This window comes from Sorex fumeus, unplaced genomic scaffold (assembly GCF_029834395.1).
Source record: "Sorex fumeus unplaced genomic scaffold, SorFum_2.1 ptg000063l, whole genome shotgun sequence".
NCBI classification, from domain to species: Eukaryota; Metazoa; Chordata; class Mammalia; order Eulipotyphla; family Soricidae; genus Sorex; species Sorex fumeus.
In genome coordinates this window covers 20,401,552-20,473,640 of record NW_026606120.1, presented here as the reverse complement: position 1 = coordinate 20,473,640, position 72,089 = coordinate 20,401,552, and the positions used below count along the sequence as shown (strand labels likewise).

The following is a 72,089-nucleotide window of genomic DNA, read 5'->3' as shown; positions in this document are numbered from 1 at the left end:
CTTTCTTTGATCCATCAGCCCCTTGGAGTTTGAGATATAGGTAGGGGCCACTTGACCCTTGATATCCCGTTACTCATCAATTTGGTTGAGTGGGCACCAGTAACGTCTCCATCCGTCCCTGTTGCGTGCTGTTATAGCCCAATGGCATCTGCTCGTTCTAGGAACATGAAGAGCCTCAAACAGATCGTTCAGGGTCTTGACAAAGAAGTCTGACCATCTCATAGGTGGGCGGCCACGCGATCTTTTGAAATCCCGTGGAATCCAGTTGGTAACGGCTCTAGTCCAGCGGTCATCTCCAAATCTCATTACGTACGTGTCCAGCCCATCTGATTTTTGATGTCTTGGGAAACTAGACAGCATTCCTGATTCTTGTTGATGGAGGTGGGAACTCCGGATTCTTTATCTCTTTTGAGTGGAGTGTGATACTCCAAGCATAGCTCTGTTGATTCCTCTTTGGGAGATCCAAAAAGAGTTCTCATCCTGTTTTCCTAGGGCCCAGGTCTCTGAGGCATATGTTAGTGCAGGAAGAACAGTGGAATCAAAGAGATGTGCCTAGAGCCAGAGGTTCTTTGTCCTTTTAGCTATTTCTTCGACGCTATTGAAGGCATTCCAAGCTGCTCTTTTCCTCCTGTGCAACTCAGGTGCCAGGTCATTCGTCATGTTGACTTCTTGATCTAGGTACACATAACAGTTGCATTTGGAAATGTTCATTCCATTGAGAGTGAGTGGAACGTCAGGAACGAGACCTTTTCTCATAAACATTGTCTAGGTGAGATTCAGCTGTAGTCTGACCTTTCCCACTTACAGTCGAAGTCGGCCAGCATTTGTGCTGCTTGGCTAATGTTTGGGGGTATTAGAATGATGTCACCAGCAAAGCGGAGATAGTGTAGTTGCTGACTATCTATATTCACTCCCATTCCTTCCCATTCCAGTTGCCGCCTGATGTTCTCGAGGGTGGCACTGAAGAGTTTTGATGAAATGTTATCACCCTGCCAAACCCCTCTCTTGACATGAATGATCACTTCTTTGTAGAATGGTGAGATCCTGGTGGTGAATCCATAATATAGCTCATGGAGGATCCTGATGTATTGAGTTTGAACGCCCTGTTTGGCTAGGGCTTCAATGACTGCTTCCGTCTCAACAGAATCAAAAGCCTTCTTTAAATCAATGAATGTTAGGCAGAGCGGCATCTTGAACTCCTGAGAAAACTCAGTGAGCTTGGTTATTGTGTGTATATGGTCAATAATGCGGAATCCTTTCCAGAAACTGGCTTGCTCACATGGTTGTCCTTCATCTGGTGTTCTGCCAATCCTATTCAGGATGACGTGAGTGAACAGCTTGTAGATGACCAACAATAGGCAGACTAGGTGATAGTTGCCAATGTCATGGATATCTCCCTTCTTGTACAGTAGTACATTCCTGCTGGTTTTCCTTTGGGATGAAACCTTGTATTCAGACAGGTAGCGTGTGAAGAGCTGAGCCAAAATATTGATGAGTACTGATGGCAGGTTCTTCAGGTGTTCAGGTCTGACCTTGTCTGGGCTGGGTGCTATTTGCTTCTTTACTGACAAAATGGCGTGTTGGATTTCGGAAGGGAGAATGTTGGGAACAACACATCCATGCTGCGGAATTTTATATGTGGGCAGGTGGACGTGGCTATCGAAGAGATCCGAGTAGAAGTCATGGATAATCTTCTCCATTGCCCTTCTGGAAAATGTGATAAATCCATCAGGATGTTGGAGGGCAGTCATCTTGGTTTTGTAGTTGGTGAAGCACAGGCGGGCATTGCAAATGCTTTTTCCAGCTTCTGCTGCATCTGCAAGCACTGCTGCTCTTCTCTCTTTGAGGTCTTCCTTTATCGCTTCTCTGCACTGCTTTGCGAGTTTGGCATTTGCTTGCAGTTGCCTGAGGTTTGCGCCAAGCTACATTATCGAATGAGCTTAAGAGTTTTCGAAGACAGCTGTCTTTTTTGTGACTATCTCTCAGAGTTCTTTGCACAATCATGGAGGTGCTGAACCAGTTGATTGTATTCCTTGTAAATGTTGTCAGTGACGGCATCTTCCCATGTCGCCGCAATAGTTTCAAAGAGCTCCCAGTTGGTGGTCGTTCTGGGAGTTCTCTTCTTAAACTTTGCAGCCCTTTCTCCCTGCTCTGTGAAGTAGAATTTTTGCATGAAGGAGATGGTGGTATGATCCCATTTGGAATTTTGGGACAATAGCAACATCGGTCAGGCAAAAATGTCAATTGAATATGATGTGGTCGATTTTGTTGTGGAACCATCCACCGGGAGACTCCCATGTCCATCATTTAGATTCGGCCTTTTGGAACTGTGGGTTATCATGGATGGTCTTGGTCAACATGATTAACTCAGATAGTCTCTCACCCTGTTTATTCCATTCTAGGCCATGGTCCCAATGTGGAGTTCTTTGGCTGATCTTCTCGGTCCTATCTTGGCATTAAAATCACCGACAATGATCTTGTAGAAGATGTGGTGTTCTTTATAGACTTCTCCAGCTCCATGTAGAACTTCTTAATTTCTTCTTCATCGTAATTGGGTGTTGGTGCATAGACAATGAAGATAGAAACTGCGGGCAGCAAGTCACATCTATTCAAGTGTAGTCATCCGATTCAGGTTGTTAGGCATTTGAATGAATCAATGCTCATGGCCATGTTTGTGTTGACAATCAACGTCTCTTTTGTTGCATGTTCTGAGGAAGAGTTCTTTTCCAGTGTCTAAAATGGCGTGATGTGTTTGATGCCTTCTAATCTTGGTCAGACCAATGATGTGATACTTGATCTTTTGCCCTTTACCATTAGGTTCTCGATGGATGCATCCAATGCCAGCATACATGCATTGAAAGTACAGACAGTCATACTAAAGTACAGAAGACATGTCCTTCTTCATTTTGGCAGCCTAGTTTGGCCCTGAGATTTTATCAGCCTGTCCTTCCTCATCCTTCTTAACTCTGCCAGATTGGTGGCTCTTTCAGGTTCAGGGGAATGAGACCCATTTTAATTACTGGTTTTGTCATATTCAATACAACACGGTTAGCTTGCCAGATTCTGCCGTGCGGGTGGGACACTCTCAGTAGCTTGCCAGGTTCTCCAAGAAGGATAGAGGCTTTTAGGGTGGCCTCTAATCTTCCTTGCAGGTATTCCCATGGTTCAAACCATATTTAAACCCCAACAAAAATGGTGCGGTAATCTTGTATTAAGTGTTTTATGATGTGTTGTGCGGCCACCTTTAGACTGCACAGTCTGGAAAGCATCCTGGAGCGTGGCAGCAGCTGGATAGTTGAGGTAGTGGAGGTAATAGAGGTCTGCCAGGCTGCTGGGAGCAGGCATAGGATCTCTGTTCCCATGTCTATTGAGCCTGGAGTACAAGGTCACAGAGTTCTGCTTCCCTGGTTCTGTGGGGCTTCACTAGAGTCTGGAATGCGTCCTGGAGCATGGTAGCGGCTGGATAGTGAAGAAAAAAAAAACATTGAAAGTCATTGTTCCAAGTTTCTCACTTAGGAAGAGCTAGGAAGCATTTTGAAAATGCCCAGTTAGACTTCTCTAATGGCAGAAGGAAGTGGTAGTGATAGAACTCTTACATCTACTGCCTTGATTTTTGCCACCAAAGCACAGCTGGTAAGGCACTTGCCTGGCATGCAGCCGACTCAGGCGGACACCGGTTTGATTCCTCTTCCCCTCTCAGAGATCCTGGCAAGCTACCGAGAGTATCGCAGCCACACGACAAAGCCTGGCAAGCTAACCTTGACGTGTTCGATATGCAGAAAACAGTAACAACAAGTCTTACAATTTGTTGTATGACGTTACTGGTGCCCACTCTAGAAAATCGAGGAAAAATGGGAAGACAGTGCTATACACCTTCCTACCTCCATATTTCAGATGTTTCCATACCGAACCCCAACCCCTGCGCCAAAGCAGAGCCGAAATAATTTATTTTGTATCGTTTTTTATGAGTAAACCGCTGAAAACACTACAAAAAAGTTTTTTAGAGGAAAGTGTGTAAAGATTGTTGTATTTCACCCAGGGGCCATTAAGCCCTTCTATAAGAGATTATTAACATGTTAAAGGTTGAGTCTTGTGTGCATATATATATATATATGTATATCTGTAAAAATATATTTCCCTTTAAGATTGGTTGCCTTCTACTTTAAAACCCATCAAATGTGGTGCAGTACTCTTGGAATATGAGTGGTATGAGGTATGAGATGTCCAGGAATAGGTTCATTCATGGGTGAGGCTCGGCCTGAGAATGAAGAGAGTGGAAATGAGAATGGCAGCAGTTGAGTTCGGGAGGTTTTGGGATGCCAGGGCTAGGTCCCTTAGGGTGGTGAGGGGCCTCACCTGCCCCTCTCCAGGGTGCCCTGAATGAAACAACCCGGCGCATGGTCTGGCAGCATGGCTATGGCAAGTCATTTTATGCTCTCTTCTGTACAGCCTAAGATATCTTTCGATATTTTAACACTAATAAATGCTTATTGATGAGAGGCAAGGGAGGTAGTATAGAAATTAAGGAGCTGGTGATATCTCTGGCACTACATGTGACACTGAACAACTCATGGGGACCCTAGAAGTCACCAGGCACTACTGGGCATGGTTTCGCAGGTCCTCTGGCACTGCCAGAGCAACTTGGCTGGTTGATGGTGTTGAAGGCCCTGAGCAGTGCCACATACTCAGATTAATACCATTAAATTCTTTGACTGAGTATTGCTGCCCACCCTAGGACTCCACCAAGCCCCACCTAAGGAGCACCCACCCCCAAAAGCAAAATATTATAAAAAGGATTCCAAAAGTTTCTTTTTTACTTATATATTATACATGTCAACAGTTTTCATACTAGAAATTAAAATAAAAACTGAAAAAAATACAAATTTATTTGAACTGACAATGAAAGCATAAGGCTTGGAATGTGCTCATTAGTACAACATTGTGTCACATGTAGTAGCATATGTGAAGTTTGAACTCAATTCCTGACACTGAAATATATGCATACATATATTTATAGAATATAACTTTTATTAAAAATCATGAGAAGAGTTGGTGGCATTTTTAATTTTAAAATCTCACTGTTTGACTCAGTAATAGTTGGATTTCACATGTTATTCTGAATTTAACTTGTTGCAAATGTTTTAATATTCTGAAAAAATGTTCATATAAATGATGTAAAAAGGAGGAAGTAGTTGAAAAGGTGTTCTTTCTGAAAAGTCAACTGCAATGTAGAATCTGAAGCTATGCCAGTCAACTTTACTTCCTCACAATTAAAACTCATTATTAATCTACCTTGTAGGTTGAATGGGTTGTTTGATCATGAATGATATGTAGTGGTATATACTGGTAGTGTGGTATATAATGGTATACATGGCATCGGTGGTGTTGGTGTCCTAATCAACACAAACTTGGCCATGAGCATTGATTCATTCGAATGCATAACAACCTGAATTGAACGATTACACTTGAATAGATCTGGCTCACTGCTGGAAGTTTCTATATTCGTTGTCTATGCACCAACATCAAATTATGATGAAGGAGAAATTGAGAAGTACTACACTGAGCTGGAGAAGTTCTATAAAGTTCTATAAAGAAGATCACACCTTCTACAAGATTGTTGGTGATTTTAATGCCAAGATAGGACCAAGAAGATCAGCTGAAGAACTCCACATTGGGACCCATGGCCTAGAATGGAACAAACAGGGTGAGAGACTTAGTTCATCATGTCGAGCAAGACAGTCCATGGTAAATCACAGTTCCAGAAGGCCAAATCTAAACCTTGGACATGGGAGTCTCCCAGTGGATGTTTCCACAATGAAAATGACCACATCACATTCAATCGATGGTTTTGACTGACCAATGTTGCTTTTATCCTAAAATTCCAAACAGAATTGGGCCACCATCTCCTTCGTGCAAAATTCTACTTCACAGAGTGGGGAGAAAGGGCTGCAAAGTTTAAGAAGAGAACTCCCAGAATGACCACCAAATGGAAGCTCTTTGACACAATTGAGGCAACATGGGAAGATGCCATTGTTGACAACATTGACGAGGAATACAATTGACTGGTTCAGCAACTTCATGATTGTGCAAAGGAGAGATAGCCACAAAAAGATGCCTGTCTTCAAAAATTCTTGAGTTCATTCACCAACGTGGCTTGGCACAAGATTCAGGCAATTGCAAGTGAATGTCTGAGCTTGCAAAGCAGTGCAGAGAAGCGATAAAGGAAGACCTCAAAGAGAGAAGAGCAGTAGTGCTTGCAGATGCGACAGAAGCTGGGAAAAGCATTGGCAATGCCTGCCTGTCCATCGCCAACTACAAAACCAAGATAACTGCCCTCTGATGTCCTAATGGATCTACTACATCTTCCAGAAGTGCAATAGAGAAGATTATCCATGACTTCTACTTGGATCTCTTCGATAGCCACGTCCATCTGCTCACATATAAAAGTCCGCAGGATGGATGTGTTATTCCCAACATTCTCCCTTCCGAAATCCAACACGCCATTTTGTCAGTAAAGAAGCAAACAGGACTCGGTCCAGACAAGATCAGACCTGAACACCTGAAGAACCTTCTGTTAGTACTCATCAATACACTGGCTCAGCAATTCACACACTACCTGTCTGAATGCAAGGCTCCATCCCAATCGAAAACCAGCAGGACTGTACTACTAAATAAGGAGGGAGACATCCACGATATTGGCAACTATGCCCGATCTGCCTGTTGTCTGTCATTTACAAGCTGTTCACTTGAGTTATCCTGAATAGGATTGGCAGAACACTAGATGAAGGACAACCATGTGAGCAAGTAGGGTTCAGAAAAGGATTCAGCACAATCGACCATATACACACAATAACCAAACTCATTGTGTTTTCTCAGGAGTTCAAGATGCCGCTCTGCCTAACATTCATTGATTTAAAGAAGGCTTTTGATTCTGTTGAGACGGAAGCAGTCATTGAAGCCCTAGCCAAACAGGGCGTTCAAACTCAATACATCAGGATCCTCCATGAGCTATATTATGGATTCACCACCAGGATCTCACCATTCTACAAAGAAGTGATCATTCATGTCAAGAGAGGGGTTTGGCAGGGTGATAACATTTCATCAAAACTCTTCAGTGCCACCCTCGAGAACACCATGCGATGACTGGAATGGGAAGGAATGGGAGTGAAGATAGATGGTTGGCAACTACACCACCTCTGCTTCGCTGATGATATCATTCTAATAACACCAAACATCAGCCAAGTGGCACAAATACTGGCCAACTTTGACTTTGAGTGTGAAAAGGTCGGACTACAGCTGAATCTCACGAAGACAACGTTTATGAGAAATGGTCTCGTTTCTGACAATCTATTCGCTTTCAATGAAATGAAAGTCTCTGAATGCAACAGTTATGTATATCTAGGTCGAGAAGTCAACATGATGGATGACCTGGCACCTGAGTTGCACAGGAGGAAGAGAGAGGCTTGAAACGTCTTCAAGACTATTGAAGAAATATCTAAGAGGATGTAAAACCTTCAGCTCTGGGCACATCTCTTCGATTCCACTGTTCTTCTTGCGTTAACGTATACCTCAGAGACCTGGGTCCTACAAAAACAGGATGAAAACGCTTTTGGGGTCTCACAAAGAGAAATCGAAAGAGCTATGCTTGGAGTATCACACTTCACTCAAGTGAGAGAAAGAATCCGGAGTTACGATCTCCGTTGACGATCGAGAATCAGGAACGCTGTCTCATTTGCCAAGATGTCAAAAATCATATGGGCTGGACATGTAATGCGATTTGGAGATGGCCCTTGGACTAGAGCCTTTACCGACTGGATTCCTCCAGACGTCAAAAGATCGTGTGGCCATCCACCTATGAGATGGTTTTGACTTCTTCGTCAAGACCTTGAACGATGGTTTGAGGCTTTTCATGTTCCTAGAACAAGCAGACGATATTGGGCTACACTAGCAAGCGACAGGTATGAATGGAGACATTACTGGCGCCCACTCGAGCAAATTGATGAGTAACGGGATGTCAAGTGATCAAGTCATCAACTGATACTGATTTCTTAAAATATGTACTGATTAATACAGATCTATGAAATGTTGAAATACTTCATTTCATAGTATCACTGTAGCACTGCAACACTGTCTTCCCACTGTTCATTGATTTGCTTGAGCGGACCGGAGTAAAGTCTCCATTGTGAGATTTGTCACTGTTTTTGCCATATCAAATATTTCACGGGTAGCTTGCTAGGCTCTGCAAAAAATTCACCCATTAACATCGTACCCTCCATATAGTCAGAAAAGTCTTTAAGTCTTGGGAATCTGTCAAAATTCCAAATTTCTAATTTCTTTTCTACAGCTCAAATAGTACAGTTGGCAACAAATAATGCTAGATATTTTCCTTGAGTCAATATACTCACTTTGTTCAGTGTTTATAAAATGCCTGCCAAAATCTAATTCTGATAACCACATATTCTCTTTTAGCTGCTCTATCAAGCACAAATGCTACTTCGCAAAGAAATGTGACTGCTGCAACTCACAATTCACATCATTGCACACGAAGTTTTTATGCTTCAGTGAGCAGTGGACATATTTAATGGATGCTTTCAAATTCATCACGCACAATATTCAAGAGACATGTGCCTAAGGGTAAGATACAGTAAATGTAATACTTTGGGGTGGATTTTGCTCTAAGACATTTTTGGGGGGGATGGTGATGGAGGTCTGCCTATATCTGGCTATGCTCAGGGCAAACTCCTGACTCTGACTGTGCTGAGAAATCACTCCTGGAGGTGCTGGTGGGGAGAGTCTATGGTGCTGGAGAACCCTGGTACACTCACTGTACTATATCTCTGGCCCCTTAAAGACATTCTTCAGCAAACCTGGCACTTATTTTTATGTGTATGTACGTAATGATGTTATGTACATAATGATGTAACATAGTGTTGTTACACAGCCGTTGGTGCCATTATTTGAATTGTACTAGGACTCCACTTTGTTATGTATTATCAGATTAAACATTGCATCATATTTCATTAAATATCAGTGCAGTGCATGTGTGTGTGGGAAGCATATAACACTATTACATTATTTTAAAAATCTTGACCCCTACGAGTTTGATGAAAAAGTACCTGGGAACTCTTAGATTTCCTCAGACGTTTTGTTTGTTTGAGGGCCACACCCAATGGTGTTCAGGGATTACTCCTGGCTCTGATCTCAAAGATCACTCCTTGCAGGCTCAGAGGACCATAGGGTGCCAGGGATGTAACCCAGCTCATCATGTGAAATGTAAATGTCCTACCTCTTGTTCCTACCTTCTACCTACTTCTTAATAAAGCTTTAGCTATGTAGCAAAACCAGTCAACACATGATGGTGACACTATAAGATGAAATAGATAGTTTACAGAAAAGATGATTTTTAGAATACTGGGATGCCTATTGAAAAGTAAAATAAAAATTGATTTTTTAATAAATAAAAATGTTATTTCCATTTTTTTATAAAATGAAAATTTTATAAAATTTTTAATGATATTTTATAAAATTTTATAAAATTTTCTATAAAACCAAGCTCCCAGACGAGAACAACACAAAGTCTCCTGCCCCCACGCCTGCCTGTCCTCACTGGGGCCCCTTAGAGGGGGGCAGGTTGGTTTCCCTCTCTGCCCTGAGCAGAGTCCTGGCAGCTGAAGACCTTCAGAACTCAGCCACAGATATGCTGAAACCACTCTCCACATGCTACGATGAGCCTCATGCATGAAGAAACTGGAAGAGGAACCCAGATGTGCGGGATCCAGGGCTGAGATCTCCAAGCCTACTCATATAGGCACTGGGCCTCCTCCATCCAGATCCCCCATATTTGAGTAGCTAGACAGTTACACCCACCAACTGCTGTGTAACCCCATCAATGGCCAAGATCCAGAGACTATAAAATCAAGCTCTCAGACGCAACCTCTTATTGTCTAGTTTTTGCTCTCAGAGAACCCAGCAGGCTACCGAGAGTATCTTGTCCACATATATGCCTCACTGGAAGCACCTGTAAAGGTGATTAGAGGCTGCCCCAAAAGCCTCCATCCCTCTCTGAGAGCCCGGCAAGCTACTGAGAGTATCCCACCCGCATGGCAGAGCCTGGCAAGCTACATGTGGCGTACTTGATATGCCAAAAACAGTAACAATGATGGTCCTCCTTCCTCTGACCCTGAGAGAGTCCCCAATATGCCATCAGCTAAACTAGCATGTGACAGGGACGAATGGAGACGTTACTGGTGTTCGCTCCTGCAAATAGGTGAACAACAGGGTGATAGTGATAGTGATTTCCATTAAGAAAGTAAACAAATTGAGTTAAAAGAAGTTAATAATTTTTTAGACTGAAAAATGAGCATTGATAAAAAACTATAGGGTTTGATTTCATTATAACCTATATATATATATATATATGCATGTATGACAACAATCTTCTACTTAAATTTATCTGTTATTGTACTCTTCAGATATTCTAGGTGTAGCACCGCACTGTAGCACTGTCCTGTTGTTCATCTGTTTGCTCGAGCTGGCACCTGTAATGGCTCACAACAAATTGTGAGACTTGTTGTTACTGTGTTTCACATATCAAATACATCACGGAGAGCTTGCCAGGCTTTGTCGTGTGGGTGAGATACTCTCGGTAGTTTGCTGGGCTTTCCGAGAGGGGCAGAGGAATAAAATCTGGGTCGGCCATGTGTAAGGCAAATGCCCTACCCGCTGTGCTATTTTATTCTAGGTGTAAGTCATGGTTATTCTTTGGTGCTTTATATGTAGAATATGCTATGATGCCCCATTCAGAGAGTTATATTTCAGGTAACATTTGTGTTATTGGTGTTCCAATTATTGCAAATTTTTCTCTAATAGATAAATAAACATACATTCTTCTTATCGCATCTCTAACCTCACAAGAGTCTTTTATTCAGAATCAAAGGAGTCAGACTGATGTTCGCCTAGTTTTATCTAGTTTTTATCTAGTTATGGTTTTATTATTTGTATTGGTGTCCCATAATTAACCCAAAAATCTCACTCTTTTTCTCTTTTATGGAACAACTTGTTCTAAGGGGGTAACCTAAGTTTTTAAAGATTGGCAGGATTCATATGTGACATTCTAGGACTTGGAGTTTGGAAGAACCTCAATAAGATTCAATTTTATTAAAAATTATTTAATTTTATAAATTGAAGGATTTATCCATAAAATGATAGTTTTGTCATTTTTTCAGGTCACATTTAATTTAATATCAAGTGTAGTACAAAAGGCCAAATACAATGAAGGAACACATTCCGCCAGGAACACAAACGACAATGCTCTTTCAACATGTGCCTGTTGAACGGAATGGAGATTAATAAATTCCACTACTGAAAAATAATGCAGTGAGTCCCATCACAGCCAATATCCCTATACAATCTACTTTTGAAATGAATGTTTTTAATGTTTCAAACAGTTAAAACCTGATACCACACCTTCATATTTGTACAGTCCTTGATGATTATCTACAGTTTTCACAACCATTCAAAGAACACACCATTGATTAAAAACCACATTGACTTAACGCACCATCAAGTAAGAGAGCCCCAAAGGAGATGGTTAAATAAATGAACTATTTGTACTGACATCTATTGTTTGATTCTCTCACGACTGTTAAGTTAGTTCTTAGCAAATAAACCTTTAGAGGCAAAATTCACCCCAATTGAGTTTTGACCCAGAAGTCCACCAACAATCATGAAGTCCACAGTCTTATCGGCAAAGCAGATAAGCAGTGTCTCTAAGTCACTATGCTCAACAGTAAGAGAGATGCATTTTCCGTTTTTACATTTTACTGCAATTTTACATGTTCAATTCAGGATTTTAAATCTCTAGGTTTTCATTCCTCCAAACTGTCTGAAGACACAGTGTGCCACAGACTTAAGACTTCTGTTTCTCCCTGTATTTTCTTTAAACAGAAACTGTTCTCTCAAGTGTCTACATGTTCTAGAAGGGGAATTTTCTGAGGAGGCCACTTCTTCAGAATAGTCCGACGCCATCAGGTCTCTGAAGCAAGGGGAGGGGCAAGAGGAAAGAACTGAAACACAAGGTTCATCTGGTAAGTGTAGATTAACCAATACAAGCTGGACAGTAAAGAATGTGGTTTTTTTTTGCTCAAAATTTCTGAGTCTTGCTGTGGAAACGAGTACTTGGCTGTCCCACCACAGCATTCTCGCAGTGAAACTGTCAGGGAAGTCTTGACTGAGGATATGATTAGTTTACCTATCAGGCGTAAACTTCCAAGCACTCAGTTCATTTCGAGCTTGTTCCAGTTTGTCTTTATTCTGTTCCAGTTCACCCTTCATTTTTAGGAAAAACAAGTTGATCGCTGGATCTACCATTGTCGATCTCAGTTGGGCAACACTGGGCTGCTGGACTTGCTTGAGGTACTGGATCTGAGTAGTACAGTCTTGCATCTCTTGGTCCTTGGTTGCTAGTCACATTACAAGGATGTTTTCTCTGCAAGCATACTCTTGCTGTTGTTGCTTTAGTTTTTCTTCAGATTCCCTTAAGCCAGTTACATCATTAGAATTAAGATCTGTGTTCAAATAAGGGGTGTTGGGAGGATTTTCCCAGGATGGGAGAAGCATGCTGAAAGTAGACTATAGACCAAACATGATTGCCACCCATTGCCTCTTTTGCAAACCACAACACCCAATAAGAGAGAGAGAGAGAGAACAAAAGGGAATGCCCTGCCACAGAGGCTGGGTGGGATGGGGGAAATGGGGGGTGGGAGGGATACTGGCATCCGTGGTGGTGGGAAATGGGCACTGGTGGAGGGATGGGTATTTGATCATTGTATAATTGAAACCTAAGCACAAAAATTTGTAAGTCTGCAACTGTACCTCATGATGTCTCCCATCCCTCCACCAATGTACATTTTCCACCACCAATGTCCCCAGTATCCCCTCCCCTCCCCGCATCCCAGTCCTCACCCTGCTTCCTTGGCAGATACTTTCCCCAGTACTCTCTCTCTAATTTTGGGCATTTTGCTTTGCTCAAATTTTCCCACCATCATTCAAGCCTACCTGCCAGGGGCAGATGCTAGATAATTTATTTTCCATTGCTCATTTTGAATATCATGAGAACTTGCGTGGCACCGATTGTAAATGTAAATTTCTAGATTGTAAATGGTTGGGCTTCAGAGGCATCCCTGTATGGCTCTATTTTGGGAATCAATTGGGAGTCTCTGGGCCAGGGCTGTTTGTGCGCTAAGATGGCACCCGGAGGCAACTTGTGGGCATGACAGCCAGTCTTCTGGGCTGGTGGGGATCCAGGGAAGAACAGCCCAGATCCTTTACCACCATGTGACCTGGAGATTTAGTCCTAGAACCCACAAACCAAGGGCCTTGCTTGTGGAAGCTATTGGTCACCGGGATTCCATCTGGAGTACGTGGGGGGACTGCACCTGCTCCATCTGGGGTGCCCTAGTGATATTGGCTTGGTATGAAGTCCAGAGAGATCTCTGACCTTGTGGTGTCTTCTGGAACTTGTCCCTGTGTCTCTGAGCCAGGGATGTTGGTGCGCTAAGATTCATATTTAAAAATTTTCAGCAGATTATATCTTGGAGAGATCCATCCTAGAGACGGTGGAGTCAGGCTGGGAGTACGATGGCGATTTTGGATTGTGGAAAAAAGTGGTTGCTGGGGCCTCTGCTTGGGTGGGCACAGGCCAACCCACCTCCTCCAATTCGATCTGTTCAACCTTGCATGGGTCTGAGCTTAACTGAGGCTTTTGATCTCTTTCAAGATTTATTTAGGGGGTCTTTGAAGCAAGGCCGGAAGTAGAGGTCATAAGGCACTGGAGTTAGTTAGTGGGAGTGACTGCCAGTGCTTCTGTGTGTATTGGGAAGTGGGGAGAGGTAGCCCATCCCAACTCTGAGAAAGCCATGAGCTTGTATAGCTGAGCCAGAGGTGGTTTGTGGGCGTGGCTCCCACATACCTAACTTTTTGTTGTTTAATTTCTTTGTAAATTTGGTTCCAAGTTGTTGGGGTATGGCCAAAGGCACAGCGGCAATTTAGGGGTAACAGAAAGTCTGAAGGCACCATCAGGCTGCTGATGCACTCGCCCTGCAGGTACAGGTTGGTGGCACCAAACCCGCTACAATATATTTTAGAATGTCTATTTGTTGTGTGAATGGATACAACATGGATAATTACTATAACTTTATAAAATAAATTTTAAATATTCATGGTGTTTTTTAAATTAAGCATATCTAGCCTATGTTTGATCATTTGTATTTTTATCTTTGAATTTTATGTTTATCAAACACAAAACTGAAACTTTTTATTGGTAGTAAAACAGGGAATATTGATATATTAAAACATTTAGTATTAATAAAGGTAAAGGTAAAGGCCCTCCCGTTGATCGTCGATTTGCTCAAGCAGGCCCAGTAACGTCTCCATTGCAGACTTTGTTGTTACTGTGTCTGGCATATCGACTACTCTCCAATTATATTAATACTAAAAATAATCAATTAACATGTTTATTTAGTTTTTTTCTATTCTCACTTGCTATTTTTTAAATAATCATTTAGAATTTTCTTTGTAGAGATCTTTTTCATGTTTTCTTAGAAAGTTTCTTGGTAGTTATGAGATATATCTTTCATATGTACCGTTATTTTCAAATAGAAATTTGAATTTTATACTGAGTTTTATAAAATTTGATTTTTATACTTTTGAATACCATAGGTAAGACAAGAAAATGAAAAGACATAAATAGATATAATAGCCATCTAATAAAAATATCATAAGAACTAAAAGTTTTTATTTGGAAATATCAACAACAGAGACAAAGCTCAACAAGACAGATTGATTAAAATGAAAATAGATCCATTTTAATTTTATACTGAGTTTTAACTGATAACTTTGATATACCTTTTTGGGGGTTGGTGGTTCTCAGCGGGTTCACAGGGGGTAACTCCTTGCTCTGTACTCAGAAATTACTCCTGGCAGTGCTTGTGGGACAATATGGGGATTGAACCTGTAATAGCCTTGTGCAAGGTACCCACTGTACTATCACTTTAGCCCCAACTTTAATCTACTTTTAACTTAATTTATTTGGTTAACCTATAGGTTAAATTAATCACATATAAGATTTTTTTAATGTTAAGTATTGTTGGCTTCTTTTATTCTCATATATATATGAATTTTTTTTATGAGAGCCCCTTGTGATTTTCAGACTCTAGGGTCACTTACAGCCATGTAAGGCCCAAAGTGTTGACTAGATAGTTCTGTGTTCAGGTTCAAAAATGAACATTGCTTGGACTGAATATCGCAATGACACCTGGCAGTTCTTGGAGGCTCTGAGGTGCTGTGGATCAAATGCAGGCCTCAGACATGCAAAGAACCCTCTAGAAGCACTAAAACTGTCTCCCCTTCTCCCAGTCTTGTACCTTTTATTTTACTTCTTACCATATGTAGTTAGCAAATATTTCTAATATACTGCAATATTATGATAAAAGTACACTTTTTTTCAATTTCTATATCTCACAGGGAAAGGTGATTGCCCATCTGTTTAGAAATGTTAAATCCACCTTACTTATTGAGAATTTTATATACTTATCTCAAAATATGTTTTGAAAAACCTAATTGGTAATGCCTCTTGGCATATTTTCTGAAATAAAGTGGCTTTAAAAATAAGAAAAGATACAAATGTTAACTTCATAACCTGCCACTACCAGTTTACGGGTGCTCATGTTATTTAAGATCAAATATAGTTGACTAGAAGATGCCTACTCCCAGATAGCATGTGTTCAAATCCCTGATCGACCCAATAATTTCCTATCACATTTATATTTCACAAAGGCACTCATTGAGTCTATCAATCTATTGTCTGTAAGAAAATAAAAAAAGAATTCTCTTGTTTCAAATCTACAAAGCATGCTGCAGGTTTTGAATCACATATAATAATTATACTTCGTAAGCTGAAGTCTTTCTTAATAAAGTTGTAGATCTCTGAGAAAGCCATTGCTCATTGCTTCACTGAAACATCTGTAAACCGGCACTGTTTATAAATTACCAAGAAAAACTGATGATTAGTTTATGACTCACTAAGTTTCACTGCTACCACCTGGAAACTGTGTTCACTGTTTTCAAAAAGGATTGGTAAAATTTCTCGAGATAATGCTCATTCTAAATTATGCTTCCATGTATAGGCTGGTTGAGTGTGTTTATGGCTAGAGGAATATAGTGACTCTGTTGCTCTACAAAGAAAATTCCAGTTCAAGAGAAATTTGGGTACCTAATCTGCTACTTGTGGACAACTAACACGTTGATAACAACTTTCAAACTGTTTTCCAGTCATTTGATCACCTTATAAAGAGCGCTTTTAACTGAAGATAAAATATGTATACTTATTGCTGATTCCTGTTGGATCAGTATATTCCGAAAGAGTTCATTTGAAAGATGGTGAAAATTATAAAACCAAGCTCTCGGTTTAAAATAAAACACAAAGAGTAATAGGTATACAAATCTCCCATTTTAGAATTATTACAAGGAAATAGTTGAAGGCAAATGAGCTGATATATTATCATTTTTGTCAACATGGTTTTACCCAGAATAATGAATTGCCGGGAGAAACATCCTAATTTAATGTCATCTGGCGATAAATTTTCTGGCAACTTTTTCTTAACTATTAAGGAAAGTTTTATTGCTTCCAGCACCAATGCTGATGTGTGCTATCCCTGCTGATCATTACACTTCAAAACGAAACTTGCTCAAGGTCTAAATTTGTTAGATCAGGGGTTGTGCAATGTTTTGTTTGCAAGACTATTTTATGAAGCAAGTCTTAGATTTATGATTTTGTGATTGTGCATAATTTTTGTATCTTTTTATTTTACGATGATAAAGACTGAATACTTTGAAGAAACATTCTTATTCTCTAGAGGGATAGTACTAATGTTATTGCCTCACTGTAATACAAGACATAGGAGTGATTATTTTCATCATAAAGTGCAAAGAAGGAATAGACCTATTGCCTGTGATCATTTGTTTAAGAATAATATCACGGATTAAAAAAACAGGCTTTAAAAACTCATTATTCCTTATTTTAAGAACAAATGCACAGTTTCTTTGAACGCTGTAAGCAAAATAAATATTCTCTTAGTATCTGTATAGACTTTGTATATGACAGATCTATTTGAATAAGTCAGAACCTCAGGTTGGCACTGCATTACTTTCCTCTGGTCAAACCAGACACTTGAACTGTTCTTGAAACCAATAGAAGACTCAAAGATCACACTTCAGAACCAAAATAATTTTTTTCTGGCTGAGCTTACATTTACAGAAGATTTCCCTCACATCTGTAGCAGAAATTGACTTTGCCTAGTGCCAAAACCCAGAGTTAGTGCCTTAGATCTTTTCCTGTTTTCTAGTCAAACTATTCCTACCCTATTTTCACCTGTCTGTAAGTCAGCTGCCATCTGATAAAAAGAAGATAAAATAATAACATGATAATCATAACAAAGACTCATGAAATAATATATGTGATTGAGGTTCAGATAAGCAAATTTATGTGACGGTCTTAAGTATTTAGACTAAAATTATTACTTACTATCTGCCTTATTTATTTATTTATTTGCTTTTTGGGTCACAGCCAGCAATGCACTGGGTTACTTCTGGCTTGTGCAGTCAGGAATTACTCCTGACGGTGCTCGGGGGACCATATGGGATGCTGGGAATCGAACTTGGGTTGGCCGCGTGCAAGGCAAATGCCTTACCTGCTGTGCTATTGCTCTAGCCCCCTGCCTTAATTATTTTTAAAAGCATCTATTAGGGATTGTTTGTTAAATGCCAACCTTTGTAGCTGCAAGAACCTTGATTCTATTCTGTTTCATACACAGAACCATTCTGAAAGTCACTGTCTGAATTATAGTGACTTTTCATGATATCTTTCTACCCATACATGTAGTAAGTAAAAAGTAAAGGCCCTCCCGTTGTTCATTGATTTGCTCGAGCGGGCCCAGTAACGTCTCCATTGGAGATTTTGTTGTTACTGTGTTTGGCATATCGAATACATCACGGGTGGCTTGCCAGGTTCTGCCGTGCAGACGAGATACTCTCGGTAGCTTGCCGGGCTCTCCGAGAGGGGTGGAGGAATCGAACTAGGGTCAGCCATGTTGGCTGCGTGCAAGGCAAGCGCCCTACTGCTGTGCTATCGCTCCAGCCCTGTACATGTAACTATATGTATTTCAGCAACTTTCAAGTAAATTCCTTTAGTTTGGGAGCTCTTGTATTTGTGACATACGCTGGTTTCCAACATTGTTGGTTCAACACAAACTCTCTCCGTCCATTTCTGCTTCCTGAATCACGTTCTCTGAGATTACCTCCTGCTTCTCCCTTTAGCTGCTTGAGTGGAAGGCTATTCCTGTTTGTGTTGATCCATACCCTGGCCTCTGACCCACAGTGCCTGGAACTCTGCTCACGTGCCTATTGTGTGGGATTCAATTGGCCCTATTCAATAAGGGTTGTGCCCTTGAAGAACTTTGGCTATGCTTCTTGCATGCAGTCCAGAGATCCTACAGGAAGAGCTGTAATATCTTATCATTTTTAAAAAAATCATTCATTGAAGGTATTTTCCTTGACTTCTTTTCCAGATCATAATTATGTGCTTGACAACTCTTTTCAAATTTAGTCTTTAAGATGATTATTTCATTTCACAGAAAATTCTTTACTGCAAGAACCTTGGTTCTATTCTCTTTCATACACTAATTGTCATGAAAGTCACTGTCTGAATCACAGTAAGTTACACAATTTATTTTTTAGAATAGAAGGGGACAGAGGGAAAACAGTCATCTGGGTGACCTTAAAGTAATGATGCATGCTCATTCATTTCACTATATACTAAGAACCTTCTGTTGTAACCAAATAAATTCATGGGAAACTGCACTACTGGCTTAATTTCCAATTCCCACAGGAAACTTGTCAGACTTTCCATATTTTAATTATTATCTGCTTCATTAATCAACAGAACAAGCAACAATCACATGCTAGCCATCAAAAGATGTCAACACATGTAGAAAAAACATATTTGTCACTTGATACAGTATGATGACTACACTCACAGTTTCAAGAGCAATTAGAATCTTATTTCTATCTCTTGAAAATTCCAGTTTCTCAGTAAAAACTTAAGGGGACAAGACAACTTCTGAGGTAGGTTCTCATCTCAGATTAAATTTCTGTGAATTCTGGAGCCATTTGAAACTGATAGGCACAGCTGCACTAAAATTATAATCTATAAAATAAGACTTTCAACAGGATAGCCTATGAGGTCCTAGATATATGTCAGGGTTTTTTTTATGATGTTCCATGAAGTTTCATAATTTTTTAAATAGGCACAACAAGAAAATCATGATTTCTAAGATATTTGAGTGAATTCAGCTTATTATTATTTGAAGCAGTAATATATTTTATATTCAAGAAAATATGATAGTGAATATTTATAAAGGCTTCTTTTGGATAGCTTTTAATGTCCAGGACTCAAAGTATGTCTTTTATTTTTCTGATTCATATATATAAGGCTCAAATCTAAAAGCATGCATTGTAGTAAATACAGATCACACTCAACAGTGTTTTAATTAGCTTTTATAAATGGCAATAAAAAACACAAAAAATTGTAAAATTAACATTGCAAATTCAAATTGTCATTAATAAACACTAAGAACAAAGTATCTGCACAAAACCATTCATGTCCTTAATCTAAATTCATGAGCTAATTATGCTTTTCAGGAGCTGGAGGGATCGCAAAAAGGGTAGGACCCTTGCCTTGCACATAACACCAGGATTCAATCCCTGGCACCTCATATGGTATCCCAAGTCTGCTAGGAGTGACCCCTGAGTACAGAGCCAGGGATAAACCCAAAGCGCTTAATGATAACCAAAGCCAGCTTACCTCCCAAACAAACAAAACAAAAAATGAAAATAACAAAAATAACACTTTTGAATCCTCATTAGTATAGGAAAAGTTTTTTTTTTTCAGTCAGGTTAGTACCTTAGCTATAAAACTAAAGTAACTGAATTGCAAACACTTTGCATGTACTTCTACACTACTAGAAAGATTTGGAAGTGAACTAGATGCTCTCCAGCTTCTTTATTCTTCTTTGTGTCTCTCTGTGATCCCCTCAGTGAAAAAGGAGTGGAGAAAAGTAACGATGGGACATTATTTTCTCTATGTGGGGAGCGTAGCTGATTAATTAATATCTTGATTAAAGTGGACGACTAGAGATCTCCGAGGGACTGGAACCCAGATGGGCCGTGTCACTAGGACCCAACTTTCAAGTACTCACTCGATCTCCCCTGTTCCAGGTACAGGCCTTGTAGGGGTGTTTGGAGCCGCAGATGTATCAGTGGACATTATTCTCCCCCTCCATACCCCATAAGAACCATAAATTAGTCTCTTATATGAAACTTTCACTAAGAGCAGCCTCATCACCAAAAACACATTAGGTCAATGATACATTAGCCCCACCTCAATTATTATTATACCAAATACAAAACAGAAACAGTGAGCATGAAAATCTGAACTGCACAGGTCACACAATGGTAAAGCAATGCAGAAGCCCACCAACCTTAGCTAGTGAAGAAACTAGTCTGGAAGACCCAACCAGTAACTGTGTGCTAGACAACCTCTCTGACAAAGAATTTAGAAGGGAGCTTCTGAGGATGCATAGGGAGCTAAAAGAAACAAGGGAACAGACCGCCAATAAAAAACAAGAAGATTTGAGAGCAGAAATGTGGAAAATGCAAACAAAATTACAAAAAGAAATGACAGATCTGAAAATCTAGTGGGTGAATTGAAAAACTCAGTGGAAGACCTTAGCAGCAGAGTAATAGCTGCTGAGGACAGAATTAGTGAGCTCCAAGATGAAGTGCTGAGACTCCCCAGACAACAGCAGAAAATGGAAAAGAAACTCACAATGAATCAACAGATGTCAAGAGAAAATCTGGATGAAGCCAGGAGGAATAACGTAAGAAAAATGGGATTCCCCGAGAGACAGGAAGAAAACCCTGACAAAGAAGAAACTGTCAAAGACATCATTGTCAAGATGTTCTCAGAGCTGAAGAGCACATGTGACCAGATTCAGGAGGCCTGAAGGGTACAACTTGAAGAAATTCAAATAAAAATACTCCAAGACACATCCTGATCAGAATGATGAAAAACTTAGAGAGAGACAAAATTCTGAAAGCAGCAAAATCAAAGAAAGAAATTGCCTATAAAGGAGCATCCTTAAGATTGACAGCTGACTTGTCTGAGGAAATCTTCAGGGACTAAAGACAGTGGTGGGATATATTGAAAAAAAATAACTCAATGAAATAAATGCCTCACCAAAAATACTTTACCCAGTTAGAGTCTCATTTATATCAGAAGGAACAACACACACCTACACAGACAAACAACAATTCAGGAACTTTATAGACTCAAAACCATGGCTACAAGAACAACTAAATGGACTACTTTAAGACAAGATAAGCCCCTCAAGTACACAAAAGTATGGCAGAAATATGGGACAAAACCCCATAACAACAATCTCTCTCAACATCAATGGGCTAAACACACCAATTAAAAGACATAGAGTAGCAGGATGGATCAGAAAACTGAACCCAATATTCTGCTGCCTGCAAGAAACACATCTGACCAGTCAGAGCAAACAGACTCAAAGTCAAAGGCTGGAAAACAATCCTACAGGCAAACAACTCCTATAAAAATGCTGAAGTGGCCATTGTGGTATCAGACCACATTGATTTCAGACTGAAGAAGGTCACAAAAGAAAGTGAAGGTCATTTCTTACTGATCAAGGGATCCATACATCAGAAAGAACTTAAACTCCTAAATGTGTACGCACCTAATGAGGGACCAGAAAAATACTTAAACAATACTCATAGACTTGAAAAAAGACATTGATGGCAACACAATACTATGGGGAGAATTCAACACCACTTTATCACCTCTTCGTAGATCAACCATACTCAAGGTTAGCAAGGACATATTTTATCTCAAGGAAAAAATAGAAGAAAGGGACTTAGTAGGTAGATATATATAGGACACTTCATAACCCAAAAGCTGAATATACATTTTTTTCAAGTGTGCATGGGATAATAGCCATGATAAACCTCATGCTGGGCCACAAAACATACCTCCATAAAAGTAAGAAGATAGATATTGTATCATGGTCTTCTAAGACCATGACATGCTAAAAATAGAAGTGAATCACACACAAAAACAGAAAATCAAATCAACACCTGGAAATTCAGCTCACTACACTACTGAATAACTACTGAATTATAGTGGCTTAGAAAAGAAATCAAAGAGGAAATCAAAAGATTCCTGGAAACAAATGAAAATGAAGACATGAATTGTCAGAGGGACACGGCAAAAATTGTGTTAAGAGGAAAGTTTATAGCTCTACAAGCATTCCTCGGGGAGGAAGAGTGAGCCTACATAAATAACCTAACCTCCCAATTTAAGAGCTTGGAGAATGACCAACAAAAGGAGCCCAACCCCGGCTGGAGAAAGGAAATAATAAAACTTAGAGCAGAAATTAATGACATGGAAGCCCCCAAAATAATCCAAAATATCAATTAAACCAAGAACTGGTTTTTTTGAGAAAATGAACAAGTTTGTTAAACCTCTAGCAAGACTCCGAAAGAAAGGGAGAGAGAATACCTCAATAAACCAAATCAGAAATGAAAAGGGTAACATGCAGAACCTACAGAACCTACAGAAATTCAAAGACTCCTCAGAGATTACTTTGAGAATCTTTATGCCATGAAACAAGAAACTTCGAGGAAATGGATAAATTACTGGATTCCTATAGCCTCCATAGACTGAAACAAGAAGACCTAGAGTACCTGAACAGACCTCTCACCATTGAGGAATTGAAACAGAAGTAAAATGTCTCCCCCAAAACGAAAGTCCTGGCCCAGATGGATTCACTAGTGAATTCTTCCAAATCTTTAAAGAGGATTCTCTCTCAATCCTTTTAAAACTTTTTTATGAAATTAGATTAGAATCACTTTTAAATAATTTCTATGAAGCAAATGTCACCCTGATACCAAAAACACATAGAGATATCACAAAGAAAGAGAATTATGGGCTGATATCCCTAATGAACACAGACACAAAGATCCTCAACAAAATCCTAGCAAACGTTATCTGAGTCATCAAAAAGATTATACACCATGACCAAGTAGGATTCATCCTGGGGTTGCAAGGATGATTTAACATTCTCAAGTCAAATCAACATAGTCCATCATATCAATATAAGAAAAGATAAAAACCATAGCATCATATAAATAGATGTAGAGAAAGCATTTAGCAAGATCTAGCACCCCTTTATGATGAAAAAACTCACCAAAATGGGCATAAGAAAAGCCATCTATCACAAACCCGCAGCAAGCATCATGCTCAATGGGGAGAAACTAAAAGCCTAAGATTGGGGACAATACAAGGTTGCCCACTCTCACCACTTCTGTTCAATATAGTACTGGAAGTTCTGACCATAGCAGTTAGGCACGAAGAAGATATCAAGGACATACAGATAGTAAAGGAAGAGGTCAAGCTATCACTATTTGCGGACAACATGATACTATACTTAGAAAATCCTAATGAGTCTACAAAAAAGCTCCCAGAAACAGTAGGTTTTTATAGTAAAGTGGCAGCCTACAAAATCAACACCCAAAAGACCTTTAACTTTCAAAGCACATACACTAATACTTTGAGTCAGTCCCTCAAAATATATTAAAGAAATGAATGTCACATCTCATTCAGAAGGTACATAAACAGTGTTATTGTGAATGAACCAATTTTGCAGAGAAAATATGAAGGGACTGGAAAGATAAGGTAGGTAAAGTGCTTGCCTTACATGCAGTTGACCAAGGTTTGAATTCCTGGCACCTTGTATGATCCCCTGGACATTGCCTGGAGTGAATCCTGAGTGCAGACCCAGTAGTCCTTGAGCACAGTCAGCTGTGAAACCCCCAACAAACAAATGCTAAAACAAGATAAACCGAATTTAGGTTCTACTCTTCCTTTTTCATTACACCTTAGAGAATCATAGAGATTATAGGTTTCATTTCCAGATGTTAAGAATAATTCAATGTGCTTAATCTTTTGTACTAGTTGTCTTCAGAAGCAAGACAAAACTGGGGCCAGAGCAGTAGTGCTGTAAGTAAGGTGCTTGTCTTGCATGTGGCCAACCCAGGTTCGATCTCTGGCATCCCATCTGTTCCCCCAAGCACCACCAGGAGCAATTCCTGAGTACAGAGTCAGGAATATCCACTAAGCATCCCAGATTTAGCCAAAAACAAACAAAGAAACAAAAATACAACAAAGACAAAGGACAAAATTTTAACTTATAATATTTCAAGTATAATAAAAGCCTGTTTCTCACTCACATACTTTCCATATTAGTTCTCAGTTGGTGGGCCATTCATGGCCCAGGTTTCTTCCATTAAGCCTTTGCCATTTCTCTGCATGGTTTCAAGGTCAGACTCCAGGTTGTCTCCATTTCAACCAACTGGTAGGAAAAAAACAACTTGGAGACTTCTGTCTGACAAGCCCAAATTGTTGGACCTGGAAGAAGCACACACCAATTTTACTCAGAGAATATTTGCTAGAACACAACCACATGGATACATCTGATTGAAAAGGAGGAAGAGAAAACACCATGAGTGCACTCAGTGACAAAACAGACCTGATGAAAAACCAGCCCCCATTACCTTTCTGAGGAGAGTCATGTGACATGGATGAACTGATACTTCCCCCTGCCCTTATTTTTCCTTCTTAGGCCAGGATATATTGAGGAAAATACACAATTTCCCCCCTGTATAAACCAAGATACCAAGTATTAATTTAATTTTGAACACGCTAAAAGCTAAATTGATAGTGATATAAACAAAGCCTGATCTGCACAAAAATGTTCACTGAGAACAAGTATGCACTGGGATGACTCCAAATCTATAATCCAGAGACTTCTGAAGATCCTTGGAGAAATGATAACATGTCTATTAAGTCACATAAGTAAGCATGTGACTTAATAGTGATTATGTAAGTCACATAAGTAAGCATTGTTTGCATTACTTATAGATGACATTTTTCACATACTAACTGCATGTATATTAGAAACAACTTTCTGGTTTGCATCTAATTGAATTCATAGTACATTTGTTTTTATCACCATATTTTTTCTTCTTTCACTTTAGAATGAATTTCTTATACCAAAATGCCTGTGTATTACATTGTTCTAGATGATTACCAGCTGTCATCATTATCAAAGCCAAAACAACAGACTTTTTCAAGACATGAGTTAATTCAGATTTTTAAAATGTTAGTTAAATTAATTTTGGCACTAACAACTTATAAATTATAAAACCCTTAAGATATTTTTCTAAAATGTATTTTATTTTAACAATTAAAAGACATAAACAAATGTTCTGCTGGTCAGCATTCAACTTTCTGAGCAAGACCACTGAATATTTAATATGATCCCACATTTTCCCCAGGGCCTCCTCTTCAGGGAATATCCCTCCCATGTCTGGTGATTCTTTATAGCTTTTATCATGTTTTGAGATGGATAATACTGAGTTGTGCACTCAGCTTCCAAAGATCCTATTAGACCAACCTTCAAACCGTCTTACTACCTTATACCCAGGATACTATTTGCTGTTCAAAAAAACCAACCTCACCCCTTGGCACATCTTTACTAATTATACATATACTTATATATCTAATATTAATCACACCATAAAATTAAATATTATCACATTTACATGTATACTAAAAATAAACATTGCATCTCCAAGGTTGAGTAATGTGAACAACCCAGAATACAGAGAGTTACAGAGCCTTTAAATTTCTATTCAGTATTTTTTTTCCAAAAGGTTTTAAAATTGGAAGCTAGTTATGAAGAGAGTAAGCAGGGAAGATAGTTATCAAAGGTTAGAATTATTAAAAAAATAAATTCCTACCCCAATTGGCCAAAAGGCACACCCCAAGATAAGAAATGGGAGGGTGTTGTACTACTTGACTTGAAACTATATAATTACATTTATCAAAACAGCATGATATTAATAATACACTCTCTTACCAATGGACCAAAATAAAGAACTCAAAGACAAATCCTCAGATATATTGTTATCTAATTTTGAGGGGGGAACCACACCTGACAGTTCAAAGAGTTTTACTCCTGTAACTGTGCTCAGAGATCACTCCTGGTGGAGCTCGGCGAACCACATATTGCAGGGATTGAACCGGATTGGCCACATGCAAGGCAAGTGTTCTTCTATCTGTTGTACTATCACTTCAGTCCAGAGGAGCTAATTTTTGACAAAAGAGCTAGGTACATGAAGTGGAGTAAAGAAAGTCACTCCAAAAAATGGTACTGGAAGTACTGGAGCAGAAGGAGAAGGAGAAGGAGAAGGAGAAGGAGAAGGAGAAGGAGAAGGAGAAGGAGAAGGAGAAAGAGAAGGTGAAGGTGAAGGAGAAGGAGGAGAAAGAGAAGAAGAAGAAGAAGAAGAGGAAGAGGAAGAGGAAGAGGAAGAAGAAGAAGAAGAAGAAGAAGAAGAAGAAGAAGAAGAGGAAGAGGAAGAGGAAGAGGAAGAGGAAGAGGAAGAAGAAGAAGAAGAAGAAGAAGAAGAAGAAGAAGAAGAAGAAGAAGAAGAAGAAGAAGAAGAAGAAGAAGAAGAAGAAGAAGAAGAAGAGGGGCAGGAGGGGGAGGAGGGGGAGGGGAAGGAGGAGGAGAGGGAGGAGGAGGAGAAGGAGGAGGAGAGGGAGGAGGAGGAGAGGGAGGAGGAGGAGAGAGAGGAGGAGGAGAGGGAGGAGGAGAAGGAGGAGGAGGAGAAGGAGGAGGAGAGGGAGGAGGAGGAGAAGGAGGAGAGGGAGGAGGAGGAGAGGGAGGAGGAGGAGAAGGAGGAAGAAGAAGAGGAGAAGGAGGAGGAGGAGAAGAGGAGGAGGAGGAGAAGAGGAGGAGGAGTGAAATATTGCTTTTCTCCTTCCCTCATGCTCTTTGTATAGTTTATTTCAGAGCAATGCCCTTTTTTGTACAGACACAGGAAGACTGTTAATGCTATGTTTTTGCCACTTGGGAATTAATTGACTCCGAATAATATTCACTCCTGGCTATCTGTTTTTTCAACTTAAGCCTCAGTTGCCCTTAGTTCCTAGCACCCCAAAAGCAGGGTCCCTATGAGGGGCTGGATAAGTTGAGAGCTACCCCGGCATTGAAACGGGACAGGCCAAGAGCCATAATACTTAACTATAAATTAAGAGAGCGGTCATGGACAAATTTTGTCATGATCCAAAGAATATCAACTGAATTAGGACCCTGCTTGGGTTAGGAAAGGCTAATCTGGCCTGAGCACTGTAGTCTGGGATCTGTAGCGAGATGTCCCCAGGAAAGCCACCCTACAAACTTAATGTATCTCTTCCTGTGTTCACACAAAATGACTAATATTAAGAAGTAAATTGAAATGAATGTTTAAATGGTTGTTGGATTAAGTAAAGGAGAAACACACTTCTAGAAGGTATTTGGCCCTTGAGTAGATCTTCTGGCTGCAGGAGGTCTTTAAAAGAGCTTCCCCGGAAGGAAGGGCCTTTACATATGTTGATTGTGCTGCCTCACCTGTGTATAATTGCTAACCCCAAGGCTTGGAAGTTGGGCACTAACGAAGTCTTTGAAATGGAGCTTGGAGAGATGAGCATAGGGGACAGGAGGAGAGGGGAGTGAGGGGCAGTGTGAGACTGAAATGGGGCGCTTAGTGAGACTGGAACAGACGTGTGGGGAGAATGGAGTAAATGGCAACTGATCACCAACCAGCCTGGTGGCCCTATTTCCTCTTTCATGCATCTGTTGATGGTGGCTGCAGGCCGAGGTGGGGAAGTGGCACATGGCCACCGAAAGCATGTGGTGACCGAGAGAGACCACGCCATCTTCCGCCTTCACTCATTTATTTTGTGATTACACATAGGACTTCATCAAATAAATATTTATCTGCATGACACAAAAATGTGGTCTAAAAATAAAGGCACACTATTGAAGGTGAGAAAATATTTGCATTCAACACATCAGATAAAGAGCTGATATCCAAGATCAACAATGACAACAAAAATCCAAACACTGTCAAAAAATGGGGAGAGGAAATGAACAAATACTTCATTGAAGAAGAGAGACAGTTATTAAATAGGTATAAGGAAAAGTGTTGATCATCACTTATAAAAACATAAGTTCTGTGGTGACACTCAGTGGTGTACTTGGCTTTGCACTCAGGGATTACTCCTGGAAGGCTCAGGGAGCTATGTGGTGCCATGAATCGAACTTGGTTTGGCCATGTGAAAGGCAAATTCCCTACTCGCTGTACTCACTCCAGCCCCTGACCATCACTTATTATCAGGGTTATCTAAGTGAGATATCATCTCAGATCAGTGAAATTGGCACATATCAAAAAAGACTGGAGATGTCCTGTATTGATAGGGATGTGGTGAAGGAAGAACTCTCATCAACTGCTGGTGGGAATGTTGCATGGTTCAAAACCTATGGAAGATTTCTCAAAAAATTTAAAATAGTGCTTTGCTACAACCCAGCAATTCTATTTCTTATATCTACCTCCAAGAAGGACTGGAGCGATAGCTCAGTGAGTAAGGCATTTGCCTTGCATGCAGCCAACCTGGCCGACCCGAGTTTGATTCTTCTGCCCTTCTCGGAGAGACTGGTAAGCTACCGAGACTATCTTGCCCTCACGGCAAAACCTTGCAAGCAACCTGTGATGTATTCGATATGCCAAACACAGTAACAAGTCTCACAATAGAGATGTTACTGGGCCTGTCCGAGTAAATCTATGAACAATGGGAGGACAGTGCTACAGACAGTGCTACCTCCAAGACAAAAAAAAATCCTTTCATTTGAAAGGACATCTATACATATTTGTATATTGCAGTATTTAGTACAATAGTTAGAATATGGAATCAATTTAGGTTTATTCCATCTGTCCAACAACAGATGAGTGGATGCTGAAGGTGTGATATATGCACAATTGAATACTCTGCAGCCACATAGGATGATAAAAATCATGCAGTTCATCACAACATGGATGGAACTGGAATATATCATGCCAAGTGAAGTAGGTCATAAAAGAAGGTCAAATACTGAATGATCTCATCTGTAGTATATAAAATAATACAACAAGGAAAGGTAAGATACCAAAGTTGGGCAAGTCCTTGGTCTATGATTATAGTAACAAAAAAGGCCAAGGGAGGAGGGAAATGGAGGGGAGAGTAAGAAGAAACAGACAGGAGCAAACAGGGACAAGGGTCAGGGCCTTGGACATATGGGTGGTGGAGAGGGTGGTAGATGTCTATATCTAAACCACAGAGCCATCAACACTGAAGCAGGGGACTCAGATTATAATTCATCTTAAAAAATGTGTCTATCAAAGAGACAGGATGCATGGGGAGGAAGCCTGTAGAATAACACTGTTTTGTCCTTTCTGCATAACCTCAGGTAGTTTGGGTTTATAGGGTTACTCTCATCACAGTGCTCCCATTCCTTTGTATTTATTTGTAACTTCTTTCTTGTGTGCTCTGTTGACTTGTAAATATTGTTTTTCTCTTCTTCCTAAGTCATTTGCATAGTTTATTCAGAGCAATTTCCTTTTTGTATGGACACAAGAAGACAGTATATACTATGCTTTTGTAACATGACTCTCAGTGATATTTTCCTCCTGGGCATCTGTTCTCTCGACCTACACCTCAGCTGCCCTTACTTCCTAGCACCCTCAAAGGCAGGGACCCAACGAAGGACTGGATAGAGCCAGGGCAAGCGGTAAGCTATGTGCTACCCTGGCATCGAGATGGGCCTGACCAAAGTGCCATTATGCTTAACTATAAATTAAGAGCTTGGTCATGTAAATTAAGAGCTTGGTCATGGACAAATGCTGTCATGGTCCAAAAAGTAATAACTATATTTGAACCCTGCTAGGGTTAGGAATGATTAATCGGGCCTGAGCTCTGTAGTCTGAGTCTGTGGTAAGATGTTCCCAGGAGAGCTGCACTACAAGCCTCATTGTATCTCTTACTGTGTCCATACAAAAATAACTAGTATTAAGATGTTGATAGAGTTATTGGATTGAGGAAAGGAGAAAAACAATATTTACAAGCAACAGAGCATAAAGAAAGAAGTTACAAATAAACACAGAGGAATGGGAGCAAAATGATGGGAGCAACCCAATAAACCTAAACTACCTGAGGCTATACAGGAAGGACAAAACAATGTTATCCTACAGAATTCCAGAAACTTTACACTTATAGTGGGGACATATTAATTGTAAATTGTGTAAATCACAGTGTGTAAATAAAAACATTTATTTAAAAATATTTTTGTATTATCCAAGAAAAATATCATATATTAACATGACTATACATATATATATGTGTGTGTGTGTGTGTGTGTGTGTGTGTGTGTGTGTGTGTGTGTGTTAAATAAATCTCTATGTACATATATTTAAAAATTTTTCTTTTAGGGGCTGGAGCAATAACACAGTGGGTAGGGCATTTGCCTTGCATGTGGCCGGCCCGGGTTTGATTCCTAGCTTTCCATATGGTCCCCCAAGCACTTCCAGGAGTGGTTCCTGAGTGCAGAGCCAGGAGTAACCCCTGAGCATTGGCTGGGTGTGACCCAAAAAGCAAAAAAAAAAAGTTTTTTCTTTTAAACTTTTTGGGTGGCCACACTTGGCTCTTCTTAGGCCTGACTTCTGGTTCTGAGTCAGGGATTATTTCTGGCAGGACTCAGGGGACCTCATGAGGTGCCAGGGTTCAAACCCGAGTAGGCTGAATACAAACAATAATGCTACCTACTGTACTGTCTCTCTGGCCCGTGTGTGCGTGCGCGCGTGCGAGCGTGTGTGTGTGTGTGTGTGTGTGTGTGTGTGTGTGTGTGTGTGTCTGGTCAGAGGCATATATTTTGCGTGCACAGAGACCAGAGTTCCATCCCTCATACTGGGTAGCTCCCAGAGACTGCAGGGTATAGTCAGGGTTTAACCTTACAAGTCCTGAGCATCACAGGGTGTGATCCTAGTGTTAACGAAAACATCACCAGGATTATCCTTGTGACCCCTAGTACCATTGGCCAGAGAAGTACCACATCAATTGCCCTAAACATCTGGCCTAGTATTATCAGGAGAAACCTCTTGAGTACTACATGTGAACCACATCCTCCCCACCGCCCTCCCCAAAGTACTTTCAGCATCTTTGTTAATAAGAAAGTCCACTTTGAAGGTTAATTGCAAGCTATTGTGACATAAATAAATGAAACTTAGAGAGACATTCCAAATTGCTTGTTGCCAGTTTTTGATCACTGCTTCTTTTTGTAAGTATAAACTCTCATGACCAATATAAAGTTATCAGAGTGTCTTACAGCTTTGAAAAAATAAAAAGCAATACAAGTATTAAGTAAGCTAACAGATCGCCATCCTGAGTTGGCTCATTATTAAATGCAGTTAGGACCAGTTTCCTTAAAACATAACAGGGATAACAAAACATAATAGATATTATAAAATAAAGCATGCATGAAATTCCAAGTACTTACCATCTAACATTAAGCTAAATTTGCTATTAAAATATTTTAAATGAGGCCAGGGATGTGACTCAATACTAGAGCACTTGCCTTACACGTGTAGGGTCCTGGGATCAATCTCAGGCACTGAAAAGCAACAATGACAACAAGAAGTTGGAAAATGGAATATTCTAAAAATAAAATTATATTCTAAAAATAAAAAAAATGTTTCATGATTATTTGGTATGGAATTTCTTTTCTTCCTGTCTTTAAAAATTTTTTTGTTTTGCTTCGTTTTTTCCCCAGGAAGCAGTGTTCAGGAGGTCTGGAGCATTGCTGCACCAATGATTCTAGGCCCAAGTGGCCAGTCATTTAATGTAAGGGCCTGAGAATGTGATGCTGTTCTGACCTTGTGTGCCTGGGAAACCGTGGCCATCCGGTGTGCTGGTGGTGGGCATGGATTTTCTTTAAAAGGTTTAAGATGTACAAAGTCTTCCAAATCAGATTTCCTCAGCAGGCTTTGCTTATAGGTATCACTGAGTTCTCTGCTTGACTCAGATAAATGATTATTCTAGCTTAACAGATTCTTTTGTTGCCTGAGTGGAAATGAGAAAATGCAAAATCACCAATGACCAATTTTAATAACTGGATGCTAAGATGCAATGTTTTCTAATGGTCTCACTAAATTATCTATCCAAAGCCATTACTAATGTTCTTCTCTTGCAAGGGCTTGTGTGTGTGTGTGTGTGTGTGTGTGTGTGTATGTGTATGTGTATGTGTATGTGTATGTGTGTGTGTGTGTGTGTGTGTGTGTGTGTGTGTATTTCTCCAAATAGATTTTTTGGGGGGAGAAATAAAAAGGCCACTGTCACAGTTGTCACTGTTAATTAGTGTCTCCTGAGTGCCTCTTCCTGTCCAAAGCACACTTCAGGCCTTGCCAGGCATGGTGAGGACTTGCAGAAATACCCTATTTGTGGCTCTCATTGCTTGTATTATTGAAGGCATTCTGAAGATCTCATCAACATCTCTTCATGAAAGAGGAAGTCAATTTTATCTGTGGTGAGAATTGTACTTCAGCTCATCTTGGGGTGATGAATCCTCAAGTGGATAAACATTTTACAATATAGGTAACTCCCAACCCCCACAACAAACCTGTGAAATGAATTATCAAGCAACTTCTGCATCACAAGTACTGCAAACATTTCTATAGTTATTTTATACATCTATTTTTATTCCATGTCATTTCACACATTCTTTCTAATTATTTTGATTCCCCTTTTCAAATATTGTGCTGCTTCTCCAGAGAAAAGTGACTTTAAGAGGACATAATTGTTTTCACTAACTGCATTTATGGTTATAGTTATTTAAATTCCATTCCACTGTATTTTATAGTTTCAGACATGCAAGCTAATATTTTGTTTGATTTTGTTTGTTTGTTATTTTCTTCGTTACTTCTTCCTTCTCCAGATAGTAGTTCAGCCCCAGAGGTAGGTATGAGATCATTGATGACTTCCATTAATACCTATCCAATTGCACTGGAGTGAGGAAAAAACCTGTCGATCTTTGACCTTGAGTCTGAAATGAGGCACAAAGATTCCTTCCAATATTCCCAGCAGGGAAAGCTGCCTGGAGAGACAAAACTGACAAAGCAAAATATTTATTTGGGTGTTGTGTGAATCCTGGGCCTCTGGGAGTTGTGGTGGCAAATTATGCAGGAATCACTCTTTGTAAAGAATGGATCTACCAACCCCTGTGTACCACTGTGTATAGCCCTGACAGTCTTCACATACTTGCCTTGAGCAATGCTGAAACAAAGATGAGTAGACACAGATCATGCCTACAAGCTTAGAACCTGATATAAGTTAAGCACCAGGCTAGCTCCTCTGAACCCATACTTTTGTATCGAATACTCAGAATTAACCTCTGAGGAAGGCAATACCATTTTATTCTTTCAAGAGATGTATTTGTTAGTCAGAAACATTACTCAGTTCAAACCCAGGCAAATTCCTTCTTGGATAAATGTGGAAATCGCACATGTAAGCAGGGACAGCCTAGGAGCTGAGGAAAAAAGATGGATTGAGTGTTACCTCTCATTCCTTATTGCATTCACTCACCTCCATATTTCCTGATTCTGTTGAAACTAAACTCTCATCAGCACATGTGACTAACTTGTTTCCATGGCTTTCTTGATCACAAAATATAATCTGTAATTTCTTCCTATGTTTCCCTAGAAAAAATTAAATCTTGGAATTATAAGCCAACTGAAGACTTTCTATAGAAAACTGGCAGGTAGGTGTTTCTTTTGAACAGAACAATAGTTACATCATTCTCCATGTGCTTTATGTCACTGGGATTTGCCATAAAAAAGAAATCTTTCAAACTCCCACACAGTCCTAGATATACTGCCTACCTGGTGCTATTTACAATATAACTGACTTTCACGTTCTTTCTTACTTGCTGACAAGAAGAAATGGAAAGATTTGTAAATGACAATTATTAATTTATAGATTTTTTTCCTTTTTAGTATCTGAGATATTTTAGAGCTGATAAGTCAAAAATTACTTTATTCTGCCAAATGGTTATTCTAGCAGCTCTGATTCTTATTAATCCTATGGCTTTAGCAGACTTCTTTAGCTTCTGAACTTCCACTTTAACAATAATAGAGAGATGACAAATATCTCACTTATAGTTGGTATATGAGCTAGAGCAATATTTTTCAACCAGGATGGTCCATGGGGTCTTGGGCAAAAATAGCACAAATGGAAGATAGAAGCATAAGGAACAACCAGTAACACCACACATATTGGGCAGGAGGTGAGGGGGGCAGGCAGGGGAAATGGAATAAAAAGGAAACAAGTTCAGAAAAGGCCAAGGTGAAAAAAGGTCGAGAATCACTGAACTAGAGTAATGTCAACATGCAATAGCAAATGCCTGGCATACTAGTGATAAATAGAAGCCACTGTTGTCCTTCCTGTTGTTAGAGTTTTGGATTAATTCATGAAAAACCTTCATTAGAGCTCACTGCTGCTACTGTATACAAACTCCACCTTCCCTCTGCTGCCCACAGTTTCTGTGTTGTGTGTGGGGCCAGGGGCAGCCTTTGGCATAGCAGGTGCATTGGCCCACTTTGTAAGGTGACAAGGAGGTGGAAAGGAATGCAAAAAAATGATGGTGTGTTGCTTAAATCCTACAAAGTTCTGAGGAGGAAGGAGTGATCAGTGGCTCTCGTGCTCCCTTATAGGGTTAGAAGGACTTCAGATCACGGTGTCAAAGTAACCAGGATGTGCGGAGCCATCTGAGACATTTCCAGTGACAACTTTAATATCAAAAAACAGTTCTTAGCCCTGAGTACCAGGCACTTGTCCACCCAAGTGGACAAGTGAACTAGTCAATTGGTTATAGGAGTGAGTCACAGGAGCTCAGAGGGCTCTTAGAGGCCATCAAGGATTGCATCACAGAATGAAAAATCAGAGCCAGAGTCATAGTACATTGGGGAAATTGTTTGCTTTGCATGTGGCCAACTTGGTCCTTGGCATCCCATATGGTCCCCTGAGCACCTCCAGGAGTAATTACTGAGTGCAGAGCCAGGTGTAATCCCTGAATATTTTTGGGTGTTGTTAAAAAAAGGAATGAAAGGATCTTGATAGAAAGAAGTTAAAGTTTTTAGAAAATTCTCAGAAATAATACGACCAAAATGAGCTCAACCAGTAAAACATTTTAAGCAAAATTGTAAAAGTAATTCAGAAACTCTTCTGAAATTGCATCAGTTTAAGCTTACAGGATGAGCTTTGCAACCTCATTAAGAAAACACTGTGAATACAACTTCAATTTTTTAAAAAAATAAATAACTAAAAACAGCTATAAGTGATGGCATACACTCCTTTATAACATGGAGAACAAGCTGGTCAGCCAAGTTGACTAAATTTATCAAATGATGATTAATCTGTCATGTGCAGGAAAGAACACAACACTAATAGCTTATATGATGATATAAAAAAGATATAAATACAAGGATATGATCACATTTCTGAAGGGTACACTCAATCTGGCAGTTCTACCCAAACTCATATAAATTTAATATAATCTTAATCAAAATTCTGAGAATATTCTTATGGAATTTGACAAGCTCATTTTAAAGTTCATGTGAAGGGGAAGATATAAATGATTAGCTAAATAAATGATGAGAAAAGAAAAAAATGAAGAGCAGCTGCTTAGTAGATATTATTGTATTTCATGAAATATAAGAAAATGAACATAAAAATGTAAAAATAAGGATGGGAATAAATAAATAATGCAGAGGACCAAATAGATACTTAAAACATATGATGCACAGAGTAAATATATAGAAAAACAGTATATAAATATACACATATATATTTTATGAGAATCACAGTCAAGATAGTGAAAAACATGATAAAAGGATAGAAAGGGATAGAAAATATATATGTTCATCTTACTAGATTTTCTTTTTCCTTTTGTGCATAACCTAAGTGCGCAGGGCTTACTCTTAGCTCTGCATTCAGGGATCACATCTGGTGGGTTCAGGAGATCAGATAGAGTGCTGGGGATCAAACTTCAGTTATCCATAAGGAAGAGTAGGCCATATGTAATGTAAGCACCCTACCCACTGTACTGTCGCTCTGATCCCTATCTTGATGAAGACTGTGAGATCTCAGAGGAGAAAGTCCCCATGTACTTTTTTTGTAGGTAGACAGAATAGCAGGTAGACAGGGGATGTAGAATAATGCCGATGGGAAGGCATAGTGGTGGTGGGATTGGTGTTGGAATACATTTCATGAATAACCTTATAAAATAAAAAAAATAAAATTTATTTGGCTCTACTCAGGGGTCCAGAGTGATAGTACAGCAGGTAGAGTGTTTGTCTTGAATGCAGCCCACCTGGTTGGATCCCTGGTATCTCATATGGTCTCCTGTGCAATGCCAGGAGTAGTTCCTGAGTGCAGAACCAGGAGTAACCCTTGTACATTGCCGGGTGTGACCCAAAAAGCCAAAATAAATAAATAAATCACTTGATCACTTGACTTACCGTTAATCGTCGATTTGCTGGAGTGGGCTCCAGTAATGTCTCCATTTGTCCCTGTCCGTGCTAGTGTAGCCCAATGGCATCTGTTCGCTCTAGGAACATGAAGAGCCTCAAACCAATCATTCATGATCTTGATGAAGAAGTGTGACCATCTAGTAGGTGGGCAGCCATGCGGTCTTTTGACATCCCGTGGAATCCAGTTGGTAACAGCTCTAGTCCAGTGTTCGTCTTTAAATCTCATTACATGACCAGCCCATCTGATTTTTGATGCCTTGGCAAATGAGACAGCGTCCCTGATTCTTGATCGTCGACGGAGATCGAAACTCAGGATTCTTTCTCTCATTTGAGTGAAACATGATATTCCAAGCATAGCCCTTTCAATTCCTCTTTAGGAGACCTGAATAGCGTTCTCATCCTGTTTGCGTAGGGCCCAGGTCTCTGAGGTGTATGTTAATGCAGGAAGAACAGTGGAATCGAAGAGATGTGCTCGGAGCTGTAGGTTCTTTGTCCTCTTAGCTATTTCTTCGACATTCTTGAAGGCGTTCCAAGCCACTCTCTTCCTCCTGCGCAGCTCGGGTGCCAGGTCATTTGTCATGTTGACCTCTCGACCTAGGTACACATAGCTGTTGCATTCAGAGATGGTCGTTCCGTTGAGAGCGAATCGGGCGTCAGGAACGAGGCTGTTTCTCATAAACATTGTCTTCGTAAGATTCAGCTGTAGTCCTACCTTTCCACACTCACGGTCAAAGTTGGCCAGCATTTGTGCCGCTTGGCTGATGTTTGGTGTTATTAAAACAATGTCATCAGCAAAGCGGAGGTGGTGTAGTTGCCGACCATCTATCTTCACTCCCATTCCTTCCCATTCCAGTCGTCGCATGATGTTCTCGAGGGTGGCACTGAAGAGTTTCGGTGAAATGGTATCACCCTGCCGAACCCCTTTCTTGACATCAATGATTACTTCTTTGTAGATTGGTGAGATCCTGGTAGTGAATCCGTAATACAGCTCACGGAGGATCTTGATGTATTGAGCTTGAATGCCCTGATTGGCTAGGGCTTCAAATAAATAAATAAATAAATAAATAAAAGCTATCCAAGTAACAGTTAAAAAGTGTGAAATCAGGAACCCCATGTGATCCAGAAACAGAGACCCCGAGAAGCCTGGGACTACTGGGCGAGAAGCTCCTGCCACAAAAGATTTGGACAAAGATGTGAAGGAAGACCATCAAAAGTTTCAAGCTCTTCCTCTTGAAAGTGCTCTAGAAAAACTCTTATCTACATAGAAAACCCCAAGTGAAGGTAGTTTAGGGAAAGAAAGAAAAAACAAAAAACCCTGTAAAACTGGCATTGTAGGAACTGGAGAGATAGTACAGTGGGTAAGCCATTTGCCTTCATGCCGCTGACCTGGATATTATCCCCAGCATCCCCTATGGCCTCTGGAGCTCACCAGCTCACCAGGAGTGATTCATGAATGCAGAGCCAGGATCATAACAGCCCTGAGCATCACAGGATGTGTCCTTCCCCCCGCTCCCAAACCTACCAAACTTTTCAGAAGCAAGCAGCATGTATTCCTCATTTTGGGGAGTGCCCACATCTTAAGTTGGATGGTATGCATATCCATTTGGGGGTTGCCACATCTTTATTTTGATTGTGTACTCTCAACAATTTCCCCTCTAGAGAAGCCTGTATTTTTTCTTAAACATGTTTCTCTCCTTTACTATCTTAATATTTCCTGAAGAAGATACTTTACTTTACCATTTATCTCCTTCCTGAATTTTTTTTCCATGAAATTGATGATGGGTCTGTAAACCTGACTAGCAGTCAGGACTGACTTTCCTTTTATTGCTAAGAAAAATTTTCACTCCAATCTGAAGCCAAAGCTTCCCACATACTCACATGGTGGGGATCAGCTCCTGGCCATGAAGATCAAGTGGACCTGATGGCTGCTGTCTGGGGCTGGTGGAACACTATATCCATGCTGGCCAGGTGCTTCTGCCTGTCTCCACCAGTCCGAAACTTTCCCAAGTGGTAGCACATTCACTCTCTCAATGCTGCTCCCTTCATTTCCTGAAACCACTTGGTTCTCTGAGCACTATGTCAGGAGCAGCCTCAAACCCTATCAGCTCAACTGTCCACTGAACCCTTCTCTTCCAGAAAAGGGGAGATCTTGAGAGCAAAGGCGTTCAAAAAATTTGTATTGTGTTCACATCCTGGCTATTTCACTTTCCAGTCATAGAGTCCTGAAATATTCACCTGTTTCGGGTACCTCATCTATAAAAAGGAACTAAGACATCATGAGAGGCTCAGTGAGATGTTATATGATAGGGAAAGAAGTAAATAAAGCCTCTCTCTCTTTGTTTGTTTTTAGACCATACTTTGTGGTGCTCAGGGTTTACTTTTAAGAGTCAGAGAGATAATACAACAGGAAGGCATTTGCTTTGCATGAAGCCAACCCAAGTTCGATCCCCGGCATCACATCTGGCCCTGCTTGTTCTAATTTCAGAGTGCAGAGCAAGAAATAACCCCTGACTGTTATTGAATATATCCTCCCACCCCCAAAGTGGAGATTTATTGCTGACTCAGGGCTCACTCCTGGTGGGATTCCATGGCACTATTTGTGGTGCTGAGAATCAAACCCAGCTTGGCCACATGAAGGTAAGTGCTCTACCTGCAGTACCATCTCTCCAACCCGGATGAATGATATTTCTTGAGTCATTAGCATAACTTGCATGAGGAACCAAAAGAAGAACAGGATGGCTACAAATCATTGGCATTTGTGGAATAGAGCTGGTGAAACAGTTCAAATTTCAGAAGGTAAAGGTAAAGGCCCTCCCGTTGATCATTGATTTGCTCGAGCGGGCCCAGTAACGTCTCCATTGGAGACTTTGTTGTTACTGTGTCTGGCATATCGAATACTCTCGGTAGCTTGCCGGGCTCTCCGAGAGGGGCGGAGGAATCGAACTTGGGTCGGCCATGTTGGCCACTTTGTAAGGCGAACGCCCTACCCGCTGTGCTATCGCTCCAGCCCTTTAGAAATCTTTCAGAAGATTTTAGAAATCTTTCAGAAAGATTCTAAAAATGCAGCAAAATGCATCAAAATGTTTGTCAGTGAAAGTGTCCTTCAAAAGAAATTCCCTTAGGAAATTAAAGCTAGTAAGACTGGAGAGAAAGTAGAGTGGATAAGACACTTGCCTGTCTGACCCAACTTCAATGCCTCACACTCTTAAGGTGTCCTGAGCTCTCCCAAGAGTGATCCCTAAGCGTATAGCCAGGAGTAAACCCTGAGCATTGCTGGGCATAGACCCCAAACCCCCCAAGTTTAAAAGTAGTTATTGCTTTTTGTATATTTTATACTTTAATTCTATGCCTCATAACTAAATCTATAACTATAATGTGCACATTATATACCAAAACTTAGTTAATAATCAATGAGAGTCTTGATGTGCATAATAAAATATTTTTGAAAGTTGATAAAATTGTGACAACTATCTCTCCCTATAACACATTTCTTGACTTGTTAAGTTAATCCAGAGGTATTGAGTGTGAAATGCCATCTGATTGTGGGTACAGACAGAGTATTTTCATGTTTTTGATAGAACTGGAAAAAAATAGCACCAGAGGCAGTTTTAAAAATTCTCAGCAATTCTAATTTGAGAAAATTTAGTGTTAAGATGGCATATTTACTTTATAATTCCATCATTCCCTGTTCTAATTGCTATTCGTATTATCCTATTTATTTTAAGAAAGATCTGATTACTATATGCCCAAATAAATGCATAACATACATATTTAATCTAGGTGCATTAGTGTCACCAAGTTTTTGAATAGGCAATATAAATTAAAATTAAATTGCTTTTTGTTTTTAGAGATTTAGTAGAGAAAATCGAACCATTTTAAAGGTTTGGCAAATAATTTATATTGATTTTATTTTTGGTCTCTGAAAATAAGATAAAACTTTAAAAAGGCTATCCTCCCAACTTTTCTGTTTTTCATTGACTCTAAGTGTATTTCCTCATGACTATTCATGATTCAGAGTGGTAACTAGTACATTTGTGTTCAGTATTCTACAATCCTTTGTAGAATAAATGTTTCTTTTGAGTGTGTGCTTTCAGGAATTAAACTTAAAGATCATCACCATAAATGTAAGACAAACTCGATATTACTAAACACATCAGTGTCCCTGGAATAAATGATTTTAAAAATGTATTTTTTAACTTATTCTAAGTACTATTCTGCAATTTACTTTTTAAAATATCACTTATCACTTAATCACTTACTCCCCGTTATTCATCGATTTATTCGAGCGGGTGCCAGTAACGTCTCCATTCATCCCGGTTGCGTGCTAGCGTAGCCCAATGGTATCTGTTCGTTTTAGGAACATGTAGAGCCTCAAACCGATCATTTAGGGTCTTGACGAAGAAGTCTGACCATCTTATAGGTGGGCGTCCACGTGATCTTTTGATGTCTCGTGGAATCCAATCAGTAATGGCTCTAGTCCAGCGGTTGTCTGTAAACCTCATTACGTGTCCAGCCCATCTGATTTTTGATGTCTTGGCAAATGAGACAGCGTCCCTGATTCTTGAGCGTTGACGAAGATCAGAACTCCGGATTCTATCTCTCATTTGAGTGAATCGTGATATTCCAAGCATAGTTCTTTCGATTCCTCTTTGAGAGACCCGAATAGCGTTCTCATCCTGTTTTCGTAGGGTCCAGGTCTCTGAGGCATATGTTAATGCAGGAAGAATAGTGGAATCAAAGAGATGTGCTCGTAGCTGGAGGTTCTTTGTCCTTTTAGTTATTTCTTCAATGCTCTTGAAGGCATTCCAAGCCGCTCTCTTCCTCCTGCGCAACTCAGGTGCCAGGTCATTCATCATGTTGATTTCTCGACCTAGGTATATATAACTGTTGCATTCGGAGATGGTGGTTCCGTTGAGAGCGAATGGAGTGTCAGGAACAAGGCTGTTTCTCATAAACATTGTCTTCGTAAGATTCAGCTGTAGTTCTACCTTTCCACACTCACGGTCAAAGTCGGCTAGCATTTGTGCCGCTTGGCTGATGTTTGGTGTTATTAGAACGATGTCATCAGCAAAGCGGAGGTGGTGTAGTTGCCGACCATCTATCTTCACTCCCATGTTTTCCCATTCTAGTCGTCGCATGATGTTCTCGAGGGTGGCACTGAAGAGTTTTGGTGAAATGGTATCACCCTGCCGAACCCCTCTCTTGATATGGATGATTACTTCTTTGTAGAATGGTGAGATCTTGGTAGTGAATCTGCAATAGAGCTCACGAAGGATCCTGATGTATTGAGTTTGTACGCCCTGATTGGCTAGGGCTTCCATGACCGCTTCCGTCTCAACAGAATCAAAGGCCTTCTTTAAATCAATGAACGTTAGACAGAGCAGCATCTTGAACTCCCGAGATACCTCAATGAGTTTGGTTATTGTGTGGATATGGTCAATGGTACTGAATCCTTTTCGGAATCCAGCTTGTTCACATGGTTGTCCTTCATCTAGTGTTCTGCTAATCCTATTCAGGATGACTCGAGTGAATAGTTTGTAGATGACAGACAATAGGCAAATTGGGCGATAGTTGCCAATGTCGTGGATGTCTCCTTTCTTGTATAGTAGTACAGTCTTGCTGGTTTTCCATTGGGATGGAACCTTGCATTCAGACAGGTAGCGTGGGAAGAGTCGAGCCAATGTATTGATGAGTACTGATGGTAAGTTCTTCAGGTGTTCAGGTCTGATCTTGTCTGGGCCAGGTGCTTTTTGTTTCTTTACCGACGAGATGGCATGTTGGATTTCGGAAGGGAGAACATTGGGAACGACATATCCATCATGTGGTATGTGGTATGTGGGCAAGTGGATGTGGCTATTAAAGAGATCTGAGTAGAAGTCATGAATAATCTTCTCCATTGCCCTTCTGGAAGATGTGATAGATCCATCATGATGTCGGAGGGCAGTCATCTTGGTTTTGTAGTTGGTGAAGGACAGGCGGGCATTACGAATGTTTTTCCCAGCTTCTGCTGCATCTACCAGTACTGCTGCTCTCCTGTTTTTGAGGTCATCCTTGATGGCTTCTCTGCACTGTTTTGCCAGTTCGGACGTTTGCTTGTGGTTGCCTGAGGCACGTGCCAAGCCACGTTGGCGAATAAGTTCAAGAGTGTTCGAAGAAAGACGGTTTTTTGTGGTTATCTCTCTCTTGGCATTCCTTGCACAATCATGGAGGTGCTGAATCATTCGATCGTATTCCTCATCAATGTTGTCAATGACGGCATCTTCCCATGTTGCCGCAACAGAGCCAAAGAGTTCCCAGTTGGTGGTTGTTCTGGGAGTCCTCTTCCTAAACCTTGCATTCTTTTCTCCTCGTTCTGTGAGGTAGAATTTTGCACGAAGAAGACGGTGGTCTGATCCCGTTTGGAATTTTGGGACAACAGCAACATCGGTTAGGCAAAACCGCCGATTGAATATGATGTGGTCTATTTCATTGTGGAACCGTCCATCGGGAGACTCCCATGTCCAACGTTTAGATTCAGCCTTTTGGAATTGTGAGTTACCATGGAAGGTTTTGGTTGACATGATGAACTCAGACAGTCTGTCACCCTGTTTGTTCCATTCCAGGCCATGGGTTCCGATGTGGAGTTCATCGACTGATCTTCTTGGCCCTATCTTGGCATTAAAATCACCGACAATGATCTTGTAGAAGGTGTGATCTTCTTTATAGAATTTCTCCAGCTCCATGTAGAATTTCTCAGTTTCTTTTTCACCATAACTGGATGTTGGTGCATAGACAACAAAGATAGAAACTGCCGGTAGTGAGCCACATTTATTCAAGTGTAATCGTCCGATTCGGGTTGTTAGGCATTCAAATGAATCAATGCTTGTGACTAAGTTTGTGTTGACAAGGATACCGACACCACCGACGCCTCTTTTATCACATGTTCCAAGGAACAGTTCTTCTCCAGTGTCGAAAACAGCATGATGGGATTGATGTCTTCTCGTTTCGGTCAGACCAATGATGTCGTACTTGATCTTTCGTGCTTGTACCATAAGGTCTTCAATGGATGCAGCAGATGCCAGCGTACGAGCATTAAAAGTACAGACAATCATTTTTGTTTTTCTGCGTTTTGGCAGCCTATGTCTGCCTTGGTGTTTTATCAGCTTCTCCTTCCATATCCTTCTCGACTCTGCATATTCAGGGTTAGGGAAATGAGATCCATTTATTACTGGATTTGGCATATCAATTTGGTCTATTTGGCATAGACCACGGATAGCTTGCCAGGCTCTGCCGTGCGTGTTGGATATTTAAGGATATTTAAGGTACCCTGAAAATTTAGAGAAAATTAAATAGATAGTCCTGGGAGCTTGTTGTGATAATCTCTGGATCCTGGCCTTTGTTGGGGTTACACAGCAGTTGGAGGGTGTAACTGTCTAGCTACTGACAGGTCCAGTCCCAAACCGTGCAGGCTTGGAGATCTCAGCCCCGGGTCCCACACACCTGGGTTCCTCTGCCAGTTCTGTTATGTCTGAGGCTTATCCAAGTGTGTGGAGAGTGGCTCCAGTAAGGCCTTGGTTGGGGCCTGGAGGTCTTCAGCTGTTGGGCCCTGGCGAGGATAGTCAGACACAGGGTAGGAGACTCTGCCTTGTGCTCTCCCGGGAGCTTATTGTGATAATCTCTGGATCCTGGCCTTTGTTGGGGTTACACGGCAGTTGGAGGGTGTAACTGTCTAGCTACTGACAGGTCCAGTCCCAAACCGTGCAGGCTTGGAGATCTCAGCCCCGGGTCCCACACACCTGGGTTCCTCTGCCAGTTCTGTTATGTCTGAGGCTTATCCAAGTGTGTGGAGAGTGGCTCCAGTAAGGCCTTGGTTGGGGCCTGGAGGTCTTCAGCTGTTGGGCCCTGGCGAGGATAGTCAGACACAGGGTAGGAGACTCTGCCTTGTGCTCTCCCGGGAGCTTGTTGTGATAATCTCATAATCCTTTTAAAATATAGCTTATAAAAATTTCCAAATACCAGCATTGATAAATTCACTGTCTTATTCTAATTGGCTACATGATAATTAATATATGATTGTATCATAAAGACAGTTGCCAATTTTTCATTAGTTTATAATTTCTTTTTAATGTTGAATTAATGACTTAATGAAAAATTCAGTTCATACCTTTTAAAGTATATCCTTAACATAAATTTTTATCCATGAAATTTAGATCTGAAAGAATGTGTATGCATAAGAGCATAGTAGTATTTTCTGATTTTCCTGAACAAAATTAAACTCTCTTGGAAGTACTTGGGAGTCTAATCTCCTACATTCTTTTGAAAAAGTGTATTAAGTACATATAACAAAATTTATCATTATTCATCATGTGATTTGAAAATCAGAGTTAAGGAAATCAGTGAGGGCCCTGAGCGGTGGCACCGGAGATAGGGCATTTGCCTTGCATCCACCAGAAACGGGCTCAATTTTAGGTACCCTATGTGAGCCCTGGCGCAGAACCAGGAGCCAGTCCTGAGAGCACTGCCAGGTGAAGCCCCAAGACAAAAACAAGAAAAAAAATCAGTGAAACAATGTAATCTTCATTATATTGTTCAACTACTGCTTCAGAGATTTTAGAACACTGTGTTGTTTTATAATATTTTCATCATCCCCCATGGAAACCTTTTACCTTTCCACAGTAACTTCATTTCTCCTTTCTCTAGTTCCCAACGAAATCAATCACAAGTCAATTTTGGTCTCTTAAGGGGTTGCCAGTTACGGATGTGTCTTATCAGCAAGATCTGGCTCCTTAAGCATAAAGAGTTTAAGGTTAATCTTTGTTTCAGCACATAGTTTTTTGGGGGAGGGGGCTATTTCAGGGCCACACCTGGCAGTGCTCAGGGTTTACTCCTAGCTCAGCACTCAGGGATCACTCCTGGGGGGCCCAGAGAACCATGTGAGGTGCTAAGGATGCAACCCAGACCAGCTCCATGCAAGGTCAGCACCCTACCTGCTGTGCTATGACTCAGGTTCAATTCTTTTACTTTTTTGATTGTTGAATAATTTTTTATAACTGAACATTTTTGATAAGCCATAATATTTTATCCTTTATCAATTAACATATATTAGAATGTTTGTACTTTTTTAGCTATTCTGAAAAATGTCTTTAGGAATAGCCATATACAGGTTTTTTGTTTTATTTTTGAACATCTGTTTTCAGCACAGCAGTAGGGTGTTCGCCTTACAAGCGGCCAACATGGCCGACCCAAGTTCGATTCCTCCGCCCCTCTCGGAGAGCCCGACAAGCTACCGAGAGTATTCGATATGCTAAACACAGTAACAACAAAAGTCTCCAATGGAGACGTTACTGGGCCCGCTTGAGCAAATCGATGATCAATGGGAGGGCCTTTACCTTTACCTTTACCTTATCTGTTTTCAGTAACTTGAGGAATTTTCAATATACCTGCACATGACAATGCTAGGTCCGATGGCAACCATGTGTTTATCTTGCTGAAAGTGTCTCGGATATTTCCACCACACCATTTTACATTCCCACTTGTAAAGTATAAGAATTCTAATTTCTTCATATCCTTGCTATTTTTCCATGTTGTTATGCTCATCCAAGTGGATGTAAAGTGGTTTTTCACTGTGGTTTTAGTTTGTTTTACTAATGATTAATTACAAAGAGTAATTTTCCTGGTGTTCCTGCCTTTTTCTTGACAAGAATGATAAAATACAGATTTTTCTTTTATTCTTTCTTTTTTTTTTTTGGTGGGGTGGTGGTGGTGCGGAATTATATCCTGTAGTTCTCAAGAGTTATTGATGTGTTGATGTTCAGATGTGACCTTTGAAGGTGCTCAAGGGACCGTAAGTGGTGACAGGGAATCAAACCATGGTCACAGCCCCCACCCCCACCCCCCAGCTACTTGCAAGGCAAGAACTGTTACTGTCTCTCAGGCTCCGTTTCTTCACTTGTTATTTAAGTCTTGTTTCACTGTCTTTTCTTTATAGAGTTTAGAGTTGTTCACATATGCCTTGCATTGTTAGAGCACTTGAAATATTTTCTTTGATTATAAACTCTGTATTTTTTCTGTCTGGTAGAGCTTTTTTCTTTTACCTTTACCTTTACCTTTAACAAATCTTTGAACTTTATATAACCTAATTTATTCAGTTTTTCCTTTTTAGTCAATATGTTTTTGTGTGTTGTTATTAAAAAATCTTAATCTAATCAAAGTCATTAGTTTTTTCTTTCATTTATAATTTGCAATCATTGCAAATTGCTTTTCCTTATGATGTGAGGCAGAGGTTAATGCTGTTTTTCCATTTTGGTATCCAGCTGGGTTAGCACTATTTATTGATATTTCCTCACTGAATTTCAAGGTCACTAATGGGAATCTGCTTCAGACCCTATTTCGCCTCTTTTCTGAGTTTGCAAATCCTTGTACTAGTATCAATACTCTGTTACTTACTTTAAATTAATTTGATAAATAAAATTTAATTAACTTTACAAAATATTTGATGAATTATAGTATAAACTATGCAATAGTACAGGAAACTTTTAAATAATATTGACTAATCTGGGTTTCTAAATTTAAGATCATATAAATTATTTGTTTAATATCTGCAGCAGATTAATAAAAACTAAAAAAGCATTTTTTCAGCATAGTGATTTCCCCTAGAAAATTATCCATTTATCGATACTTTTAACATGCTTATACTATTGATAAGTTACATTATTGCTGTTCTTGAATATTACTTGTTTCTAAGTTTTTTTCTGTAACATACATTTTACAATTTTGTTTTGGAGTTGTACTAAGGAGTCGCTCCTGGTGGTTCTCAGGGGACCTATGTGTGGTGTTGGGACTTGAACTGGAGTCCACAGTGTGCAAGGCAGCAAGAAAAGCCTGACCCTTCTATAATCTTTCCAGTCCATTTTGTAACAGTTTCAATGCAGGAAATTATTTTTCTCTAGAGTGAGGTGAAATTTCGATTACCTTAAAATATTTCCCTCAAAATTCAGGTATCAGACAAGTCATTATACAGTTTGTTGAGAACTGCTCTGCCTGGTGCCCTGGTAACGTATCTAGTGATGCATCCACTGAGGCTGCAGAAGCATCATTTGAACCTCAGCAATTGCAATTCCTGGCAGGATATCTTGTGGGTCTAATAGGACCAAGAGAGTGTGGGGTCCTTGGGAGTTTTCCGTGCTTCCAAGACCACTGAGCATAGGCTTGTCTCTCTGCTGTGTGCTGGTAGGAGGCAGTTTCTATAACCACGGGTCCCTAAGGATTCAGATGCTGTTCCCTGCACCCTGTGGTTCTGTGAAACTGTCTAGTCCAGCAGGACATTGGGTGCCCTGCCACTCATTTACAATCACCTGAATTTTCTTGTGACCATTTAGCCTCTGCAAAGGGTATAGAATCAACTGTAATTTGGGCTGCCCTGACTTTCATTAACCCCCACAAGCAATAACCTCTCAATCCAAGGCCTCTTCTTTATTGTGTAAAAACTGCAAAGCTTAGTCATTACTTTTTTATGCTTTGGTTCCCTTTTTTGTATTTTTAATTATTTTGCTTTTTGGGTCACACCCCAGTAACCCCAGCGATGCTCCTGGCTCTGTACTCAAAAATCACTCCTGGCAGTGTTTGGGGAACCATGTGGGATGCCAGGGATCGAACCTGGGTCAGCAGTGTGCAAAGCAAACACCCTACCCGCTGTTCTATTGCTCTAGCCCTGCTTTGGTTCACTTTTATAAAGGATGCAATAAGTGTATAAAAATGATTTGAACTGTATGAATTGTTTTTATACACATTCTTTCTTATAAACAGTATGCAAACTTATGTTTTGGACAAAAACAGTAGAGGGGTTGGAGAGACAGTAGCCCTGTAGCACTGTCCTCTGGTTGTTCACTAATTTGCTCGAGCAGGCACCAGTAACGTTTCCATTGTGAGACTTGTTGTTACTCTTTTTGGCACATAGAAGGGCCATGGGGAGCTTGCCAGTCTTTGCCATGCAGGCGGGATACTCTAGGTAGCTTGCCAGGCACTCCGAGAGGAACAGAGGATTGAACCTGGGTCAACTGTGTGCACGGCAAATGCCATACCCACTATAAAAAAAAGGGGGAGTTGGAGCAATAGCACAGCGGGTAGGGCATTTGCCTTGCATGTGGTCGACCTGGATTCAATTCCTCCATCCCTCTCAGAGAGCCTGGCAAGTTGCTGGAAGTGTATTAGAAGAAATGCCATTTAATAGTGGTATTGCTAACAAAATAAAATGGCTGGATGGAGATTTTTCATTCTGTGGTATAGAATAGTATAGTGGAGAGATAGTACAGCAGTTAAAGCAGTATCTTGTACTCACCTTACCTGGTGTGATCCCTGGCATTTCCTCTGCTTTCCAAAACCCACCATGAGTGATCCCTAATCATAGGCCCAGGAGGAGTAAATCCTGAGTACATCCCAGGGTGGCCCTGAAATCAAAATAAAACTCCCCCAGAACAATAGAGTATTCTATCTTCTCTTTATGATTTTCTTAATGGCATTCTATTTTCTGTGACTGACTTATAATAAACAAACAAACAAACAGGTCCCGAATGACCTGGCACCTGAGTTGTGCAGGAGGAAGAGAGTGACTTGGAACACCTTCAAGAGCATCAAAGAAATAGCTAAGGAGATGAAGAACCTCTGGCTCTGGGCACATCTCTTGGATTCCACTGTTCTTCCTGCATTAGCATAGGCCTCAGAGACCTGGGCCCTACACAAACAGTATGAGAATGCTATTCAGGTCTCCCAAAGAGGAATCGAAAGAGCTAGACTTGGAGTATCACGCGTCACTCAAATGAGAGTAAGAATCTGGAATTCTAACCTCTGTTGACGATCAAGAATCAGGGACGCTGTCTTGTTTATTAAGGCGTCGAAAATCAGATGGGCTGGACATGTGATGAGATTTAGAGATGACCGCTGGACTAGAGCCATTACCGACTAGATTCATGGGATGTCAAAAGATCATGTGGTCGCCCATGTATGAGATGGTCAGACTTCTTTGTCAAGACCCTGAATGATCGGTTTGAAGCTGTTCGTGTTCCCAGAATGAGCAGACGGCACTGGGCTACACTAGCATGTGACAGGGACGAATGGAGACGTTGCTGGTGGAGTGGATTGATGAGTAATGGGATGTCAAGTGATCAAGTGATACAAAAAATGTATTAATCAACTTTATACTATTGGTAAACAGCAGGATACCTATTGTTTAGTTTTTGGGTAGTCAAAAACTTATACTTAGATTTTCAACTATGGAGGAGTCAGTGCCCTTAACTGTTGCATAGTTGTGTGATCAACTGTACCATTATTATTTTTTATTTTTGTTTGGTTTTAGATCATACACAGCTATATTCAGTGTTTGCCCCTGGCTTTGTGCCCAAGGATCAGTCCTGGAGGTGTTTGGGGATCATATGGAAATCAAAGATGAGTCAGTCATGTCCAGAGAAGTCCCTTTCCTGCTTTACTATTTCATTGGCCTCAACATTATTATTTTTAATATTTTTCATTGCTAGCTACTTTTGTATCTTTTGTTGTTTTTGAAATATTTGAATTAAAATATTAGGACTTAATTTTATTTACCTCTGGTCTTTTAATTATCAAAATCTAGAAGGCAATTACAAATCAATTTGTGCTGTGCTAAAACTGTACAGAAGAATTCCTAAAACTTTGATAAAATTAGGGCTGGAGTGATAGCACAGCGGGAGGGCATTCGCCTTGCATGCAGCCAACAGTGCCAACTGGAGTTCAATTCCTCCGCCCCTCTCGGAGAGCCCGGCAAGCTACCGATAGTATCTTGCTGGCAGGGCAAAGCCTGGCAAGCTACCCGTGACGTATTCAATTTGCCAAACAGTAACAAGTCTCACAGTGTTGCTGGGCCCACTCCAGCAAATCGATGAGCAATGGAAGGACAGTGACAGTGACCTTTCAATTATATCAATGTTTTATTTTTTTTTTGCTTTTTGGGTCACACTTGATGATGCACAGGAGTTACTCCCGGATCCTCACTCAGGAATTACTCCTGGCGGTATTCAAAGGGCCATATGGGTGCTGGGAATCGAACCCAGGTTGGCCATGTGCAAGGCAAATGCCCTACCCACTGTATTATCTCTCCAGCACTAATTATGTCAAAGTTTTAGGAATTTTCCTCTGCATAGTTTTAGCACAGCAAAAATTCATTTGTAATTGCCTTCTAGATTTTGATCTCTTCCTTGACACAACTTTTAACTAGATATTTTTTCAAATCTAAACTATTTTTCTTCTTTTTTGTGATAACTTTTTGTTTTTCTCACATCAGGACAAGAAAATGTGAGTTTATGGCTTGTGTTCTCTTCTTTTCTTCTTTTGATTATTATAATTTTTCCACAAGATGTATATGGTTAACTTATGTCAACAGCTTCTACATGCTTATAATCTTATTAAAATATCTGACTGCTCACTAGTTAATTTCTACACAAAGGCTGACTGTTAAACTCTTCCTGGTTTCCTCACTCTTGGTTCATGTCAATGTTCCCAACACCTCTTGTCTCTGAGAAATCAAGAGCCCCTGCTCACTTTATCCTACTGAACATATTCTGCCTTGAGTCCAAATTTATCAGGTACTAAAGTTGCAAACACTGCTAATTTGTTGGGATGTTTCTGCCGAGTATTGTGGGTTCTGTCACTTAGAAACTTTTATTTTTTGTTAGAAACTTTGAGCGTCATGGGCGACTTTCCCATCTAATTTTCTGTGCTTTTACTGGGCTATCAGCTCTGTGAAGTTCGGAGGTGTCCTGCAGCTGCATATGCTGCTCTGTGCTTCAAGACCTTTGGGTCCATGACCATCAGCTGCAGGTGCCTCTCCACATCAGTCCTGAAATTGGGTCATTTCTTTGACTGTGGGTGCTGAAATGGTTGGGTGGAGCACTCGGCCTTTGGCAGCATAGTGACTCAGACTGCCCCCATCCAGCAAAGTCTCCAGAGATCTGGGCTTGGGAGCAGCTGAGTCTACCTGGAATAACTTAGCTGCCAGCATCCCTCTGAGATCAGTCCTGAAGCTGGCCTGTTTCTCTGGCCTAGAAACGTTTTTAGACCAATGAGAGAGGGAGAAAAAATATACTGTTGAGCTTGGATTTATTTTTTCATCTGCTGTATTGTAGTTCACTCCACTTACACACACTTGCAAAAGTAATTTTGCACACAGGGATAAATTTCATAAACAGTTAGGATATGTTAGCACCATCATCTTAGTTACCATTTGCTTCTCTTCTTTCATCTAAATTGGGTTTCTTTCTTAGTGTGCAAAAGTCATAAAGATAAGGTAGTGCCAACTTTTCAGGCTTACTCCATGTCACATATATATGACATGAACACTCAGAGCCCAGTTTAGTTCAGAGTCTGAATCTTGCTTATGTGTGCCTATGTTCCTGTCTGTGACACTTCATGTTATTCCATGTGTCACTATGTCTGTGTGTTTGGGGTGTCAATGTGATTATTTGCTTCTTGTCTATGTTGGTTTCTATGTGTGTTGGTTTGAATATCTGTGTGTGGATTGTGTGGGTTTTTCTTTCTTTGCCTTTGACTATGACCCTTCTATGTCTCTGTGTCAGTTCATATGCTCTTCATTTTACCAGCTTAATTTCCTAAGTTCTTGAGTAATTTCATGTTTTTTAAGAAACATTTTTGGGGGAATGAGAGAGGAAAGAGGGTGGTGGGCACACTCATCAGTTCTCAAGTCTTTCTCCTGTATCTGCACTCAGGGGACCATGTTCAGTACTCGGGATTGAACTCACGTCAGCTCTGTGCAAGTCCCTTACCCAGTGTAGTATCTCTTTTGCCCCAATATTTATGAAAATTTAAAACAATGACATATATTTCAAAGTTGCTTTTGGTTAGAAGATTATTTTAAATGATCCAATCTACCAGTATTTGAAACTAGAAACGATTTCAAATTCAATTTTATTTAGCATTGATATTTGTAAAATTGATATGCAGGTGTAAAAGATTTTAATTTTTTCCACTTGTCCAATTTATTTTGTTTCCTCAGTCTCAATAACATTGACACTATCATATATATTTGTATAAATACATATGTGTATATATGGTGACATTCTTATTAAATGATACACTTTTGTATTTTCAAGATATTATGCCATTCTTACCTATATAATACACAGGAGTACCTCGTGTTGTGGAATTTTGAGTTATGGCACATCACAGTTAACTACATTTTTACAAATGGGAGGTGTGTGGAAAATCTGTGTAGAACAAATCTATATCCACTTTTTTTACGAATTATTTGTATTCAAGTCTCTGTCACATTTTGAAATTTCTTACAAATATGTCCCACATGTTCATATTCCCATGTTCCTTTGGTCATTGGGGGCAACAAAAACAATGCCATTATAAGATAGCCAACTTAATGAATGTTTTGTGTGTTCAGACTGATCCAGCAATTAGCTATTCCATCACATTTCCTGGAGATAGACATATTAAAAGTAGGTTGGTTAATAACTCTGTAATAGCTTCTCAGGGTTCAACTGAAAGCAAGACTTACGTGTCTCTAAATTTACATCAAAAGCTAGTGATTAAGCTTAACTAGAAAGCCTGTTAAATACTGAGGTAGTATAAATCAGGCCCTCTTGCATCAAACAGCCAGGGGAAGGAAATTAAAAGTGCTACTCCAGTGAGCAGACGAATGATAAGAAACACAACTGCCTTATTGCTGATTTGACATTTCAGCTGTCTGGGTAAAAACATCAGGTTAGTTGAAACATTCCCTTGAGACAATTCCTTAATCCAAAGCCAGTACCTAACTCTCTTGAATCATATGAAATTTGAGAGAGGTGAGAAAGCTGCAAAAGCAAAGTTGGAAGCTAGCAAAGATTAAACTGACTTCATAATATCAAAGGGCAGGATGAAGGACAGGCACTGATATAGAAGCAGAAGCAGATTACCTGAAAGACTTAGCTTCAAACTTTGATGAAGATGGCTTCAGTACACAACTTATTTTCACGACCACGATCACGACCATCCTGTTGTTCATCGATTGCCTCGAGCAGGCCCCAGTAATGTCTCCTTTCGTCCTAGCCTTGAGATTTTTTTTAAAGTGCCATATCAAAACTCATTCAGGGTTAGGAGAATGAGACCCATCATTGTTACTGGTATTTGGCATATTGGTTACGCCACGGGGAGTTTGCCAGACTCTGCCGTGTGGGCAGGTTACATTCAGTAGCCTGCCAGTTTGTCCAAAGTAAGAATGAGATAAGATGTCATGCGGCCTCAAATGCGGCCACGCACTTCCGGGAGCTGGGTTTTATAGTCTCTGGGTCTTGGCCGTTGACGGGATTACACGGCACCAGGGGGCCAGTTGGTGGGTGTGACCCCCGCCTACTGGAATATGAAGGATCTGGATGGAGGATGCTCAGCCCCAATCTGAGCAGGCTTGGAGATCCGCATGCCTTTGTTCCTCTGCCGGTACCTTCATGCGTGTGGAGAGTGGTCTCAGCATGGTGGTGGCTGGTTCTGGAGGTCTTTGGCTGCAGGAGCCCTGGTCGGGTCAGGGAGGGAAACTCAACCTGCTCCCCTCCAAGGGGCCTTGGGAGGACAGCCAGGTGTGGGGGCAGGAGACTCTGCCCCATATTATCAACATATTTTCAATGTAGATCAAAAAGTCTTTTATTAGAAGAGGATTCCATTCAGGAATTTCACAGCTGGAGAGAAGAAATTAATGCATTGCTTCAAAGCTTAAAAAATACATGATGATGATGAGGCCAGAGCAGGTAGGGTGCTTGCCTTGCACATGGTTGACCTGGTTCAATCTCTGGCACCCCATGTTGTAACTTGAGCCTGCCCGGAGTGATCTCTGAGTACAGAGCCAGGGGTAAGCCCTGAGCACTGCTCTGCATGGCCCCCAAACCAAAAACCAAACAAAACCAAACAAAGTCTATGAATATGTTGTTTGGATTTAAAGCAGATGGGGACTTTAAGTTGAAACTTATACTCATTTACTCTTTGCAAGTTCCAAGGCCCTCAAGAATGAGATTAAATCTACTCTTTTTGCCTTTTCTATAAATGTGGCAGCAAAATCTAGATGACAGCATATCTGTTTGCAATCCATAGCTGAAAACTCCTGCTCAGGACAAAAACTAAAAAAGGTTATTTTCAGAATATTACTGATTACTGACAAGGCACCTGGTTACTTACAGTTCTAGTAGAGATATACAAAGAAATGTATATATTTCCATATTTTCTTTGTTTATTGGAATTAGTGTTATGCAAGCTCCATAGAACATAGCAGAAACCTTTCCTTGCCATCCCTTGCCTTTGGGAAACATCCTCAGAAGCAAACCAGATGCAAGTGTGTCCATGGACCTCAGAAATGGATTTGGATACTTTACATAATGTTACCTAAATGGTCCAATTATAATTCCATTGGTTGCCTTCTTTGGCTCATTAATATTATTGGTAACAAAGTTAGGAATATTGCATTTCATTGTGCTATCATTCCTCATCTTTTACAATTTTTGCTAATTTTCTTTTCTCTTAATTGGACTCATTTTAGAATTAGTTCTCCTATGTGACTTTATATATAAATGCAGATGATATTATCCTATTTTTCCATTTTGATGTGACGTATACTTGGTCTTAATGTAGCATCTGATGTTAACCATCTTTGAAAAATAGATCTTTTGCTACGTGGCCTATCGTTATTTTAGAGTTGTCTTATGTGTAAATATGCATACTAGTGAGCCTGTCAGTAATGTGGAAGTCATAGATTCTGTTTTTGGTTCATGTAGTGGTTCTTTTTATAATTCCTTATATCTCACTTAGCCCTCTGTTCTGAATTTAGAACTCACAGAGCATCTGTTGACTCTGTTATGACTAAGAGAAAATTACCACTCTCTTACTTCCTCTCTCTTCCCTCCACCTCCAGACTTCTTTTGGTTTTATTCTTATTTTTAGTCTTTCTAGTGGTTCCCTTCACAGATCCAAGTAAATCCCACAGTCTCCTTGCCCTGCCTCACCAGCTCTACGCTCTGACAGGTGAGGGTATCACTGCCTTGACATGTTCTTCTTCCTCCCATGATTCTTGTTTTGCAGTGAGACTTACTTTCTGGAAGTCCATAAAATAGACTCTCTGGAACTAAATTTCCATAGAACTCAAAATTTTTCTTTTGGCTATGCCTCCTTTTTCTGGCATTTCTTTTATATTTTGGCTCTTCTGGTTCAAGCCTATTTTGCAAGTGACAGGGAGTGGTAATGTACTCCTGAATTGTCTTGTGTGGGCTGGTCACATCATGATTTGTGTTAGATAACATCTTGTGGGTACACCAAGTGCTGGGTCCCAATTTCTTTCCTACAGCACCTGAGATCTGCTACCTGCCACCTGCTGATATTTGAGGACATGCCTAGTACAATCTGCTGTTCTTCCTGTCCTGGGAAGTTCCCTGGTTTGTCCTACCAGAAAAAAAAGGTTATTTTTCAAAATTTTATTTAAAACTGTACCTAGTCTTTGGACCTGAGTCACAGGACAGTGACTAGGGTATTTGTTTTGCACATGGCCAACCCAGGTTCAATCCTGGCATCTCACATGGTTCCTTGAGCACTACCACGAGTACTTCCTAAGCAGAGAGTAAGTCTGAATTGCCAGATGTGCCCCTAAAACAAAACAAAACAAAACAAAACAAAAATAATTAGCCCCTATGTCTTTGCAAATTATTTGTGGCCTGAACTGTGCTGGCTTCTTCAGTTTCCCATACCTATTTGGTATGGGAAGTGATAACCCTGTTATTCTTTAACTTCAGGAAAATTGCTTTGCATTTTTTCTCTGACTGAGCTTCCTTTTTCCTGAAGAGAGCTCTTGTTAGGTGGGTAAACACAACCCACATGCTTACTCTACATATGTGGCATTTCTTCACCTTTACCTCTTTGTCTTTTTTACCTCCTGCATTTGTTGGAGAAATCTGCTCACCTTTTGACTTCATAAATAACTTGGCATTACAGGAATCTTTTGCATTCCTTGCTGTGATTTTCCAAATTTGTACAGAGGGTACTTTGGAACAATTTTGATCGAATTTGCACCTTTACTCCGAACTAGATCTTTACCTGTACAATCATACATTTTATTTCTTCTTTCTTTTTACTCTTTGCTTTTAAAATTTTACTTAGAGAAAAGTGGGTTACAAGAAAAAAAAGGTGAGAGGGGCTGGTAATTCAGATAAAGGCTTTGATTGCCTGAGGAAGGATTAAATGGGTGAATTTTAATGGCTAATGGTGACTTTATGTAGTTTATCCAGATAATGATTTATTCAGCTGATAGTGCAAACTTGAAACATGTTAACATGTAATGTTCTTTCAATAAAAAAAAATCAACTCTGAGCATTCTTTATCCATTTTTTCATTATGATATATGCACCTTGCTGCACCAAATACGTTTGTGTAATTTCCAAATGACTTTGCTCTTGCTTCACCTTGGCCATCTGGCTGGGTCATTTCTCTATCTGCTGAATCTCAGTGATATTTCTTATGCAGCACTTGGATCTCTGTGAGTCTCTACCAGGCCACATCTGAGTTTGTTGTAGCAAGAGGGGTTGTGGCCTGAACTGTGCTGTCTTCTGCAGCTTCCCTGAACTTTCATTACAGCTTCCTCAACCTGTCAAGGACCCAAATACCTCAGCGTCTCTTGGGTCCCCAGGCATCTTTGCTCTTTTATGATCCTTTCTATGTTCTGACTAGTGCATGTGCATGTGTGTGTGCATGTGTGTATGTGTCTGTGTGTGTGTCTGTATATGTCTGTGTGTCTGTGTGTGTCTGTTTGTGTGAACAGAGAGGTGCCTCTGTGTCTCTATCTGGCTTTATTCCCTCCCCAAAGCAAGTGCACATAGGTACTTGTAGCAAAAGGCTGAAATAATACAGATATATATATATATATATATATATATATATATATGTACAGTGAGATTTACTGTGTCTGGCATATCGAATACTCTCGGTAGCTTGCCGGGCTCTCCGAGAGGGGCGGAGGAATCTAACTCGGGTCGGCCATGTTGGCCGCTTGTAAGGCGAACGCCCTACCCGCTGTGCTATCGCTCCAGCCCAGACACAGTAACAACAAAGTCTCCAATGGAGACGTTACTGGGCCCGCTCGAGCAAATCAACGATCAACGGGAGGGCCTTTACCTTACCTTACCTTACCGTGAGATTTCATGGGAAGCCCATGCAGACAAATATACTAGCACAGCTGAAAGCTTGTGGGAAACCCATATAGAAGACTATAGGGCTTTGGCTTGGTTCTCCCCTAGTCATCCTCTTCCATTTCCCGCTGATTTAGAGGGATTTTCTGTGAATGTTCTCTTTGACTAATTGCTATGTAATGTTTGCTGATGATTACCTCTGCTTTTGTGACCTTTATGTTTTTCCTCCTCTGCTCTGGGGGAAAATGGCAGCAATTGGGGGAGTTTGCCTTGAGGACAAATTTCTCCAGATTTCTTAACTCTGCCCAAACCACGCTTACTTGGCATTTCTCTAAATTGGGATTATTCATGATTTCCCTCTGCCACCCCACCAACGCCCCCTTATCTGCTACTTTGCAGCTCGGCTCTGTAGTGCTTCCTTTAAACACAGGGTGGATAGTTGGAAGCCTGCTTCATGAGCTGGGGGAGAAGGCAGCTGGAATAGAGTAGGGATCACTAAGTTAATGTGGTTGGAGGGATTGTTCAAGATATTGCAAACCATAATGCCCCAAAGTAGAAAGTATGGGAGAAATTGTCTGACATAGAGGCAGGGGGAGGGTTGGGATGGGGGCATTGGTGGTGGAGAATGTACACTGGTGGAGTGATGGATGCTCGATCATTGTATGACTGAAACTCAAACATGAAAGTTTTGTAACCGTATCCAATGGTGATTCAATAAATAAATAAATAAATAAACAAACAAACACATAGCGGAGGAGACACTGGGGTAAAGGAGACTGAGTCTACCCGGAAAATCCCCGAAAGTTTCTTTCATGCTGCAAAAGGGGACAGCAGGAATTTCCATTATCAGATGGCTGTTGGGGACTCACTTATTATCAGTCTTGAATCACTTTAGATTTCCTGGAGTGGCGTTTTTGCTTTCTTTCTTTCTTTTGGCACTAAATTTAGAAGTCACAAATTTAGTCTTGCAAGAGGAATACCTCTCTCTCCTCGTGAATTCAGGCTGATGGAGATGTTGCTGGTTGCTATCTCCTAGTTCCTATCACCCAAGTTGGTACCACAGGGATTGGGTGAATCATGTACTCATAGACAATAGGCAGTGCATACCTTACAGAAGCAGTGCTGTTATGTCACTAGTGAGGGTGTTGGTATGGTCAAAGAGACCTCCTGGCCACAGAGATCTCCACAACATTCATCAAGAGATACACAAATACCAAAGTAAGAAATAAGACTAGAAGGATAAAAGAGGATTCTCTATGGGGAAGGTATTGAAACCTGAAAATCAGAGAATCACCATTTTGGTTTTGGCCTTTGCTCACAAAATGCTACCAACAAGGTTATGGTTCTTCACATTCATTTAGGTAAAGTTGAGCCCAAATCAGATAATCTGGCAAGTGACCGATATACTAGGGGACACTGTGGGAATTCCGTGTAAGTTACTTCTTTCATAATGTGACGGTTTTGTCAATACTTATCAATGCCAGTACTCATTTGATCTTTCAATTCACATTCTGCAGTGATCAAGTATCTAGTGAAACAGCAGAGAACAGCTCCAATTTCAGCTCAGACTGACTCAAAAACCTGTACTCTTATTATAGTTTTTGGACATTTCTCATGAATGCTTTATGGATTTACCTTAACTTCTTCCCTAAGACCTCCATTTTTCATTATAAATGATAATCATAAAAATACAGATGTCAGTGCAAACAAAAGTGAAACTTTTTGTTTCAAGCAAGTTACTACATTACCTCTTTTATATATTTTTTTAAATTTCTATTAGTGAAACACCATGAGGTGCAGTTATAGACTTACAAATTTTTGTGCTTGGGTTTCGATTATACAATGATTAAATACCCATCCCTCCACATTACCTCTTTTTTGGGTCAAGAAAGCATACCTGTCTGTGTTCAGTTCTTACTCCTGGCTCCCTATGAAGCTGTCGGCGACCATATATGATGCTAGAATGAACCTGGGTCAGCTACACACAAGGTGAGAGCCCTATCCACTGTAATATTGCTGTGGTCTCTGAAAATATTTGTTGTTGAAGTCTACCCTTTGTTTAATGACATGTATTTAGATACAAGTCCTCTATAAAAGAGTTAGTGTAATATGCCAATTGTTTAATTTTCAAATACTTTAAAAAGTAAATTTTCCAGCAGCTGGAGAGATAGAATTTTGGATTAAGGCACTTGTCTTACATGAAGCTCATCTTGCTTTGATCCTTAGCATCTCTTGGTACCCCAAGTACAACTTAATGCAATGCCCACTTGCATACAGAGTAGGCCGGAGTAGCCATTAAGCATTATCATGTGTGGCCCCTAAACAAAAATAAAGCAAACAAATACGTTTGTGTATTGCATATAATTATCTCCATCTACAATAGAAGATAAGTGATCAGTGATGGATGAACTTACATGTGCTGAGCATAGTAATCTAAGAGGAATATCAGATACCACTACAGAGAGAAACTGGAGTGTTAGCACACATGGTAAGGGGAGATGGATCAGTGACAATTTTGCCTATAACCAGGCATTTTATCTTCAGTTCAAAAAATTATTAAGTGAGCTATCCTATACAAGAGACTTTGTTTGGGTTTTGGAAGTAAAAATGATTTCCCAGAGTCCATGCCAAGTGGTGGGGTGAAATGATATCTATTCATCAGGCTTAAGAGCATCTCCAACTTCCCTGTGATAATTAGACATTGTCTCTTTGGGTTTCTAATCTCTCCTGCTTTGAGCCTCCCTATTTGTCCCCCCCTCCCAGTTTAAGTCCTCTTTTCACTTCACCCCTCTCCACAGCAATCCCCTGCATTCTGTTTCTCCAACTGCTTTCTGCCTCAGGATTGCATGGACATATCCTCTCTTTCAGTGCTCTGAGGAGATACTCTCTTGGCCCTTGCTTTGATCCTTCTGGAGGAGGTTAAGAATGTTCTTAGCAAAGGTACTTCTTGAGGATTGCAGTCAGGAAAGCCCGGTTATTGTCTCTATATTCCTTAATTTTTTCATGGATATTTTATTGTTTAAAATGATGGTGCTTATTCATCTATCTTCCATCTGTTTTTTTCATAAATACATTGACTTTTTAAAAAAATGACTTATAGCACAGCGGTAGGGCATTTGCCTTGCACATGGCCAGCCCAGTCGATCTGGGTTCGATTCCTTCACCCCTCTTGGAGAGCCCAGCAAGCTAGCAAGAGTATCTTGCCCGCCCGGCAAAGCCTAGCAAGCTACCCGTGATATATTCAATATGCCAAACATAGTAACAACAAATCCCACAATGGAGACATTACTGGGGCTGCTCAAGCAAATTGATGAACAATGGGAGGACAATGCTACAGTGCTACAGTGCTATATTGCAGTTTAGATAACATGGTCATGGCAGTGTTAGCATTTCTGGCTTTGCTTCACATTACTGCATCTTTACCACCATCATGGCTCCTCAGAACACCACACAATACTCATAACATTTCTAGTTAACCTCTTCCTTCCCCTCAATTCTTCCCCTCTTGCTGCTTAAAATCTCAATTTTATGCTCCAAGGCCAGATATATCCACACTTATGTTTAATGCAGGATTATGTATAATAGCCAATCCAAATGTCCAATGATTGATGAATGAATGCAGAAGTTACGATGTATAATGTATGCATATGTTTGTTACAAATCATATATAATATACTGCATATTATATGTTTAACATACAAAATGGTACTTTAAAAACTGACTCTTTTGTGGTTGGCAGTTTGTCCTGCTTCCCACAACCAACTCTCAATGCTGAAATTCCCAATTCCAAGGTGATCCATGATATCTAAGATCATTAGCAATACATAATAGTTTTTAATTTACCTAAAGTCAAATTGACTTTAGAATGTTGCAAAAGTGATGCATATACCATAAAAATTCTCTCTGGATTTTTAAAACCTATTTTTACTTTCTTATTGAGGGATAGTGCAGCGGGTAGGGTGTTTGCCTTGCACGTGGCCGACCCAGGTTCGATTCCTCTGTCCCTCTCAGAGAGCCCGACAAGCTACTGAGAGTATCTCACCTGCATGGCAGAGCCTGGCAAGTTCCCTATGATGTATTCTATATTCCAAAAACAGCAACAAGTCTCACAATGGAGACGTTACTGGCACCCACTCGAGCATATCGATGAACAACAGGAGGATAGTGCTAGAGTGCATAGAGGTAACATTGGTTAATAAAGTTATAAAACTTTGGGGTTACAATTTTGCATCCCTTCAAACTGTGTGTTTTACGCATTATACCAAAATACCATCCTCCCTTCACTCTTTTACATTGGCCTGTCTTGCTCCTTCTACCTCTCATCCCTCTCCACCTCAGTCCTGAAGTCAGAGTTCAAAGGATTATTCTCATTTGACTATTTCTCTTCCCTTGTAAGTCATTTCCTTGTTTTGGTATCTTGATAATCAGGTAATTTTCTCATTGTTCTTACTGGTTTTCCTTAGTTTGACCTCCTCCAGTTCCATGTCTGTTGTAGCAAAAGGCAACATTTCGTGTTTTCTAATAGCTGAACAGTATTCCATTATGTATATATAACTACATCTTTATTCACTCACCTGTCATTAGGCACTTAGGTTGCTTTCAGATCTTAGCTACTGTAAATACAGCTTTAAGATGAATACTTTTGTGTTCTTGAGCTACTCGCTAGGTGTAGAGTTGCTACATCTTATGCTAGTTCTGTTTTGTGAGTGAATGAGAGAGAGAGAGAGAGAGAGAGAGAGAGAGAGAGAGAGAGAGAGAGAGAGAGAGAGAGAGAGAGATTTTCATACTGTTTTCATACAGCCTGAACCACTTTTCATTTCCTCCAACAATAAATGAATATGGGTTCTTTTTTGCCCCAAATCCCCATTAACTCTTGGTTTATCTGACATTTTTTTGGGAATCTGACATTTTTTTTGGAAATAGGCCAATCTCACAGGTGGAAGGTGATCTCTGGATATTACTTATTCTCCTCTCCCACTTTTTTAATTACCCCAAGTAGTTCTGGAAGCCACTCTTGGGGTGATAATTAGCCTGACTGCACAGTCTCAATGGTTTAACTCTCGAGATCAACAATGTGCTGCTATATGCACCCAGTACCAGATCTACCAGAGCTACACTTGACAGTACTTAGAAGCCACCAAAGCCACATGCACCAATGGTGTGTAGAGACATGCAGCATTTAGGATTGAATTTGGGACCTTGTGATGCTGGCATGCACTCCAGTCCTTTGGGCTATCTCCCTGGCTGACAAACGTGTTCTTTTGGTTAAGCATCTATTTATTTCTCCATTTTGCGATGATTACTTTCCCAATGTTTGTATTCTTTAGTTTCTCATATACCTAGATTGTTAGTGAATTTTGAACCGTGATCTTTCCACATGTGAGAGGAAATGAGTTTAGGCTAGAAAAAAGTTTAGACTAGAAAAAAATGTGGGTTTTAACACACCAATTTGAAACCCCTTTATATATAGATGCTGCTTTTAACTATTTGCCTGTTATCTTCATGCCTCAGAACAATGATTGAGAGGGTTGGAAAGATAGTACAATGGGTAGGGTGCTGGCCTTGCATGTGGCTGATCCCTGGAATCCCATATCATCCCATGAGCCTTCCAGGAGTAATCCCTAAGTGCACAGCCAGGAGTAAGCCACAAGCACAGTCAGATGTGGCACCAAAAACCAAAAAGAAAAAAGAAAGTAAGAAAGAAAGAAAAAAAGAAGGAAGGAAGGAAGGAAGGAAGAAGGAAGGAAGGAAGGAAGGAAGGAAGGAAAGAAGGAAGGAAGGAGAGAGAGAGGGAGGGAGGGAGGAAGGGGGGAGGGAGAGAGAAAGAAAGAAAGAGAAAGGAAGAAAAAGAAAACAACAGATTCTCATATGATTCTCCTAGTATTCTATAAATTATTAGCTTCATTGTTTTCCCAGAAATATAACTATTAAGAGAAAGGAATATCTTTGCTTTGCTTTTCCTAGTGTTTTTATAAACTATTGATTTTTTTGTTTCCCTGAAAATGAAGCTGTTAAGAGAAAAGGATATCTTTGCTTTGTAGTGATAGTCTGGTTACTGCAAGGACACTGGTTACATAAATACATCACCCTACATGCAACCTTCTTTGCTAAGCCCTTAGCACACACTGCATAATTCATAAATAAATGATATATAATGTATGTTTAAGGCTTAGCTTTAGAGCAACATATATCTGGATTTTATTATCACATATAGTTTTGTGATTCTAAAACCTGCATCCTATGTCATCTTTACGGCCTTAGTTTCTTCATAAAACCAGAAAAGTGATGGGCATTATAAAGTTTAAATGAGATAGTCATAGTGCTTGATACTTTTATATAAATGGGAAACAATAATAATCAAGATTAATATTTCATTAACCATTTTCACATATTATCAATTTACTAATTGGAACTTTTAGAATCTTTTTTTCTGAAAATGATCTTGTTTCAAATGCTTTGATATGTCATCTATCACTCTTCACATGAAACATCTTTTTCAATGCTTTTTATCACTTTGCAGAATTAATTAGGTGTTTTGTGTTGAGTTGCCCAATCTGTCCATCAAACTGAGTTATGTTTTAACTGTGGCATTTTGCTAGTCAAGTAACAGAGAAGAAAACGACTTTGAGGAAAATGACAGTGCTTGAATGTTAAAGGCTCATATTAGTAAAAATTTAGTTCAGCCTGCCTAACTTTACAAATCTCATGCTGAAATAAAATTATGATTCTGCAATACCAGTGTGATTTGTCTTAGTTCACCAAATAAAAGGAAGCAAATCAGGCTACCAAGCAGCGATTTGGCCTTTTAGGGGCTTGAAAGTCAACCACGAAATTCTGATGGATTCACAAAATGTGAAATCTCATCTTAATGTGAATATAGTTCCCCCAAGTCTCAGAGGAAAATAGCTCTCTGGTATGGAACATTGTTTCCATCCCTGCAAGGGGAAGTTGGATATAAAAGTTCCTCAGGGTCAAATTGTAAGCAGTTCATTTTTTTTTTCAAATTCACCTGTTTGTCCATTCATTCAGCCAAAAGGGATTGACGCTGGTATGATGTAATGGAAAGTGTTTGGTTGAGGATACATGTGAACTTTGATCGTAGCTCGACCATATAGTAGCTGTGTAACCATTATTTCCATTCTCAGTCTCGCTTTCCTTTTCTGTAATGGGACACTAATTACCTCTGGCGTTGCTAAGAGGATGGCATGGCATCAGAGGCAATATCATCTCTCAGGCAAAATAAACTTTTACTGGACATTTGGAGAAGCAGGACTGTGAGTCTAAATATCCACAGCAACCTTTAAATCATTTCTATATCCCAGAAAACTATGCTGTCATTCTCAGTACTCTTGAATGTTCCAGTGATGGAGCTAGAAATCTATGCTCAGAACTTAGTTACATTTTAAGTTTACCTGTGAAGTGCCTGCTCAGCTATGATAGGCATTGTACTTTCTAGTTTCATTTACCATAAGAGTCAAGGGAAAATTACGCCTTGCTTTATTTGTCCTTTACTAATAGTTCATTATTTTTGAAAGCACACTACCATCAAGAATTTATCATGGTTTCGGGGTTGGAGCACAGCGGGTAGGGCGTTTGCCTTGCATGTCGCTAACCCGGGTTTGATTCCCAGCATCCCATATGGTCCTCTGAGTACCACCAGGAGTGATTCCTGGGTGTAAAGCCAGGAGTAACCCCTGAGCATCGTCGGGTGTGACCCAAAAAGCAAAATAAATAAATAAATAAATAAAAAGAATTTATCATGGTTTGCCTGATTATTAAAGCACACTTTATTCTATTCTGCATTTGGGATTGCTATGTTTATAGTGATTTTACACATACATATAGATTATTTAAATTAGTCTTTTTAAAATTTTTTTACTTTCTTTTTTTAATTTTGTTGAATCACTGTGAGATAGTTACAACATTTTATGTTTGGGTTAAAATCACACAATGATCAAACAGCCATCGCTCCACCAGTGCACAATCCCCACCACCAATGTCCCGAGTATAATCCCATTTCCTCCCCCTTCCCCTCCCTCCCTGGCAGACTTCATTCCCCAGACTCTCTCTCTCTCTCTCTCTCTCTCTCTCTCTCTCTCCTTTTGGGCATTATGGTTTGCAATACAGACACTGAGTAATCTTTATTTTTAAATCTAAAGCTAAAATCTCAAATAATGTTCAGTCACTTGACATTAATCTTCATCCCAAAAAGTATTCTGCCAAAGAAAATTAGGCGTTTAAAAAATGTACCTTAAGTGTTGGACTGGAACGATAGCACAGCGGGTAGGCCGTTTGCCTTGCACGCGGCCGAACTGGATTTAATTCCTCTGCCCCTCTCGGAGAGTCTGGCAAGCTACTGAGAGTATCTCACCTGCACGGTAAAGCCTGGCAAGCTACCTGTGACATATTTGATATGCCAAAAACAGTAACAAGTCTCACAATTTGTTAAGAGACGATACTGGTGCCTGCTTGAGGAAATTGTGGAACAATGGGAGGACATTGCTACAGTGCTACCCAGTGTTGTCTATAATATATCATACTTTTGTTTTGCTTTGTTTCTAGATATATCACACTTTTAATACTTAAAGAAATTTATTTAAGAGGGGCTTCTGGAAATGGAATTTTTCCAGAAAAACTAATACCAAAATACAATTAAAAGAAGTTTCTAATGCACACTGGTGAAGGAATGGGTGTTGGATTATTATATAATTAAAATCCTATCATGAACAATTGTGTATCTGTGTATCTCATGGTGAGTCAAAAACAAATAATAATAAAAAAGATTTTCTAAAAGTAAAGAGTTCCCCAAACACCAGCCCTGAGATAGCTCAAAGACATGAAGACACCACACAGATGCAGAAACTGAGAAGGGTGGACCCCTTCAGAAAAGTAGAACCTTCAAGATGAAGGTCTTGTTAAGTTCACAAAAGAAAATAGAAAGAATCTACTTCCCTTGGTCACACCTCAGAAAACATATCTACTATAAAACCACCTTGGTTAAGGCATGCAATGTACACAGATTTGCCTGCATCTTAACCATATGTTTGCCTTCTTTCTCTCTGTCTCTCTTTTCCTATATTTCTGTAAATATACCTATTTTCTTTCCTTAAAAATGACTTATTAAATGTGATATTAAAATAGAAACATTGAGGGAATTTTTTGGTCAGAAATAAACAAATCTCTTGCTTCTTAAATAAACCAACATTGATTAAAAATATAAAAAATCATTCAATATCAGAGAAAAATGCTATAATTAGCTTTTATGACTGTTGATCATAAAGATAAAAAGAAATGTGATCTAAGCATTATTCCTTTTCTGCTGAGTAATTCCTATGCTTCAGAAAAAAATTTAGGGTGCAGTAAGATGTAAAATAAAAATTTCCTGTGAACCTCAAATACTTTTTTTGTTTTTTATTTTGCTGTTTTAAGGGGAGGTGGAGTGTGTGTGGGGGAGGGAAGGGCACATCTGGCAGTGCTCAGGGCTTGCTTCTGGCTCTGTGCTCAGGAATCACTCCTGGCACCCTGACATGTTCAAATCTGAAATGGCTGCATGCAAGGCTAGTGCCATACCCACTGTACTCTTATCTCTTCTGCCCTCTCAGATACATTTTTATTAAAAATAAATAAAATCATCTTGCATGATAACAAAGCTTTTCTCCTTGCATCTGTTTTTTAGCAATGAGAAGTTGGAAAAGAAATATTATTTTTTAAAGTGCTGATAATGATTATAAATAAATTTCCAGTCACTCGGACTTCTAAAATTCATAAATAATGGTTTGCGTCTTAGTACAACTGCCTCAGCTGCATTTGGAATAGTGGCCATAGCACAAATCATGTGGGGAGGATCTTTAAAAATAGGTGAGGTGGAAGTGTTTTAGTCACTGCACTTAGGTGATTTAACACTCCAGGTGTTTTAGCAACCACTTGCCTTTTGGTCACAAATGCAAGCAGAGCCAAGCCTCAGAGTAGATGAACACTGAAAAGCTAATACTGCTGTGTTTCCTTAAACAATTACTAAACAAATTTTCTACTGATAGTGAAGGTATATTAGGATATCTCTTTTGGTAAAACAAAGAAAGTCAAATTCCAAAGGAGTTGCTAGATTTGCTTTTTTTAAAATAACCTATTTAGATTTTGAAATTCAACTACAAAAATTATGAATTGCAATGGAAATATTGAGAAAATATGCAGGTCTGATTCAGATGTGTTCCAATGTTAAATGGCCTCTTCCTAGGCTATAAATAAGTGATAACTATCATAAAATATGCAGGGGATTATCATGGCAGTTAATAAAAAAGACCCATAATTTAAACATAACCTGTTGGGATTTAGAAACATTATTTGTAGTAAGAAGGAATTTTAAATGAATAAAGAATTGAAGGACTGAGGGATAACTCAAAGGCTTGGAATCAGGCACCCAAAGACTGAGTTGGATCCCCAGACCCCTTTATCCCCTGAATGCTACCTTGTGTAGTCCTGATGAACCCATTTCTTCTGAACCTGGGTAGCACCCAATTTTGGGACGCCAGCATTGATTCATTTTGATCCAATCAACCCACACATTCAATGAGCATTGCTGGAAGGGACCCCTGGAATCTCCAGGGCACTGCTTGGAAGTGTTCCCCCTTCCCCTACACACACACACACACACACACACACACACACACACACACAGAGTTATAAATGTATAAAAAATTATTTTTTAATTTTTTTGAATCACCATGAGCTACCGTTACAAAGCTTTCATATTTGAGCTTTAGTCATACAATGATTGAACACCCATCCCTCCACCAGTGTACGTTTTCCACCACCAGTGGCCCCAGTATCCCTCCCCCACTGTCCCTCCTCCCGCACCCTTCCCACCTCTCCCCCTGCCTCTATGGCAGACAATTTCCATCTTACTTTCCGTCTACTTATGGGTGTTATGGTTTGCAATACAGATACTGAGAGGCCATCATGCTTGGTTCCTTATCTACTTTCAGCACACATCTCTCATCCCAAGCCATTCCTCCAACCATCATTGACTTAGTGGTCCCTTCTCTATCCCAGTTTCCTTCTCCCCCAGCTCATAAGGCAGGCTTTCAACTGTGGAGCAATAAAGAATTGATTTTAAACTTTCTATCAACTCACTTTTCTGGATCAGATTACAGCCCATTTAAAATCACCAGAGAACACATTAAACATTTGCTGAAGTTTAATAGTTTAAAAATAAAAGTGACTTTGAGACCAAAATATCTTTTAATTGGTATAGTTAGAAAAGTTTTTGTTTTTAAGATTTTTCCACCTACTCGTTTGGAAAGAGACAAAATTACATACTTAGCCCCATTTCTAACTCTTTCTTTTACTAAAGATGGTTTCAATGCAGTGCGGTAGTTACTAAAAAAAGCAATGGAGGCAATTTCAGTACTTTAGAGATTTGGACTCCTTCAATAGGGAAATCCACATACTATTATCAAATTACTAGAATCACACGAAACACAGGGTTCCCTGTGAATACCATCAATGTAGCATGCTTTAATGATTTTCATTTATATTATATGAAAACATGCAGCTATTGCTATTGATTAGCAATGATAAATGTACTGAAAAGTCTACATTGGATAGATTTAGGGGTACCACTGTGCCAATAGTTCTTTCTATGCTTTCATCTCCCTAGTCCACCATATGATTTTTTCATATTCACTTGCATAAATATTACTTCTCCCTTTACTTACTTTAATTAAATGAGGGTATCTGATACTATGCAACATGGGGGAAACTTTCAGAGACCTAGCAGAAAATACATTATAGACAAGGTCTTAGAGCAAATATACTGCTGTGCATGCATATAAATTTTCAAGTCAAGAACTTGACTTTCATTAAATTCATATCTAATCTCAGTTTGATCACATGGATTTAACACTTCATTGACTAAGCCCTGTTAGATAACAAAAATAACAGTAAAGCCAAATGCTATTATGGCATTATATTGACACACATTTGGGGATCAAGTGCGTACAGAACTGGGCTTCCTTCATGAAGCTTTCCCTTACGTTTGACACCACCCACAGAGTTCAAGAGTCCCCAAGCCCTCCCTTTCTTCAGAAAAAAAAATTACAAGACTTTCGCTTGCTTAAAGCTCCCAACTACTTCCCTTAAATTCAATAATTCATTACAGAAACACATAAAACTCTCTGTTCTACTTACTCCCTGTTTTACTCACTGTTACAGTTTATTTCAACAAATTATTCAGATTAATTTTTGCTTATAGAAGAGACGTGAGTCCATGAGCAGTTGGTTTGAAAACTTCCCGTTTTCACAGTGGGACATGATGAATGACCATATAATGATCCATATGGACCATATGATCCATCCTCTGTAATGGTATGTGCCAAGACTCAGCAAAATTGCCAACCAGTAAAACTATTACAAAGTTTTCGCATATAGATTTTCATAGGGATTTGGTCACATGTGTATGGTTGAATATTCACATGGTTCTCCACTATTAATAATTTTGTTTATTTTTCTGACATGACTTTAAGGCCCTCAGCATCAGGCAAGACATTAAAGACATTATCTTCCAGGAGCTGAGATAAAAGGTGAAACTTTGTTTAGGAAAATTAATTATTTACTAAAAAACAGGATGTGAAAATTTCATTTTAGGTATATAGAGAACATGATGATATATTTGTTATAGAGAAGGAACTTCAGGGCTGGAGCGATAGCACAGTGGGTAGGGCATTTGCCTTGCATGAGGCTGACCAGGGTTTGATTCCCAGCATCCCTTATGGTCCCCTGTACACCTCCAGGAGTAATTTCGAGTGCATGAGCCAGAAATAACCCCTGTGCAAAACCGGGTGTGAGCCAAAAAGCGAAAAAAGAAAAAGAAAAGGACCTTTGGCCTAGTGGACTGGAAATCACCAGCTATAAACATGCAAGAACAGTTGGTAGAGGGTTGACAGAGGTATTGGTGAATGGCCATTGTTTTAAAGATTATCTTTAAAATATGCAAATCCTCTTTTACTAGTTGATTGCATGTTCTCTACTCAGAGTACAGCTTCTCTCAATTACAGGGACTTAGAGATGAGAAATTTCTTCTAGGTTGCCCTCAGGTAGCAACGAATCTCACACCATCAAAACTTTGTTCAGAGGTTTGACAGAATTTGGTAAAACATTGAATATGCACTAAGTTACATATTCACATATCTATTGACCTAGCTAGTAGCTGTGTACTTTATAAACTCAGAATTTTTTATACCTGAATAAATGAAAATTGATGTGTTTATTTCAATCATTTTATCAGAGCTTCATTCTGTAAAGTGCTGAACAAAATGTTTTCTTTTAGAGATGTCAAGATGATAGCAGAAACAAATTTAAGAATATTTATAGTCATCACTTGGGACAGAATGAATAAATTAAATTTTATGAAATGGTCATTCAAGTTGAGGGTCTATAGCAACTTGTTTCTGCTACTCTAATATATATGAAATGAGGCTAAATTCTATTAAATACCAACAAGAATGCTTTTGCAACATAAATATGTGCTATTTCGGGTAAAAAAAATCCAGCAAGAAAATGTTCAGTTATGTAATTTTGATAGCATTGATAAACATTAGCTAATGACATTTGTATGAGACCTATATTCTAAATTAAATACCAAATTAACCCTGATTTGATTTGAATGTGAATTTCTAATTTTATCTTGAGCTTAATCTAGAGAGCAATAATTAAACAATTCAATTCCATAATAAAAATGGAATAACATCTTTCATAATAAAAATGTTTCTATATAATTATGCATTTTATACTTGCAAATAAACTATGGCATAAATTGCCAAACTATGCAGTAATCGTCAAAATTTGGGTGAGACAAAACTATGTAGACAGTAGAAAGACCAATAGTTGACTTGGCCTAAATGTTGGGATAAACCAGAGTTCACGGCAGAGCCTGGCAAGCTCCCTGTGAAGTATTTGATATACCAGACACAGTAACAACAAAGTCTCCAATGGAGACATTACTGGGCCCACTCCAGCAAATCGATGATCAACGGGAGTGCCTTTACTTTACTTTACAAACCAGAGTTGCAAGGAGGACATTTAGAGCAATGAAACTCTGATTGTCATTGCACTGTCCACTGCTGTGCTTAACTTAGTAGAAATCTTCTTTGAAACTAGGTGGTCCTGTCTACAGGAGAGACAATTTATGGTTAACCAATGTTCTTTATTTTCACAGCAGCACTTGAGTGGTGTACAACACTAACCATACACACTCGAGATGCATTTGCCCCATTTTAAGTCCCTAAGTTTGAAAACACC

General features: G+C 39.8%; 1 pseudogene; it reads right to left on the bottom strand.

Moving 5' to 3' along the window:
- Positions 1-11,859: 11,859 nt before the first annotated feature.
- LOC130034944 (uncharacterized) lies at positions 11,860-53,632 on the bottom strand (annotated as a pseudogene).
- Positions 53,633-72,089: the final 18,457 nt, after the last annotated feature.